Raw genomic sequence first — 72,089 nt, forward strand, 5'->3', positions numbered from 1 at the left:
ATTTTCTAGTAACTTCTAATTTTAAAGCCCACAAATTACATTTAAAGTTTATTCAACATTTTTTAGGTTTTAGATCCCTGGACAGAAGCATATGCAGCATATCATAAGGTTGTTTGGGTGAGGTGTTATGGCATCCCTATCACGATGTGGAATAAAGACTGCTTCTCTAAAGTAGTAGGAGAAATTGCTTCCTTGGTATGCATTGATAGGGCTACAAAAATGTGGGAGTATGCAAGACTCCAAGTTCATCTTCTAAAAAACTGTAATGCTAGACTAGCTAAGGACATGCGGATAAATGGTCAGATCGTTAGTGTTTGTATTGAAGAAGAATACTCATGCGTCTCTGGAAGTCAAAGAAGATGCCTTTGTGATCACTTTGCGTCGTCAGATAGTGTAACCTCCTGAGGATAGCTTTGGTGGTGAGGTAGGGAAGGTGCAAGAGAGACGTGGTGGTCGAAAATTGGAAAGGAGGGGGGAGCGACATCTAAGATACCAAATACGATATCCTCTACAAAAAATAAAGAATGGTAGGAGAGAGATATTGGGTCTTTCACAAATGAAGTAAAGAGTCGACATGCGCCTGTTATGCATGCAACTTTAGTGGTCAACTCTGCATCTCCTAAAAGCGTATCAACATGCTATAGTCGTTCAATACAAGAAGTTATGCAAAACCTAATTGTTGTGGTAGAGGCCTTTCAAAATATCCATACGTGGCCCAGTATGGGTAAGGCCCATTCAGAGTGTGGTGTAGCCCAATGTTCTGAGAAAGGTGTTGGGACCCAAGTGGTGGGCCAAGTTGTGGATCACGGTGAAAGCCAAGCCCACACTGGTCGCATCACTCAGCAGACACAACGCTACCTAGAGCCACACGTGAAGGGGTAAGGGAAAGGGCTCATGTTCACTGGGACAGAGGTGGCGTAAGAGATAACAGAGTCTCGTACTCCTGAAAGAGTCACGCCTATCATAAATGGACCACAAAAAAATCTCATCAACCAAGGCGATCGTGGTTTTTTTAGGAACAAGGGGTCACGTACTGCCTCTGTCTCCGTTACACTTGGTAGGAGATGCTGGAGTGGAAGTGAGGGGATGTTTTAAGACTCCACCGAGAAAGCATAAGTGGTCAATAAAGGGATCTCTACTGTTAGAGGACAACTCTATATCCAGGTTGGGACTTAATTTTGTAGTTGTCTGTGATGGAGATATTATTAACTGTAATAATAGACTCTGACAAGATGGAAATGTTGTTGAACCAATCAAGTTATAGGAGCTAGGAAAGCAATTAAGGATTACCTGCAGTGGGGATGAGGGGGAAGTAATTAAAGAGCTTGAACGCATGAAAGAGAGGGATCTTGAGGTGATGAAGAGGTACAAAGAGGGTAACCAGAATGGGTATCTATAATTGTCATAACTCTGAATATAAGAGGTGTTCGGGAGGGAGGGGGGAGACAAAATCAAGGTACCTTAAAAAAATTATTGCTAGTCAGGGTGCATAGATATTGTGCTTGCAAGAAACAAAAATGCGACTTTCTCTGATGTTAGGGGTTACCAATTGTGAGGGGCTAGTAATGTTGGATGGTTGCATAACAAAGGTGTACACGGTGTTGGGAGCACGTTAATTATGTGGCACAAAGATGCTTTCAACTATGATAGTCATGTGATGGAAAATGGATTCATTGCAACGTTTGGTCAACACCTAAGATCCAAAACCAAATGTGTAGTGGTCAATGTGTATGCACCTTGTATTTTGAGTGAGAAAGTTAGTCTATGGGAGGAACTATTTAAAATCAGATATGCACATCAAAACTTAAGTTGGTGCTTCTGCAGCGATTTCAATGCAGTTAGGTGTGTGAACGAAAGGAAAGGTACAAGAGTAAGGGGTAGCCAAAAGAGTGAAATCAATGATTTTAATAGCTTCATTGAAAGGAAATTTTTGCTGGAAATACCAATTGTTGGAAAAAAATACACGTGGTTTAAATCAAATGGTTCAGCTAAGAGTACGTTGGACAGAGTGTTGCTATATGAAGATTGGATCCATGTATGGCCAATATGCAAACAATATCTACAACCGAGAGAGATTTTGGATCACTGTGCTATGGTGGTGAAGTCTTTGGTTAAGGATTGGGGTCCAAGGCCGTTTAGAACTTTGATGCTTGGAGTTTGGAGTGTTGGTTCAAGGAAATGGTAAAAGCTAAATTGAACTCTTATCATGCGCATGGGAATGAGTTGAAGTCTCTTAAAGAAAAACTCAAGCTCATGAAGGTTGACCTTAAGGTATGGATCTGTGAAGTGTTTGGGAACTTGGACACAACAAAGAAGAAGATCCTAAAGGTTATTGAGAAACTTGACATCCAAGATGCAAGTTCTGATCTATCAAAAGGGGACAAGTTGAAAAGGATGGACCTCATCAGCCAACTGAGGGTGACAAACAAAAAGTTAGAATCTCTGTTCAAGCAAAAGGCAAGAGTTAACTGGTTTAAGCATGGAGATTCAAACTTAAAATATTATCATTATATAATTAGATGGAGAAGACTAAGGAATGCAGTTAAAGGAGTCGATGTGGGGGGCCAATGGAGTGAGGATTCTGAAGTAGTTCGAAGGGAAGTGAAAACTTTGTTCGATAATAGATTTAAGGCTACGCAAAACCTTGGGGTTAGACTTGGAGACGTTGACTTTAGGTCTTTATCCTTGGAGGATAGCTTAAGCCTGATATCCACTTTCTCAATGGATGAAGTAAAGGAAGCAGTGTGGCATGTGATGAATCAAAAAGCCCTGGGTCAGATGGGTTCAACTTTAACTTCATCAAGAATAGTTGGGATGTTCTCAAACATGATATTGTAGCAGTTGTGCAACTGTTCCATGATTCGGGTACTATACCTAAAGACTGTAATGCATCATTTATAGCTCTAGCGCCTAAAGTGTGCAACCCAACACAACTTGACCAATATAGGCTAATATCTTTAGTGGGTGCTCTGTACAAGATTATTGCGAAGGTTCTTTCATGCAGAATAAAAAAAGGTACTACCCTCAATTATTGATGAAAATGAATCAGCATTCCTAAAAGATAGAGGGTTGCTATACAACATTTTGGTGGCCAATGAGGTGGTAGAAGAACTTGTACTGGTAGGCTAAAACCGAGAGGTTAGGCCGAGAACCAACACCGAAATAACCGAAAGGTTATGCCAATAAATATATAAAAGAATTAAAATAAAACATATATATTATTATTATAACAAGGCCCAAATTAGATAAAAAAACCTGTGTTTGGGGGTGCGTAAATAATAAAACGGTGCAAAAAGAAAGTTCAAAGGTAAAGTAAAAGCCCATTAGGAAACTGTATAAATAGGAGGTCAACATAAGAGGTAGGTAAGAGTGATTTCTGTCTGATGAACATAAAACCATTTCTGACTTTGGCATCGGAGCGCCTTGCAGGTACACCCACCCATCTGAGTGGAGGAGAAGCCGATAGCATCCAACCCGAGGAGAAGCTGAGAGCATCCAACCGGAGGAGAAGCCGAGAGCATCCAACCCGAGGAGAAGTCAGAGCATCTAGTTCGAGAAGAAACCAATAGCATCCAGCCCAAGGAATTGCCGAGAGAGTCCAGCCCAAGAAGAAACCAAGAGAGCCCAACCTGAGGAGTAACCTAGAGAAGCCCAAGATTGGAAGATCCGTGAAAGGAGTTAGTCTTGTCAACCTGTTCGAGTGCTCTTGGTCCTTGTTGTAAGAACATTTTGGCGCCCACCGTGGGGCCAAAAAGTAGTTGAAAAAGGTTGAAGACAAGATGAATCAAAGAGAAGAACAACGTGGAGAGCAGGCAGAATCTTAGCATGCCAATGGCAATGTTAATGCCACTACAAAAAGAGTTTGAGATGTTAAAAAAAAAAAGTAATGAAGAAGAACTAAGTATGTTAAGAGCCGAAAACACACATATGAGGAGAAAGTTACAAGAAGAAACAGTTTTGAATTCATCCTTTGAAACCATTCAGCCGAGAGCACATGTGAATGAAAGGATTCATCATAATGAAAGTTCCCAAACAAAAAAAAGATTGCTTGAAACCTCTGGGGTTTTTGCATGAGCATCTTCTAGAAAGCATCCATTCTATGATGTCATAGTTGATACTCCGTTGCCTGACAATTGGAAAAATTTAACCATTGACAAATATGATGGAAGTGCAGATCCTGATGAACATATTGCAATATACACAACTCAGATTAGTTTGTATACGTGGAATGATGCTGTTATGTGCAGGGTGTTTCCCACGACGTTGAAAGGAGCAGCGTTGAGTTGGTTTACACGTCTCCCACCTGTGAGCATTGATTGTTTCGACACATTGGTGGAAAAGTTTGGTGCTCAGTTTGCGACTAGTAGACCTCATCATTTAACATCAATTGCCTTGGTAAACATAAGACAAGAAAAGGGAGAGTTATTAAGAATGTTCATGGAGCGGTTTGGAAAGGTTGCCTTGGGTATTCGAAATCTCAGCCCAGAGGTTACCATGCATCATACGATAACAACATTAAAACTGAGACCATTTGCCGACAGCCTATGCAAAAAACCCGCGACTAATTTGGATGAATTAAGGCAACGAGCGTCAAAATTTATGCAGATAGAGGAACTAAGAGAGTTCCGAAATCAGGCGAGGGTCGATGGAGGTGAAAAGAGGGGGATGGAAAGAGAAAGTGGACCTATGGTTAGAAGAGCAAGAGAAGAGTTTAGAAGTCGAAAGTTTCAACAATACACACCTTTGAATACTAGCCGGGTGATAAGTGCCTAATTTCAGTAATATTTCATATTAAAATATAGGCACTTATGAGGATTTATTGCTAATTTACATATAAAATAATCCCTAATTTATGAATTTATACCTTTTTACATTTTTATGAGCTTTATTTGAATAAGAGCATTTTATTCCCAAATTTGGTGTTAATTGCAGATTTCTAGGGAAAATTGAAGATTTGGAATAAATGAGAATAATTTGAGCTAAAAAGATAAAGTTGGAAGGTCCTAGAATAGAAAAAGATGCAAAGAAAGATTGGGCCTTTTTTATGTTTTATCATTTAGCCCATTAACGCGACACAGGAAGCAACCTAATCCTAGAAAACTAGGATAAATAGAGGGCTAGAGGCTCAACCCTAGTTGGCCAGATTGAGAAGAAAACACCATAGAGTGAATTGTAACCCAATTGGGAGAATGGAAGGTGCTAGAAGTATGCGTGGCTAATTCTACCCTTTGGTATTGGGAGTAATCTGCTCAAACTCTTATGTATTGAGGTGATATCTTATATATTAATATTCAGTTCTTGATTGATTATTGATATTGTTGTTTTACTTTTAACTTTTCGTGACAAATTGAGAATCTTAAATCTGACCGAGAGGTATTTTTAGGGTTCGGACCTAAACATCAATACTTAACATATCTGAGTGCTAGGGATAGACTTGAAATGTTAATTGCCATTAACTTCTAAGTGTGATTCTAAGTTGTTTTTATAAATATGCGAGGGATCGATATTTAGGAAACATTCTTAAGGATTTTATATGCGAGAGATCGATATAAATGAATTTTCTACGGGCATCAATTTCAATCAAAGAATTCAATATTAACATGCTAATCAAAATACATGAGAGTGGGAGAGATGAAACTTAATCCCTATTTTTCCAATTGAAGCAACAAATTCTTTGTTTGTTTTCTTATTGATCAATGCCAACACCGTTACTTCTAAACTCTTTTTATTGTTCTGTTGTTATATTTAGTGAATATTGTACTCGATAATTCACTGTTGCTTGTGGGATCGATATCCGTCCTTAGGGAAAATTATTACTTTTGACAAACGCGGTGCACTTGTCGTAAAAAGTCATCACCGAGCAAGAGTTTTGCAAGAAGCCATGGCAGCAGAGATAATACCGCCACCAAGAAACAAGAACACCGAAAAGGGCAGATCACACTAAGCATGGTGAGTATCATAAAAATCATGGTCATCATACAAAAGAATGTATTGGGTTGAAGGATAGAATAGAAGAATTAATTCAAGCAGGGCAGTTAAGACAATTTGTTCGAGGAGGGAATACAAGAGTGAGACAAAGTCCGGAGAGGGAGTTGAGAGGTGGAGAAATAGGGGAAAAAAGAGTGGAAAGATTTGAGAGAAAAGATAGTCGAAGAGTAGAAAAGAGAGATAAGAGAAAGAAAGGAAGGCCGGAAGGAAGAAGTGATAGAGTTTACCAAAATACACAATCAGTCAGGCGAAGTAGGGAGCGAAGTTTAAGGAGACCGGTGAGAGGGTTTATAAACACAATTTCAGGCGGATTTTTTGGAAAAGAATCCTCGTCGGCAAGAAAACAGTATTGAAGAAGTGTCAGAACCATCAATCACATTTTCAAAAGAAGAACTTTGCCACCAATGCTTTTCACATATGAAGACTTTCAGGAAATTGATCCTGACCATGATGACCCCATGATGATAACAGTAGAAATAGTCGAATATGCCGTCATGAAAACCCTTGTTGACCAGGGAAGTTCAGTTGACATATTGTTTTGGGATACTTTGAAAAGGTTACATTTGAGAGAGGAAGATATTGTACCATTCCGAGAACAAATCATTGATTTCTCGTGCGAAAGAGTTAGCACCAAGGGATATATTGATTTAGAGACAACATTTGGAAGAGGTGGTAAAACTAAAAAGATTAAAATCAGGCATTTGGTGGTAGATGCTTGTTCGTCGTATAATGTGTTGTTGGGACGATCTTCTTTGAACAAGCTGGGGGCAATAGTTTCAACACCACACCTAGCTATGAAGTTCCCAACAGAGAAGGGGGAGATAGCAACAATCTATGTTAATCAAAGAGATGCTTGGGAATGTTATGCGGCAGGTTTGAAGATGAACTTGAAAAAAGTAAAGATACTGAAAAAATGGTGGAAATGGTGGATTTGGATCCAAGGTTGAATGATGAGAGGTTAGAACCAAAAGAGGAAACAACAGCTGTGGTGTTAGGACAAGACGAGAGGCAATGTACTTATACAGGTGGGAGCATGCCTGAAGAATTGTTAAACAAACTGATTGCAGTCTTGCGCAACAACAAAGATTTATTTTCTTGGAAACCGGTTGATATTCCTGGAATTGATCCAGAGGTAATTTGTCACAAGCTGTCTGTTTGTCGAGAAGCAAGACCGATATCTCAAAAGCGAAGAAAGTTGGGAGAGGAAAGACGAAAGGCAGCAATTGAGGAAACTGAAAAATTAATGCAAGCTGGTTTCATTCAGGAGGCTCAATATACAACATGGTTATCCAATGTGGTACTTGTTAAAAAGCCGAATGGAAAGTGGAGAATGTGCACCGACTATACAGATCTGAATAAAGCCTGCCCAAAAGATACATATCCATTACCCAACATAGACCGATTGGTTGATGGGGCGTCTGGTCAAGAGATGATGGGTTTTCTTGATGCCTATTCAAGGTATAATCAAATATAGATGTATGAACCAGATATCCCAAAAACAGCTTTCACCACAGATACTGCAAATTATTGTTATAAAGTCATGTCTTTCGGTTTGAAGAATGCTGGAGCAACCTATCAGAGGTTGATGGATAAGGTGTTCAAAAAACAAATTGAAAAGAACATGGAAGTTTATGTCGATGACATGATTGTTAAATCAGGTGAAGTACATAAACATTTGGAAGACCTTGAGGAGGTGTTTGCACGAATAAGAAAGTACAATATTCGTCTCAATCCAGAAAAGTGCGTTTTCGGTGTGAGAGGAGGAAAATTTTTGGGGTTCATGTTAACAAACAGAGGTATTGAGGCAAACCCTGATAAATGTGAAACAATAATGAAGATGAGAAGTCCAAAAAACTTGAAGGAGGTACAAAGACTAGTGGGGAAGCTGAACTCATTGTCAAGATTTTTACCAGTATTGGCCGAGAGAACTAAACCGATAGTAATCTTGTTAAAAAAATCTGAAACCTTTGAGTGGAGTGAGTGATGTGAGCAAGCCTTTTCTCAGATCAAAAGTATAGTATCCGAACCACCAATCTTAGTTAAACCTGTGTCAACCTAACCCATCATAGTTTACCTAGCAAGTTCACATGAAGCTATAGGAGCTGCCTTAGTCCAAGAAAACCCAGATAAAAGACCAATATATTTTGTGAGTAGGTCCCTTCAAAATGCCGAAACCAGATATCCCAAGGTTGAAAAAGTCGCCCTAACACTGGTGTATGCCGCAAGACGTCTTCAACCATATTTTCAGAATCATTAGATAATTGTGAGAACAGACTATCCAATATCTAAAATTTTGAGAAAACCAGAACTTGCAGGTAGAATGGTGACATGGTCAATGGAGCTTTCTGAATATGGAATCCAATACAAACTAAGAGGGCCAATCAAAGCCCAATCCCTTGCGGACTTCATTATTCAGATGCCGACAACAAGACAACATGATCAATGGACATTATATGTAGATGGCGCGTCAAGCAAAAAAGGAAGTGGAGCAGGGATCGTACTTGAAGGACCGGATAACTTCCAAGTAGAGATGACATTAAGATTCGAGTTCCGAACATCCAACAATCAAGCCGAATATGAAGCCCTTATTGCAGGATTGCTGCTGGCCAGAGAGATGGGAGTCAAAAATGTCATTTGCAAAAGTGACTCTCAACTTTCGGTAGGACACGTGCAAGGGGAGTATCAGGTAAAAGATCCATTATTAATGAAATATTATCATAAAGTATTAAATATCATGCAATGCTTTAATAAGGCCGAAATAAAATATATTCCGAGAGAATTAAACATGAAAGCATATTCGTTGTCCAAATTAGCAAGTAAACAACGACAAGGGCAGCATAATTCAGTCATACAACAAACCCTCAGCCAACCGACAGTTAGTTTAGAAGAATGCTTCAATATTGCAACGTCAAAAGATGAATGGATCAAAACATATATAGAAGTTATAAAGAATCAAGAACAAGGTGTTGAGCCAGATGCAAGAATGGCAAAGAAAGTGGCTAGTTTTGTTTTAATTGGTGATGAATTGTATAAAAGAGGATATTTTATGCCTTTGTTAAAGTGTCCTTCAAGAGAACAAGCTGAATATGTAACTAAGGAGCTTCATGAAGGAATTTGTGGATTTGTGGAGCTCGAACAATGGCGACAAAAGTTTGGAGAGCTGGATATTACTGGCCAACAATCCGAGAAGATTGTGAGATTTATGTTAAAACATGTAAAAAATGTCAAGAGTTCGGAAGTTTAAACCATATACCAGCACAAGCGTTGCAAGGAATTGTTTCCCCATGGCCATTTGCAAAATGGGGAATTGATATACTTGGTCCATTTCCACTTGGACGTGGGCAAACCAAGTTCATGATAGTAGCTGTAGACTACTTTACAAAATGGATAGAAGCATAAGCGTTGACTAAGATAACAACTCAGCAAATTCAAACGTTTGTATGGAAAATATAATATGTCAATTTGGAATCCCATACACCATTATAACTAACAATGGCCGACAGTTCATTGACAAAAAACTTATGGAATTTTATGCAGATTTGGGGATCAAGTCAACAACCACTTCAGTTGAACATTCACAAACGAATGGACAAGCCGAAGCTGCAAACAAAGTTATTCTCGGACAATTGAAGAAGAGGTTAGGAAGTGCTAAAGGTTTATGGGCAGAGAAGTTACCAAAGATATTATGGGCATATAGGTGTACATCACAAACTTCAACTGGTGAAACACCGTTCAACCTTACATATGGAACAGATGCAATGTTACTAGTAGAAGTTAATGAACCAACATTACGAAGGCAAATGGAAGATTGGAATATCAACAATGAATGTTTGAGGACTGACCTTGATCTTATTGAGGAACTCAGAGAACGAGCAAAAATAAAGGAAGCAGCAGTAAAGAGAAGGGCAACGAAGAGGTTTAATGCAAAAGTAAAATCAAGAGATTTTAAAGAGGGGGATTTGGTCTGGAGAATGCGAACTGATGCCCGAAAAGATCCACGACATGGAAAGCTAGCATCCAATTGGGAAGGTCCTTTCAGAGTACTAGAAAATTTGCAAAATGGAGCCTACAGATTAGAGACTTTGGAAGAAAAAGTGATACCAAGAACATGGAATGCAAGCCATTTGAAGTTTTATTTTAGTTAAAGTAGAAGATGTAAAAAGAAGACTTTTGTGTACATACTTATCGTTTAATGAAGAAGAAGCAATATTAAGTGACAAAATTCATCTCATTCACTTTCATTTTTCGGTCTTGGATGATTTCATTCCAGGTAAAATCCAACCGAAAGAATTCTTTGGTCTTGGAAGATTTCATCATATTTGAAACCCTGCCAAAGAAGACAAATCAAGAAACATTCGGGCTTGGATGATTTCACTCTAAGTGGAAACCCTCTCGGCATCATGCATAGCGGAATGGAAAACCGAGGGGTCTTAAATTTTCGCATACTTAAATACAAAACTGAGAGGTCTTAAATTTTTGCATACTTACATACAAAACCGAGAGGTCTAATCAAACATTGGCATTTCAGTATCAAGTCCAAAAGATCAATTCATAAGAATTGCCAAAGTGGTCTTACGAAAAACCAAGAGCTTTAACTAGAAAGTTGATAAAACAACTATTTATGGTTCAATAAAAAATCAAAAGATCCAGGTTGCAAGGTGGTCAAAATAATTGTATGCTTTAATATAAAACTGAGAGGTCTAGTTAAAGATTTATCAAATCAAGTATTTACGTTAAAAATATGTAAATTTGAAGCCGACAAGTATGATTAAGCCGTTATAATCCAATGATTATTATTACAAATAAAAAATTGTAACCGAAACATAACATTTAAGCATTCAAATCAGATGACCAAAAGGTTAGGATCAAAAAGTTAGGACTGAGAGCTCTAAAATAATATTTAAATAACAACAAAAAAGAAATTTAAAATAAGAGAAAGCAATGAACTTTATAAATTCAAAACGATAAGTTCCAAAAGGGATTACATTAAGAATGCAAACATCAATACATTGATCAGATATCATGACATTCCAAAACAAATTCACATCTCGATAAGCAAACCGAGAGCTACAAACAAAAATGAGAGCTCATATCCATCTAGCTCATGACATTAATATCTTCAGCATCTTCTTCAGGAATCTCGTTAACAGAAATTAATTCACCATTGTAAAAATCCTTCTTAACATCAAAGTTGCCCTCATCAATAGGTATCTTATAAAAATACTTCGCTTGTTGTAGAGCTTTATCAAAGCCTAATTTATGTTGTTCCAAAATAAAGCTTTCGGCTTCAAAAACATCCACCTTCAATTGTTTTATCTCCTCCTCCATAACTTTGATGGTGTTTGTGTTAGATTCCTTCACAAAAGATAATTCCAAAACTTTTTCATCTATGATGTGATTCCACTAGCACAATTTGAATGATTCTTGACATTCTTAGGAATCATCTTGAGTTGGATATGAGATAGGCACTTTAATATAGAATTGGATCAATGTTCTATAATCAAGAACTCACCAAAACTAGTACCAAAACCCAAACTCATAAGGAAGTTCCATGTATTGTCAAATTGAACCGATTAAAATGGAAGAAAAGGCAAATGCACCGAACAAAATGTATTAGAACTGAAATGTACCGAACATATAAGCTAGAAAATGAAAAGGAAGCAAAGATGAATCGGTAGAAACAAATTGAACGAAGCAAAACAGCAAAGAAATGAAAAGTGCCGAACAAAAAAAGCTAAGAAGCAAGCTAAGACATGAATATAACAAGAGAAGGAAGGAAGGAGAAGAGAAAGCTCATGAAGATGGAGGAATGGTTGGATGATCACGCCACTTAGAGGATGGTGACTCCAAGATGAGTGTGCAAGCCGCCACTTGAGGTAACCATGGAACTCTCAAGATAAGACTAGTGAAGAAGGCACAAAGCTCTCCAATGCTCTCTCAAAAATTGAGTATAGTTTCTCTAATCAAAATTCAAATCTCAAAAATACAAAGACAACACCTTAATTTATAGCCTAGAGGTGCTGAAATGCAAAGCTAATTAAATTCAAAATTCCCCCCAAATACAAATGAAAGTGGCGCCAACTATAGTCATGAGGAAGGTGTGACTTCCTCTCTTACTTTGGCACCTCCCTATTATGTCTACACCACCCTACTAAGTTCACACCCCCTAAGCTTCCTATTATTTTCCTAAACTAAAGACCTAAAGATGCTTTTACAAAAGAGGTGTCTTATATTTCCCTCTAAGCACCTTTCTAAACAATATTCTTTATTATTTAAAACTTGGCCTTGCCCTTCATGGGATGGACTTGGGCTCTTTGGGCTTTGGCCTTCTTGGGCTTGGGCTTGGGCTTTGGGCTTGGGCCTCATATTTATTTTATGTCTTCTTTTAATTTTGAGAAGACTAGAAGGAAGAACTTTATATGTGAAGGCGAATGACCTCTTCCTTCATCAATAAAAGCCTCCTTTACTTGATTCTCATCAATCTAGAAGTTGATTTTCGTTACGAAGTCGAACGATCTCTTCGCCAGTCTTCAAGTTCTCGGTTTTTAAATTAGAAATTTGCTTTCCAAGATTTTCTTTTTCTATCTCTTGCTGGTTTTTCTGCACTTTCATATCTTCTAGTTGCAAAGTTAAAGAGGCCATTCTCTCATTACTCTCGGCAAGTTCACTTTTTAACTTTTCAAACTTAGCAAGAGACACACAACTACCATTCTTTGCTTTCACCATCTTCCCAATCAAAAGAACTCGAAAGCTCGATGATAGAATCAGCCAATGAAGCAGCATCCGCGGCTTTCAACATGTTATAGGATGATTCAGTGAAAGAAGTTTGAACAAACTTGGCATATTTCGTTGAAACACCAAAAATAGATTCTGGAAGAGGTTCTGATGAACCACCTTCAGCATGACGATGGCGTCGAGAAGAGGAGTGTGATTTTTTGCTACTTCTAGCACGTTTCTTGGACTTTTTCGAAGGACCAGCAACATGATCATCTTTTGCAGGTTCAGTTGCTTCAATGCGAGAAAGAGGTTCCACAGTTTCTACCTCCACCACAGGATTGATCACATTCATACGCCGAGGAGTAACATCGCCCGCTTTGTTAAGCAGTTTTGTGAAATATGAACGACCTTTCGGATTTGTAGCCGCCATCAATGCTGAAAACCAATGAAAAATTTAGCAAAGTTAAAAATCTCATGCTATAAAACGAGAAAAAGCGAAACAATTACATACCAATGAGATATTCTCGCAGACTTTTTGAAGTATATAATTGTAGCAAAGCGCAAGTGGAAATCCGGTACGAGAGGTGACCAAAAACCTCAATAACATGACGATCCGCAACATCCATCGAGTGACAGGACCACGAATTAAACTTTAACGGATCTTGCGTCCAATACAAGGGAAATTTTGGAGTATCTCCATTAAAAAAACATATTCTCTTCCTTCTGGCTCTATTAGGATCTTGAAAAGACCTCCTTTAAAATCCTTATACGACGATGTAAAAGGTTTAAGAAAAAAAATATTAGGCTTACTAATAAGAGACAACCAACTTGGTCGTTTACTAGGCCGAGAGCTATAATAATACAAAAAAGATTTGGGGCTAGGAGAAAGTGACAATAATTTACACAAAATGCTAAAAGCTTGCATTGAAGCCCAACCATTAGGATGAAGCTGGGTAGGAGCAATATTAAGAAAATTAAGAACGCCCATTTGAAAATCATTCAAAGGCAATCGAATATGAAAGTCTCTAAAGAAACAAGCATAAAAATAAAAAAAATTCACTACTATCACCCTCTCGGCCATGGCAAACATTATCAACATCACCCACACGCCGAAAAGAAATTATATCATTCTCAACATCAGAATAATAAATCTGAGAATTGGAAAGGAAACCACGAATCTCACTAGCAGAGCGATACCGAGAGAAGAATTCTTGGACCTTAGCGTTAACCCAATTGTAACCTGGACGAAGTCTCTTCCCTAGCGCAATTTTTTCGAATCTTTCAGGAACGTCAAAAGTAGCAGCTCCATTCGAATCCTTCATACAAGAAAGAGTAGCAGAAGAAGATTTCGATTCAAGATTTTGTTCTTCTCGTACCGCCTGTCCAGTACATTCACCAGCCGTGCTTGAAAAACCACTCAGATCATCAGAACCAGAAGTAGAGCTTGAAATAGACATTTTACCTTTAAAAAACAAATGAAGCTCCAAACGTCGTAGCTCTCAAAAAGCAACAAAACCCATGTAAAACGATAATAATCTAAATGAGGTGCCTATTTATAAACTAAACAAACCCTAGATACTAAAAAGTCACAAACCCTTTAAAACCGTTCAAAAAATTAATCATCTAACGGTTAAAACAACATCTCTACGTCAAATCATTCAGTTTGAGCAAGCAAAGCGCGAGAAACAAAGCATTTAATATCAAATCATAACTAGAAATTATCATATTATATTCAGACATAAATATTTTTTCTTAAAAATTTAAGTAAAAATCTTTATGCCTCAGGGGCCAGTGTACTGTTAGGCTAAAACCGAGAGGTTAGACCGAGAACCAACGTCGAAATAACCAAAAGGTTATGCCAATAAATATATAAAAGAATTAAAATAAAACATATATATTATATTATAACAAGGCCCAAATTAGATAAAAAAAACCTGCATTAGGGGGTGCGCAAATAATAAAACGGTGCAAAAAGAAAGTCCAAAGGTAAAGTAAAAGCCCATTAGGAAATTGTATAAATAGGAGGTCAACATAAGAGGTAGGTAAGAGTGATTTCTGTCTGATGAACATAAAACCATTTCTGACTTTGACATCGGAGCGCCTTGCAGGTACACCCACCCATCTGAGTGGAGGAGAAGCCGAGAGCATCCAACCCGAGGAGAAGCCGAGAGCATCCAGTCCGAGAAGAAACCAATAACATCCAGCCCAAGGAATTGCCGAGAGAGTCCAGCCCAAAAAGAAACCAAGAGAGCCCAACCTGAGGAGTAACCTAGAGAAGCCCAAGATTGGAAGATCCGTGAAAGGAGTTAGTCTTGTCAACTTGTTCGAGTGTTCTTGGTCCTTGTTGTAAGAACAAAACTCAAAAGGGATAAGAGGGGCGGATTATGCTTGAAAGTGGATTATGAAAAGACGTATGACTCGGTCAGATATGATGTTGAGTTTGGGATTTTCAAGTAAATGGATTATGTGAATTAGAGGGTGCTTGGAAGCTGCATCGATTTTGTCTTGGTTAACAGTAGCCCTACGACGAAATTCAGACCCACGCGTCAATTAAGGCAATGAGACCCTATAGCTCTGTTCCTCTTCAATATTGTGGCTGAAAATTTGACTGGGCTAGTGAGACAAGCTCATAAGGTCAACTTGCTTCAAGGTGTGAAGGTTGGAAGGCATGAAGTAGATGTGTGCATGCTACAATTTGCTGATGATACTCTATTTCTGTGTGAAACTGCCTATGATAATGTTGTTGCTATAAAAGCAATCATGAGGTGTTATGAGTTGGCTTCTGGGTTTAAAATAAACTTTAGCAAATCAAAGATGGCAGACATAAATGTTGAAAGGAACTCTCTTGTCTGTTTTGCAAAGTCATTAAACTGCACACAAATGATGGTACCTTTTATGTATCTGGGCGGTAATCCTAGAAAGAAACAATTTTGGGAGCCAATGGTGAATAAAATTAGTAATAAACTTAGTTTTGGGAAGGGGAGATTTTTGTCTTTGGCAAGAAGAATTTGTCTAATTAAGTCGGTATTCATCGTGGTGCCCCTCTTATACTTGTCCTTCTTTAAAGCCCCGAAATCGATGTGTAAAAACATCATGCAAAGAAGACTCCTCTAGGGTTGGGGAAAAGATACCAAGTCCATCTCATGGGTGAGTTGGGAGAAAGTGTGCCAACCTAAGGAAGAAGGAGGATTGAGAATTAAAGATATCAAATTATTCAATGTTACTCTACTAGCCAAATGGAAATGGCGGTTCTTGACTAAAGAAAGAGGGAGGTAGAAAGAGATACTGATTTCTAAATATGGAAGGGAATAGTAACCAACTACCTTTGAAACGTCAGTCTTGGTGGTGAGGGAGAAGGAACAAGATGGGTTCGAGAAGCAATAGGTTGGAAAACGAGAGCTGGGGACAGAGCTAGTTTCTAGGAAGATAACTGGGTTGGAAACTATAAACTTAAAACTATGTTTCCAAGGTTGTATTCCTTATCTCTGGATAAGGAGAAAAAGATGGAAGAGGTAGGTGGGTGGCCAGAAGCAGTCTGGCATTAGAGGTTAAGGTGGAGGCGTGATATGTTTGAGTGGGAACACAACCAAGAAGAAGATCTACAGAGGCGCCTATCTCAAATCATCTTGTACAGGGAGACAAAGGGCGTACAGGTGTAAAAACATGATGTATCAGGTTCGTTCTCTGTAAAGTCAGCTTATGAGTGTTTAGCTAATCACATCTTGACGAAAAAGTCTGAATGCTTTAAGCAACTATGGAAAATTAAAGCACTACCCAATGTGATGGTTACTGCTTGGAGGGTTTTGTTGAACATGATTCCAACAAGAATGTGCTTAATTAGGAGAGGAGTGTTGCTTAAATCATATACTTGTGCTCTGTGCCAAAATGCGGGTGAACCATCTCAACATCTGTTTGTTAAATTTGTTATTGCTCAACAAGTCTGGTCTCCTTGCTACAAATGGATTGGCATTTTGTTTGTCCAACATCAGGATATGAGGTGTCACTTTGAGAATTTCCACTTATTACAGGTGAGTACCAAACAAAACCTGATTTGAAAAGGCCTATGGGCGGCTGTTGTGAGAAGTATTTGGGATCAAGAAAATGTGTTGTTTATAAGCAGGGGGTAATTGATTCATAAGAAATCTTTTATATGACACAACTTAAAACCTGGCTTTGGATGAAACATATGGCACAACACATCTACAGAGTCATCAAGGGATCTGTAGGAGTTGTAGGAGAGGGTCCTAGGAAGAGATCCCCACTGGAAATCATGCTAGAGTATGACAAAAACGTGTTTGTGCGGAGGAAAGTCTTAAAGTAGTTATGACAACTCGCAAAATGCTACACCTAGTTTTGCAGTGCTCTAGTGACTTAATGTTTAATCTGTTTTGGAAACAAATGAACTTGTATAAAAGTTAGAACATTCCTAAAATGCTCTCTTAATTTTATTTATTCTTCACTAATAAAAAAATAAATGTTTTTAGTCTTATTTTTTTTCCTATTCTTACATTTTTTTTCTTCTAGACCATTTTCATGCTTTTGGTTATTTGAACAACACTTTCATGAGTTGTAGTCATGTCTTTGTTTCTTTTCTGGTAGCCTTAGGATGATAGAATAAAACACTTTTTATAGTTATATATATTTTTTTCTTTAGGCAAGAATTTTCAACGGTTGATTAGACCACATTTATTTAAATATAATAATTATATTTATTATTGTTAAAAGAAATTCAACCCATATTCATAAATAAACATAAAAAGACAAATTTTATTATTATTATTATTATTATTAATCTTGATAATATTAATATAATTAATATTAATATTATTAATATTAGTGGTGTTGTTGGTATTAATAATTTTAATAATATTAATAGTATCGATAATATTAATAATATTAGTATATTATTGTTAATATTAATAGTATTAATATAATAATATTAATAATAATTATAATAATGATGATATTAATAATATAAATTATTATAATAAAAAGTATAGTGAGTGTAAACTTTATTTAGTGTAATGTTAAATTTTTTTAATCATTACTTGAATTACAATTTTTTTTATATTAATAATAATTATGATAACATAAATAATAATAATCGTTAGCAAATTACCTTCTCTAGTGCAGCCGGTTTGTTCTTAAGTGCATTTTTCTATTTTTTGTTTTCTGCTGCTATAGATAGCAGTATTTTGTAATTTTGCTAGTTTTTTTCCTACTAATAATATTAATTTTTTCATGTTTTGTAGTCTTGTTTTTCTTATATTTTGACGTCAATTTCTTCTACACGATTCTCATGTTTTTGGTTATTTTGAAGAATACGTTCATAGACTGCACACGGAACTGCATAAGGCGTCTTAAAGATACTTCAACATTAAATTTTGTATGTTCTCGAAACTTTCATATATTCTACTGAGTTTGGTTTTATCTGTCTGTTTTCTGTTGACTTAGCAAACAGCAAAAGAATAATTGAACGCCAAAAAAGAAAAAAAAAAAAGACTTGTTCTAATTAAGTAACTTTGTACTATTATGTGTATATACTAGTGGTTCTAATAATTAATAATAATCTTCAACAGGAAAATGACTTAAGCCTAAAACCAGAATAAGAAATTTGTGATGTCAACATATCGTGTTACGCTTCCAATTTGTGGACCCCACAACATGTTGCCTCGACATTTTAGATTGTCTTTTTTTCAAATTTTATAAGAAAAATTATTTTATTTTGGTGGAAAGTCAAAACATGCTCACTAATACATTGAACCAATTCTACTTAGACCAATTTTATTATCTTCGACGACGTTGCTTATTTCTCCTTCAATTTGAGTTTTTCTTTTACAAAAATGTTTTGTCTATAACGATAATTCATCTCATACTTAAAAAAAATTGTGTCAAATTGGTAATATTTAATATTAGTACAATTTTTTATTTATTTCATACACATGCTTTTCAAATGAATCACATATTCAATATCAAATAAACCAAAAAAATCATTAAATAACCATTAATTTAAAAACATAAAATAATTAGTCATTATATTAACTAAATTAAATATTATTTTATAAATTAAAAAATATTGGTATTTAAAATAATTTATATTATTAATAAAAAAATATAAAATAATTTTAAAATTAATAATATTAGCTTTTAACTACTAACTACTTTAAATCTTAAATTAATAATTAATTAAATAATAATTAATTTATAATTTAAAGTAGTTAATAACTAAAATTTTGGTAACTAATGTTATATATCAATTTAAACATTATTTTATAAACTTTTATTATTAATAGAAATTATTTTAAATACTAATAATATTTTTAATTTATAAAATAATATTTAATTTAGTTAATATAATAATTAATTATATTCGATCTAAATGACGTATGTTTTTCGAGTTTGATCAAAATCAAAACAAACAAAACATTGTTTTATTAAAGAAATGTCTCCATTAAAAAATGTAACTCTAGATGACTACCCTCTTTGTCCTATCCTATCATTCTTGGATTCCCTCCTTATTGAACCTATTTGTGACGAATTTTCTTGAACCATGCCCTAACCATGGACCACTCATCATTTAGGATCGAATAGGTAAAATACTAAAACTTACCCTAATTTCTGAGATTCTAGGTAAGAAACAATTTAAAAAGAATTTTAGAAATTGTTATCTTATTTCTGAATCCTTCTATCATCAAAATAGATAAAAAAAAAAAAAACAATTCAAATTCAAAGTAGAATGGAGAAATAAAATGACAAAACACAAAAGAAAAAAAATGATATCATTAATGCAAGATAATAAATAAGAAGACTTTTCGATACATGAAGACAAAATATAAAAGACAATGAAAAGTTAGGAAATATCTAGTTGTAAACAAGACAACAAGAAGGTCATGAACAATGGCTCGCACATGGGTTTAATGACCTTAATTTCTTGAACTAATCTTATTTGTTTAATGACATTTTGCAAGGAAAAACTCTAACAATGCATTTTATGGTGAAAATGGAATCCAATATAACACGTGGTATTATCTATTAGAGGAAATATATCGCAAGTGAGCTACATTTGTGAAGACTATCCCAATTCACTCAGAAATAAAAAAAAAAAAAAATTATTTGCCAAATGATAATTAGAAGCTAGAAAGGACATTGATCGAGCTTTTAACAATTACACAAGATTTGACGTGTGGTTTTAAAATAAGAACAATAAGGAATGCCATGTACGTGTGCATCATATTAATTATTTTGAAGATATTTATTGTCATAGATTTTTCTTTATTTTTAATTAAAAATAATAAAATATGGCGTTGTAGGGAATAATTTAGCGATAAAAATTTAATATAGTTTTCGTTATTTTATTTTGATTGGTCGTTTTTTCGTTGCGGTTAGATTGCGGCAGTGAAGTCACTACTAGTACTAATGAATGAGTAATCACAACTTTTCCTCGTTTTTTCAATTACTTTTCTGAATAAACAAACAATTTAATAAAGACTCTTCTTCCTCTTATCTTTTCTTGACCCATTGCTGTGTTGAACATGTCAAAAGTCTTCCTTTCTTTGAAAATGACGCTTCAACACGCTCTTCTCTTCTTGCATGCTTCAGTATATAATCACTACCACAACAAACTCCCAACCTTATCATCATAACAAAAATTTGGTTTTCAACCACACTCTTCTCTTTAAACACAGGAAAAATTGCAGAGATACTTATATATATATCAGTGCAGAGGCTAATACATGGGCAAAGAAGAAGTTCTACAGAGGAAGTTGGAGGCAACTCCTACATGGGTAGTTGCAGCTGTGTGCTTTGTGATGCTTGCTATTTCAATCATCATTGAACATGTTATTGAAGAACTTGGAAAGGTAATTAAGACTATACATGCTTCACAAAAAGTATGAGAAAAAAAGCAACTTCTGCATTATATCCCTGATCCATTGCTGTGTGATTTTGCTATTGCAGTGGTTAAAAAAGAAACACAAAAAGGCTCTTCATGAAGCGCTGGAAAAGATCAAAGGAGGTACTAATTATTAATTAATCCACTTCTTCCTTTTATATATTAAGTTAATTTCCAATATCCTCTTGGTGTGAGTCTGATATTGTTTGTTTTTGTGTTTAGAGCTTATGCTGCTGGGATTCCTATCCTTTCTCTTAGTGGTGTTTGAAGATCGAATTGTTTCTATCTGCATCCCAGAAAGTGTTGCATCCACTTGGAATCCTTGTGATCCCAGTTATGTGAGTAAAGGTGCAGAAGGATATGTTGAGAAATGCGCAAAAAAAGTAAGCACAATACACACAAACACACACATATATGTATACACCTTCCCTGATCTTTTTTTTTTTTTTAACTTTAATAGTAATGAACTGACTTTGACTGCATGAGAAAGAGGGACTAGATATTGTAAATTTCCAACAGAAAGTTTGATTTTGTTTTGGTGTTTTGCAGAAGGAAGGCACAGTTGCTTTTATGTCTAAATATGGGCTTCACCAGCTCCATATATTCGTCTTTGTGCTTGCTATTTTTCACATTCTACAGTGCATCATGACACTGACTTTGGGTAGAACTAAGGTACTCTCATCTTTTTTCCTACCACTTTCGTCTCTCATTTACTTTGCCTTGCCCCAGTGGCACTCACAAGATTCCAACACAAAAAGGACATTTTGTTTCGTACTCATAAAAAAATAATGTATATATAGTGTATAAAATTATAAAAATATAAGCTTATTTAAATTGAAAATAATAGAAGTAGGTAAAAGATGTTATTAGTCATCTCAAAACCAATTGTTTTTGCGTGTCTGAATGATTTTGGTTTTGTGGTATGCAGATATCAATATGGAGGAAGTGGGAAGACGAAACAAAGGGTCTTGAACATCAGTTCTCCCATGGTATAGTTAAAATCTGAAACTAAATATCTGAATGAATTAAAACCATTACAGTTTAAGTGTGAAAGGTACCAGGAAACACACGTTACATCATAAATAAATGTCTTCAAAATCTTAACTGCGTCGAGGTTGACTTATCTACCAAGTGGATAACAGGCTCTGTGAGTCTTGCCGACAAAGAAATTAAGGCATGGCAGTGAAAAACAATTTTTTTCCCAAGAACACTATTTGTTTTGAATTCTGATAGATTCCATTTTAATTAGTAAAATTGATTTTTTCAACTGTTGAACGTGATTGAAATAAATTTTAAATGAAAAAGTATGTCCCAATATAAAAATTGATTGCTAATGTAAACTGAAAAACCTTTTAAGATATATTAATTACTTTATCTTTTGTGACAGTTCTCTTGTTTAATGACCTGTCGAGCTCAAAAGATGTTCTTATTACTCTTTTCTTTTACATTAATTAGGTCATTAGGTCATGTTGATTTAATTTCTGAAGGGATTATGTATAAATTTTACATACAAAACATAAATACTTTCTTTATTTAGGGGTAAAAAATATCTTTAGAAGGATTAAAAATAGATTCAAAAACAAGAATTCCAAATAAATAATTTTTTAAATAAGTATTCTTTATCTTTGTTTCCTTAACTCATTTTCTTAAATGTGTCTGCTATGTGACAGAAAATGATTGATCACTAACTTTCATCAATATACTTAATAAGAAATGTTAGCCACGTTTCCTTGAAACTCTTTTTTGAGCTTATTCAAATGTGCATTGCAGATCCTGAGAGGTTCAGGTTTGCTAGGGATACAACGTTTGGACGAAGGCACTTGAACTCATGGAGTAAATCACCAACTTTATTATGGATAGTGAGTACACAAATATGATACATTCATACATCCATATACTGATAAATTTCTTACATTGTTGTTCCAAAAGGATGATGAAACTATGCCATTAGCTACATTCTGAATTTCAAGCACATGGTTTGTTATTTGTGACACAAATTTCATGAAACCTTTGTATTTTGCTCCAATCAGGTTAGCTTCTGCAGACAATTCTATGGATCACTTAATAAAGCTGACTATATGGCATTACGGCATGGATTCGTCGTGGTAAGTTTGTATTCACAAAATATGTTCTATAGTTTGATATTTTTTGGTCAAAAGAATATCATAGTTAAACTAAGTGATGTAATTTTAGGCACATTTGACTCCAGCAAGTGAGCCAAAATTTGACTTCCAGAACTATATCACCAGAACACTAGATGAGGATTTTGCAGTAGTGGTGGGCATAAGGTAAAAATATCATGTTATGCTTTGCTCTTCTTTCTGCCTCTAGGTTCTTACCTTACCAATTTAAGCTGAACCATGCTTTTTGGTACATGCAGTCCAACCATATGGTTCTTTGCAGTGGTAATTCTGCTCACAAATACTCACGGTAAGCCCTGTTCAAACATCAAAACCAATTTTAATATGACATATGAAGATAGGCATCATTGATGTTGCTAAAAAGTTGAATCAATATGGGTCTGATAGTGAATTATTTACACCATTTTCATGCACAATGTTTGTAGAATTCAATTGATACAAGGTTATACAGCTTCGTATTTTCTTACAGTGTTAAAATTGGAATGCTCTGGTGCACTTAAAACTTGACTATTTACTAGACTAGAAATGATATTAGATGCCCTTTATATTCTAGTTTGTTTTTGTTAATGATAATTTTTGTTCTATATGGACAGGGTGGTATTCTTATTTTTGGGTTCCATTTATCCCACTAATTGTAAGCAAAAAAACCACTCATTTTGCTTATGTTGTTGATCAACATTTTATTCAATTGAATTGGTTATAATAAGGTTAATGTGAATCATACAGATAATCTTGTTGGTGGGAACAAAGCTACAAATGATCATAACAGATATGGCACTAAAGATTCAAGATAGGGGGGAAGTGGTCAAGGGTGAACCAGTGGTTCAGCCAGGAGATGAATTGTTCTGGTTCAATAATCCTCGCCTCGTTCTCTTTCTGATTCATCTTGTTCTGTTCCTGGTAAATTTAATGATTTGTTTCCTATGATTAAACCAACTGTCAAAAATGAAATATTCCTATTCTTGAGTACTGAAAATAGTTGTGCTTGGTTCTGTGCTGCAGAATGCATTTCAATTGGCGTTTTTTACTTGGAGCACAGTAAGTATTTCATCTTGATCAACTTTCCTAAAATTTTTGCTTCATTGGATCATGTTACTTAGCTATACAACATTGAAAAAAGTTGCAGAATTGCGTAGACCATGCTTTCTTGTTGAATCTGTACCGTTAAAGAATTTGCTTACAATAAATAGAATGAAAATGTATCAATACTAGGAATCAAGATCAAGCTTTCCGGAAACTCAAATTGTTAGGAGAGAAAAACCTAAGAATAGTTTTAGTTAATGAATAAAACAAACCCAATAGCCTGAAAAAAGCTAAATTACCTTCATGTCAAGAGAATTGTGACTATTATGCAGCATTTAGCTTAAAAGGAGTAAACTTTTTCTAACTTTGCATAATTTCTTTGTTACAGTTAGACAATGGGTTCAAAATAAACTCCTGCTTTCACCGAACTACTGCAGATATTGTCATTAGACTTACAATGGGGTAAGTTCACTTCATTTTCCAAACTGCATGTAACATACCAAAACTTGAAAAATCATTAGTACATTTGACTTGTATTTTGGAGATAATTCAACACACTCTATTTTGTAGTAGTTCTATACTTGTGTGTGTGTGATCTAATAAGAAAGTGAAACTTTGCAGGGTTCTCACCCAAGTTCTATGCAGCTATGTGACTTTGCCTCTTTATGCTCTAGTCATACAGGTAAAATACAGGAACATTATATTAAATTGAGTCTTTCTGTATCAATATAATGAATAAATACCATAATAATGGTAGGCACTTATTTCATTTTGTTTTTTGGTGGCATAATATAGATGGGTTCTAGCATGAAACCCACCATTTTCAAAGATAACGTGGCATCAGCACTAAAGAGCTGGCATCACTCTGCTAAAAAGCATCTGAAACACAACAGGGATTCAACTTCTAACACACCATTCTCAAGCAGACCAGGAACCCCAACTCGTGGCATGTCTCCAGTGCACCTGCTTCACAAGCACCCTAGACACAGTGATAGTCCACTAGTTTCTCCAAGAGCATCCGATTATGAAAATGGGCAATGGGATGCTGAAGTGTCACATTCCCCAAGCCACCATGCAAGAGATATTGATCATGAAGAGACCATGCAGGTGCAGCCTCCAGCAGCAGCAGAATTGCCTCCTGCTGGACTCAATCCTGTTCGAACTCAACATGAAATCAACATTGCTTTATCTGAATTTTCATTTGGGAGGGGACGCAACCCTGGTAGAGCAGATGAGTATTAGAAACATTTCATTGTATTATAGCTTCTATACATATCCAACACATCTATGTTGTAAGTAAAAGGAAGCATTTTGCTTTTCAAGATTGAAATGAAAGTGAAGTAGTTTTCTTCGGACAACATCATTTGTTACATGATTACATCTCTGGTATAAGATGAGGTTTCACTTTCACCACGTCAGTATCAAATTCTTTTTTACTATCTCTCAGATGATTAATATTGTTGATCAAATTCAAAGAAATGTGTGAGGTGATCACTTATATTGCACACCTTCAATCACTTTCTGTTCACAATGCAAATTTAATCAATCTAACAATTGAATTTCAGTACTTTATTTTAATGATAATATATCTATCAAATTTAATATTTACACACTTTTAAATATAATATTATATGTTAAAATCAACTCATATGAAATTCAAATGGTTGAATTATTTAAATTAAATTTTGAAAAAGTTATTAAAAATGTAACTTGAATAATACATCTAGTGTAAATTGATCATATATATAAAAAAGTGTGTAAATACTATAAAAAAGTTTTCCAAAACAAAGTGATTGTGCAATTGTTGAAAGATGATTAGTTGTATTGAGTTTGTGGTAGGTTTTGGATAACAATCATATGTACCTAATCACCGACTAGTGTGATGTTATGACTTAGAATTATGTTTTTTGCATTTTTATTTTTGATGAAAAATATCTTTATTGTAATAATTATTATAGTGTGTAATTTTTGAAGAATGAGATTTAAGATGTTGATTGGTGGAAAGCATGAGGAAGTAAAAAGTAGAGAGTGATAAATAATTGTGAAATGGGAAAGATAATGAAAGAGTAGTTAGAAGCAAATAGCATAGCGTTAAGCACTTCCATCCATTTTTGTTCCTTACACACTTCGTTTTCCCGCAAAATTCTTTTCTTTCTCTTCGTTGATTCCTAAATCTCACCCGTTCATCGGATTGGGCCTCCGTCTTCATCTTCATCGCCACTCATGGAGGTCCGTTCCGACCCCGCCGCCGGCAACTCCTTCGACCACCGTCGACCGCCCGCGGTTCCGTCCAAGCAGCAGCTGCCGTCTCCTCACTCCGTCGATACCTCCGCCGTTTCTCAGAGGTGAGTGAAATTTGAAATCTTTCTTCTTTTCTGTTTGATTCGTTAATGGAATCTTTCGAAAATTTGAACCTCTTTCCTACTCCCATGTAGGAATAAAAGTGAAAAATGAAATTTTGTTTTCGAATTTCGCTTCTATTTTGCATTATCTGAATTTGGTTTCCTCATGGCAAGCGAATTTGAGTTTGGAAATTTTGATCCTAAATTCGATACCCGGTTAATTATTCAGTTTTTAGATGTTTCTTTTTAAATTTTGATATTGGGTTTTGGAATTCTATTTGATGGTTTTGTTTTAATGTAATTGCAGACTCCAGAAGGAATTAATGGCTCTCATGGTATGTCTCTTTTTACTTGAATTATGATTGTTGTTGTTATTATTATTATGGAACTTTTCTCTTGAAATCTCCAATATTTCTTTATACGTTTTTGTAGAATAAATTCTGATTTAGAAAGTTGAATTCTCAAGGAGCATCTAGAAAATCATGATCGTTTTCATTCTATTTTTGGTCCAGGTGACGGTTTAATGGAACAGTTTTATTTTATGAATCAAAGAAAGTATGGTGGTTTATTTTGAAGAATTGAACAATTTTATTTTGAGAAGCATGTTTTGTTAATTTATGTAATCTTTGGTAAATTGTGTAAAGTAATTCTGTTGGGATATGAGCTGATTTTTAAGAAACAAAGGTATAACATATGCTTTTCTTTTCCAGTTATTGTAATTTGTTTTTGCTCTCACAGCCACTAATACTATGAAATGTTGAAAATGACTTTTCCTGCAGATGAGTGGAGGAGATCTTGGAGTTTCGGCTTTCCCTGACGGTGAGAGTATTTTTACATGGATTGGTACAGTTGAAGGTGGAAAAGGAACTCTGTATGAGGGTTTATCTTATAAACTCTCCTTACGTTTTCCCCTGGACTACCCTTTTAAGCCCCCACAAGTGAAGTTTGAGACAATGTGTTTTCATCCAAATGTTGACCAGTTTGGCAACATTTGTCTGGACATCCTTCAGGTATTCATTATTTGTGTTTTGGTGGGTTTGGCTCTACCTTTAATATGGAGGCCAAGTATATATAGATGAAATTTTGATTTTTATTGCATCAATCTGCACCAAGTGTTCCATCATCAACTACATTCTCTTGGGGCTAATAAGTGTCCTACTTGTGTGTTTCTACAGGACAAGTGGTCTTCAGCTTATGACTGCAGAACTATTCTTCTGTCTATTCAAAGTTTATTGGAAGGTCTGGTCTTGATATCTTTTGAGTTTTGCATTCACCTTTGCATGCTTGTCTGAGCAATTTACTTTCTAATAACAGAGCCTAACTTGGAGAGTCCTCTAAACAGCTATGCTGCAGCACTTTGGAATGATAAGGAAGGTTTGGAAAAATAGTTTTTAAACAGCCAATGTTGTTTCTATTATAAACTTACAATGATTTACGCTGCCTACGTTTATTTGTATCGCTCCCCAGTTGTTTCATTTGATTTCCACTTCAATTGCTGTATGTATTCATAGACAAAGGTTGTTGTGTTTTTCTTAACTCAGAGTTCTGAAGATTTTTATAGAGTGCATATTTTAACTGGGGCTGTGCATGGAATATGCCTTGCAGATTTCCGGAGAATGGTTCAGAAACAGTATTTTGTTGGAGATGCTCTTGAAAGCTGATTGATACAATTCCAAAGCGAGATCAGTTAGTTTCCACATCATTGTTGCAAATGTTTGCCTGAAGAAAGAGTTTGCTCTTTATGAATGTCATTTTTTTTTGCTTTGATATTGTAACCTGAAACTACGAGACTTCTAAGTCATTTAAAAGTCTTTGAATAACATTCTGTATAAAAGTAGTAAAAGTTCTCACTGCAAAAAGGTCACATGATCCAAATGACTTCTTTGTGATATATTTTTCCTCGGATGTACAATTCTTACCACTGTATATTGATGTTACGTTATATCTACTTGAAGTTGATGCAGGGTTTCGTCTATTTGAATTCTTTATTTACCTGGACTGGACATAATAATTTTCTAAGTGCTTCAAAATTTATTTGATTGAAATAAATGTAAAGTTTATGACTTTCATTTGTTTATGAGTAAAAAGTTGACATACTACCTCAAGTGCATTGCTCCATGTAGTTAATTTAACTAAATGATTAAACATTTTCTGTACATGTGAGAAATACTTATTTAGTAGAAAATTTCATGTTCGATTTCTGCGGACAAGTAGTTAGACATGATGTATTCAATGTTATGGAAAAGATCTATTTAATAGAAAATTCTGATGTGTGAAAAATACGTTGGATTAGTGACAGTTATATTACTTATGAAATTAGTGTTTGATCGAATGTACCAGAAAATACTTATGACAAAAAAATGTTTACAGTGCACCTAAATTAAGAAATTTAATAAGGATTAAGGAGGAGTCATGTACCTTGGTCGGGAAAGTGACAGTTAATTAGGTACATGTCATGTCCAAAGCGACAGTTAATTAAGTTGATCTAAAACGTCTTTATTATGTTTTTGAAATTACCCTTTGAATAACAATTCTTCAAAATGATAAAACCGAGAGAACTAGATCTTTACATCCAAGATTTAGGTCACGAATCTAACATACAGTTGCACAATCAAGTTTGGATTCAATACACGGTTAGGTACATAGTACAGTTCAATTATATAACACAAGGAAAAGAAACCAGAATCAGTCTCATAAGGATCATGGTTTAAAGACAAAATGCACATTAAAATCTTTCTTGAAGACAGATAAAAACTTTCTCATTACTGTACCACCTTTGAAAAGTTCACTCATTACAGTTTCACATTGGCCGACCGTAAATAAATTTACAAAAAACTATGAAATTACACATTTTCTATAGCATCTGTCTGCAAAACCCCTGCACTTCGTGCACCAGCCAATCTCTCTGCAGTCAATCTCTCTTCCAGTGCTCGAGCACCTCTTTCTCTGCAAGAAAAGAGCACTTACAACGGTGAGTAGTTTTAAGCAATGTAATTGCTTCAACAATGGAAATTGGTATTAGTTTATCAAATAAAACCTAAATTAAAGAAGAAAAGAAAGCAAAAAGTCATTTGTCAACAACTTTTTCTAATTTCTTTTAGCATAATCATTTACCACCGAGCAATTCATTGTAGTCTTTTTATTGTCTATTTATGCAAATGATGCGTCATGCATTGCTTCACTGTAATAATTTCTAATATGTAATGCAGGGTGAGTTAAAACTAAAGCAAAGTAATGTGAAGTTACCGTCTCCTAGATGCCTCAATGGGGTCAGAACCTGGCAAAGGTTCACCTCCGAGAGTGTAACCTTGAGCATCATTAGAAGCATCTGATCTTCCCCAACAGAGCATTCGATGAAAGATTGATGCAATAGGGTCTATAACTGGTCTGAAAACAGCAAAAATAAAAAAATTGTTTAAAGAGATTACAAGAGGTTGTAAAGCATCATAAAATATTGCAGGCAAAACTAAAACCACAACTTACCTAAAAACATCTGGAAAAAATGTAGAAAATGCAAAATCCTCACTTGGGTCACCTTTGAGTTTCGTTTCTGGGTTTCTCTGCCAGTATCTGAGGTAAATCCAGCTCATATATGTACCAAATATTACAGTTGGAAGATATGATGTTGCCTCTAGTGTCCAGAAGCTCGTAGCAATAGAACACAATAAAGCGATAGATGGTAACCACTGAACAGAAATGGAAGTGGTGTCAGTGCCATATTAAGAGGATCACCACAAACCCATTGTCACTGAAAAGTAATGAATTAAAATTAATGGAAAAAAAATTAGAACATCAAACCTTCACTTTTATCTTAAGGAAAGGAAGCTCTAGATCTGGTATAATTTGCTTGATGCCAACCAAGAAGCCAGATATAACTCCATGAAATCCAGAGAGTGGTATATAACTAAAACAATGCAAGATCATAAAGATCAGAAAAATTGGACCAAAGATCAAATGGCACATATGATGTGTACTAAATTTGAACAAATGATAGCATATAACAAAATGACGTGAAGGACCTAAAAAATGTTGAAGTTCAAATATTCAATACTTTTAATGTTCAGCTTACTAAATACCCAACCATGAATATTTTCTTATTAAAAAGAGTAACCAATTAATCTCCAATAGAAGTGTATTTTTGTCATTTACCGACCTGTATGATAGTTTTTTCAGTTTATGTTCGAGATTGGAAGAATGTTTACTGCTAAGTTATTTAATGACCTGTATAGTAATCTTAATACTAACGTAGTACTAATCACATGATCTCTAGGCTATATATGTCATCGAAAATCTAGAATCTCTAGGTTTACTTCTTCTACAATCAAGGGGGTTTGTGATTCATTAATGCATGCTAATTAAGGATGAGAGCCATTGTTGACTATTTTTTAATACGACCAAATTAATATAACAATTAAAAGAATCAATCAGGGATTGCATACCATTGCTTAAGAGAAACTTAATCGTAACCTCAAGAGAAAAAACCAACTATAAATAGGAGAGACAACAAGAAAGGACTAATGCTCAATGCTCTAGCACATTAGTCTCCTAAGCTTTTGGTTAGAACAAGAAGAACGGAGAGTCCAAGTGCAGTGCAATGCGAAATAGGAAAATCAAATGAACAGATCCAAAATAAGTTAGAGAACAACATCAGCAACTTACAGGTAATGTTCCAGCCTTGTAGTGTAGTACAAAGCAATAGCAGTGATGAAAATGCAGAGAGAAGTTAGAAAGTTAACTAGAAAGATGAACTTTATAAATTCCCTGGGACCCCATACTGGTTCAAGCAGCTTTCCAATGAAGAGAAGACCAATTGTGCTGATCACTACCTATACAAAGTAACACAAATCTTAATTGTAAAATTTTGGTTAAAGCAAGAGAAACATAATTTGATGGAAGTGTATATATTTAACATACCCCATAGACAGATTGTTCAAGGTAACCGGCTGTAACGAGGTTCCAGGCAAATGGGATAGTCCTGCAAAAGAAACCAATAGGAAAATAAGCTTTAAGCCAATTAAATGCATTTTTAGATTAAAGTATCCAAATCTAAATTTGCAAACTGGGAGTCTTACTTCTACAAAATTGAGTTTCAGGAAAAAAAGTTAATGTGCAAACGTGCTTTTGAGAGTAACCAAACATGTCATGGAACTGAGTTTAGAGCAGCTCTGATGGAAAACCAAACATAGTCTAAACTTGTATTTGATATGAACTGCAGTCTTAGACATGATGACATTGCAAATAATGAGCATCGTTTGAGAGCTCAAAAGTACTTTTATTTTTATTTCCAAAACAATAATTTCGTCCTCCTTCATTTTGTACATCGGAATTTGGAAAATGTTCATTAAAACTCAAAAAAAGCACTTCTCTAACATAGCCAACAAGAAATGAAACGTGTAGTGGTGAAATGACAAGATAGTGTTAATAGATAGATAGAAATATACCTGGCGGGAATGAGCGCGAGGTAGGTGATAGCGGAAGGGAAGAGGTGAACGACAATGTGAAGAGCAATGAGCACGACCGAGAGACCCTTGCAGAGGCGCGTGAACCCAGATGCACCCAACAACCTCGTACCCTGTAACTCATTCGTTGCAATGGTTTGTTTAAACAGTACATTCTCAATTGTTTTAACAAAAAAACAGAAACAAAGAAAGACAGAGAAAGAGAGAGAGATACCTGCGACTGCGACGGTGGTGGCGTGCTCATGGAGGCCAGATCCTGGATTTGAATCTGAAGAAGTGGAAGAAGAAGAGAAGATTCGGTTCCATTCACTTCACTGCAACTACGGTGCTATATAGTTGACGTAATTGTAAAAAAGTAGTAAGTAAAAATCTGGTAATAATTAGTTACTTTCTGAGTTGTTGGATTGGATAGTGTGAAACTCAATTCCTCAAATCCTTTACTTTCTTTTCCTTCTCTTTCCTTACATTTCATCTTCACTCACTCTTCTGCAATGCAATGCGTTTGGACAAATCAGGGATTTGTCTCGTGTGCCTAAAATTTGATTTCTATTCATGATTTCATAATGTGAGTTTGAAGATTGCAAATGAAATTTTACGTAAAATTAATTGTTTGGTAAATTTAGGGTGGAATTTGTTTTACTCTTAAATCATTTTAGAAGAAAAAAAAACAAATTTATCTTTTTAAGACGACTTTGCTAGAAATTTCACAGCATCAGTGTCTATCCATAAAATACTAAAATTAATTTTATTATTCCCAATAAATGTGTTATATATCTTTTATGAAAATAATTTTTAGTCCATTGAAGAAAATGTTATTAAAAAATAAAAGTTATTTCCTGAAAGAAGGATTTTACCGAATACCTGCTTGTATTAATACATCTCTGACACACATACACGTCTTCTATAAAAATTAAAGGTTACATTTTATCTCACCGTCCCCATTTTCCTCTGAATAATATTTTTTGAAATGCAAAAATAGTTAGTTACTCCCGACAAAACTCTTTAATGTGTACAAAACTAATAATTAAATTGTAATTAACACACTTTAGAGATTTAATTATCTATTAACCACGTTGATAGACGTATTTGTGTTCGTCCATGTTATATAGCAAGCTAAAACAGCAGCAAATTTTCATTCATAAATCAATGTTTCAATATAAAATGCATTTATTGTTCTTTTAAAACATCTAATCTTTCAAAATTCAGCTTATATGAACAAAAATCGTTGTTACCAAATACAATTGTCCATTCCGCCGGAGAAAAAAAGGCAATTTTCCCAGTAGTTTTCATTTTAAAGAGGCAAAGTAAGATTATTTATTAACAGATACGTGGATGCACACAAGGTGTGTTTTATGCATCAATTTTTCCAGTAGCCTCTAAAATTAACATCTACAACAGCACTTTAAATAGTTTGATGCATCTCCTTCTCACACTATCATCGTTAATCCGGTAAAATAAGTGCCTTAACCAAATGAACTAAGTAAAATAAGAAATTAGTAACGGTGACAATGTACTGAGGACTGACATAAAGAAAATTAGTAGCTGAAAGACTTTTTCATTTTTTGAAAAATTGTAACACTTTACATGAAAAACTTTACATACTTGTAGGGTATCTAGATATTGATAACAGCATCAGTACAGCGTACAGAGTTTACCTTTTTAAACTGTAACTAAAAGACATTTCAATCCTATGCCTACATTTCACCTGCCTGACACCAAATTTGCTCCAAATCTAAAATATCCAACTAAAGCTACAATGCTGTCATCCGTAGAAATACACCTTTGTTTTTCTTCTTGGAAAATTTTTGGATACGTAGAATGATCTCTCCCTGCTGAGAAAACTAAACATTTTAAGAAAATTTCATGCACTGACTGCGTATCTCTTAGGAGCATCAAATATTTTGGCCAAGTAAGCTTCAGAAAGAGACACCACAAGCCGGTGGCAGGCCAAAGTTGAAGCTGTTACCATTATTAGAAGGGAAGCCCAGAAGAACCGCAACATCAATATTTTATCCCTACTTGCAGATTTTAGAATCTTATAGAATATCACTCGGAGTCGTCGGTCTCTAAAAATGAAATTGTAATCATCCGTAGGCAAAGATGATCTAGGGGATAGACCTGATTCTTTGTTGCTAAGTCCATTAGCCAATATCACCCGGGAATACTGAATAACTGTAATTCCTTCTCCCAATAATTTAATCATCCATTGGTACACTACGTCAACCATGATCTTGCCGAGTTGTTGGCGAAAAGACTTTCCTTCCTTTGAGACCACTGCTTTGATTAGTGAAGCTCCATCCTGTCCATTCCATGAAAAGTAAGTTTCATACATTAAATAACTATTTCAGCCAACCAAAGAAAATCTTCCAGACAAGCACATTCAGTTTTCCTACCCACTAATAATATACGCAAGTAATCAGACGCTCAAACTAATAAAGCAAGACTCAGTATAATAAATATAGTCATAGTAAAACGTTTGCCACAACAAAAAGTTTTTGACAATGAATTCACCAGAAGCTTTGGCAACCTGGCGAGCATGTACAATGGCAATAAACTGGAATTACTATAATCCATATACGTATCTATTTAAAAACCAAAGCCATCCTAAAGGAGAGTTCAGAAACCTTATTTTCACATAAAATCAGCAACTCATAAATTAACAACCAGCAAATAAACTAACACTATATATATTGCTATTTATGAATGAGAAACTCAAACATAACAAACAGTAAACGTAGACAACTAAAATAGGAATGGTGACAGAGCCTTGAAGACAAAAGAAGCAAGATAGAAAGCTTATAAGAACTCACAGCAGTCATGAGAAGTCTTCTGATAGCAACACCATCTTTGGATGGTAAAAGCCTCAAAACCAAATACGCAACATCAATTGTATCCGTGGCTTTATTTGATAAGTGATCAAGGGGCGTCTCACTATTTGATGCTACTAGTCGCAAGGCTTTCCTGACAAGATAACAAAAGTATGAGACGCTACATCAACAGCAGAGAAAAAATAACAATTTATTGAGTAATAGATTAACTAAAACTAGCCAGCCTAATATGTCTCTTTATTAAGATCAGCTTGAGTGCATGACAAAAATGAGTAGACAGTTATTAAGCACTAGGTTTAAATATCCTACCCGTAGAGGGTATTTGTGGAAAAGGTGTTATCCATTAGAGCTTTCACGATAGAATAATAAATGTACAAAAATGGTAGTGTAAATCTTTTAGCATATGTTTGTAAATGAAAATCAACTTCATTGCAAATTAGAGAAGATGCCTTCATTGAATTGAGGCCTTCCCTAGTTCAGTGATTACCAACCAAACCGATATCCCTAAACTGCTAAACTCTAGAAAGTTAACTATTTCTAGAAAACTACAATGAGACAATGAGCTCCAAAATTAAAAAAAATAAAACAAAATACTGAGGCAACTTTGTCAAAAAGCTTATGCTTATATGTTCCAAGCTTGGTGGATATGATCTATATGCTCCAACTTAAAGTGAGTGTTGAAATATAATATTATTTTTATTGTTATTTTCCTTTGTATGTACCCAACTTTAAGGTTAGGGTTTTGCCTTTATTTGTAACCGTGTGTGTGTATATATATATATATATCAATAAAAGGTAAAACAGTAAGTTGAATACACTGTATTTTCTCATTTCATTTATTCAAGTATCACAAAAGAGCGTCAAATGCATACCACCGACACGGTTTAATTTGAATTAGATAAAAACAAGCATTTTTAGTTTTAATTTTTCAAGCAAAGAGGGACTTGCTGTTTACTAGTTTGTAGATGAAACCGAAAATACAAAGTCAATAGATCCTACAAATACGATAAATATTAGGTCAGAAACTAAGCTAAAGAAAGTATATATAAAATATAAAACTTCCCAGAGAGAATACTCTGGCATTCATTTTGACATACCTAGTTGCTCCAACCCTCAAGAACAAGGAAAGCCTTTGCCACTGGAACTCCTTCCTTCGGTTTAGAAGCACCTGAACAGGAGAAAAATGAGTTTAGTAAAGCAATGAATAGTGTCTAGGATATATTACGAAGAAACTCCACAATTGTAATTAATCACCATTAGAATGACAGAGATAATGCCTAGTAGTTCACATAAGTGCATATGCAAAACTATGATGGTTGGTTTGACGAGACATGTTAAAAAAAGACATCATGTGCGGATAAAGTTTGAACAGGATTCATATATAAAAATATCTTCAATTGCTTTACATTTTTCTCCAAGGTAAAAAGTGCTTAGAGTATATTCTTTATGCTTTAACATCAGTAAATAAAAACAAACATGCGATGACTTGTTTTACATTACTCTTCTTCGGATTATTGACACAACTAAATGTTCAAGGTTTTATGTTACCGAATGCAATATTTTCCTTGTTGCAGCAGAGTTCTCAGTGAGAAGTTTTCGAACAACATAAGGATATGCAGCTTCAAAAGTCTTGAAATTTGTATCTGCAGCTATAGCCAAACCTGAGATTGTTTCAAAGGAAATTACGAGTTAAAAGATAATGTAGAGAGAATATTAGAAGTTTAACATGACCAGAATTATAGTAGGGAACCGTTCACGTGTCTTTACTCTTTAAATAATTAATATTTTGGTCATGTTGGTTCATAACATATTATCAAAGCCTCTGATCAATTGGTTTAGAGTTTTATCCTTGTTGCTCTCATCTCATCCTTCTAATAAAAGTTGAATTTTAGCACAAGGTAGGTGAACTTGTGCACACTTGAGACCAAAAGGCTCTTGCGTGAGGGTGTGTTAGAATTAAAGTATAAATACATTCATGCACCTTCCCCTAACAACTTAAGCTTTTGAGATTGTTCGTTCAAGACAAAAACAAATATTTTTGAATTACCACATATTGATGATACATAATGAATAGATGCAGAATCTATTAGCATGACTATAAATGAGAGAGACAAAAAGTAATTTGTTGCATATTGATAGTGTACCTTCCAGGGAAGCTAGTGATCGCAAGACAAGTGTATAATATGGAGGCATACGGAAATGATGTTTTAGTGCTACAGTCCAAATCTTTCCAAGAACCTTAAGGAAAATTGATTGAAAATTCAGTAAGTTGAGAAGTTTACAAGCAAAAGCAACAATAAGAATAGGAAACCAACTATCAACACATGTTCAATTAGATGGATACTATTATTTTTCCTGGATATAAATTTAGACAAAAACATATTTTTAAATGTATATACAGTAAGAAGTGCTTCATATTCATTTCCTATAACAATATTCAATACTAACAACCAGAAAAGGATCGCTAAAACCATTTTCTAATTCTAACAGAGCAAAAAAGACAATCAGGCATAAACCACAATTATATTTGAAAATGTAGTATTTGGAAATGATGCCATATACCAATCATATGTTTTGTTATTTTAATTTAATATATCAATCCCAACACGAAACAAAAATAGGAGGGCTTAAATTTTAATCAATCAGCTTCAAATTGTAGCTTAAATTACTCCACAGTTTAAAGCAAGAAAATTATAAGTTTTAAACTTTCTCAAACAATAAACTATAAAGTATAAACACCCTCTATAATATACATGCAATCCGATGGTGCTTGATTGCATTTATACCTAAGGTGGAATTAGATTTAGAACTCGTGATTCTCAATGTAAAGAACACCAAATAATTAATTGTACACATGTTTATATAACTTGAATTTCTCATAACATCATTTCTGTTGAAATAAACCACATGCAATGTAAATCATCCATCTAATTATCATTATTGATGATAAAACATGATAATTTTATGTATACCCATGTTCAATAACCCATGTTATCCAAAAACATACATGGTTTGCTCCTGATAACAGATATTACTCAGTTGATTTAGTTTTGGAACTGTAACTTTCTTTTCAGTTATGGTTAGCTTCAAATAGTGGATGATGCATTCTATTTTAGTCAAGGTAGTGAAAATCCCATATTGACTAGAGATTTTCTCAAATTATAATATATAAGTGCAAACCTCACCTTACAAGCCAGTTTTTTAAGGTTAAGTTAAGCTTAAATTCCACTTTCTTAAAATGATATCAGAGTCATTCCGAACTTACCATGTCACCCACTACCAAGTTCATCCTAGTCCCACGCTCGAAATGTTCATTCTCGGTATGAGGTGGTATGTTGAAGATCTCACGTCAACTAGAGATATAACCAAATTATAGTATACAAAGAGATGCAAATCTCACTTAGGATAGTTTTGTAAGGTTTAGGTAAGCTTAAAAATAAATAAAAAATAGTAAGGAATTCTGTTATTTCTGTATTTTTCGATAGTCACATACAGTGGTTTGGTTAACGCAGTCACCTGACAAACATAATTCAATTACTATTCTTCTTAAATATAATTCTCACCCTGCTGAACTTCACATCAGGAATTCCTTCTTTAAGTTCTACTTCTCCCAATGCATGTTCCAGTTCCTGAAAATTAAATATAAGTTCAGAAAGCCATTGTGTAAACATAAGTTTCAGAATAACCAAACACTGGGTATGAGAATGCTGTTCTTATTTGGTTTAAATATTCAATGGCAATATAATTCTAAAATCCTGAGATACAAGTGCTATACCAAGGTAACAAGTCGGATATTAGTCCCGGGCCTTACAACATCCATATCAATCAGAGCTCGGACAAGGGAAGCCCAGTCACCATTAACTATGTGAACTATGGAAGCCAACATAGCAAATTGATGCCTTTTTTCCATTTGACAGAGCAAACCGAAATCCAGAAAACTATCACGTACAAAGAAGAAAACAAAATCCTTTTACATTTTTGTTGTGAAGGTAGACCATAATTATTCAGACTGGATTGGATAGGCAAGGAAAAATAAATACCCTATTTGTCCAGATGAAGTATAACGCAAGTTACCAGGATGTGGATCGGCATGTAATAAGCCTGTTTCAAGAAGTTGTACCAATGTTGACTCAACGCCTTTGCTGACCTGAATTAATCAATATGTAAAAATAAAAAAAATAACTGAATGTGGCAATTTTAATTTAGTGAAACACTCAGTCTCGGAGATCAAACAGCAAGGTTTTAATAGAATCAGTCATTTTTAATTGATGAAAAAATTTCAGATGAGTAATAATGCGGGTCAAAAAAAGGTAACAAAGTATTGATGAAAAAATTTACCACTACCAGAATCCCAAGCCTTATTTATTTTGTAATTGAAACTATAAAGTATCTTAAGTCCAAGAGTTTCTTTTTTACTCATACTTGTAATTCTATTAGAAAAATATTGATTATCTTTAGTAGTTCACTTGGTTTCTACCAAAACCCAATTGTCACAAGTACTTAACATAGATATACAATACTTTTGCCCAATGATAAGACAAAAAAAGGATAATTGCATTTTTGTTTACATACCAAATCAAGAAGACGCCTTTTTGCATCTAATTTCTGCCTTTCTGAATATTCAGAGACATTTCCAACAGAGTTTCCAGCAGTCACAGAGAGCAGATCTGTTGGACTTTCACCAACCATCCACTCCATGGTCAAAACTCTTTTTCGAGTTAAATGTGGAAATACCTTTGGCACTTGCATGAAAGTAAAGGAAGAGTGCACTTCCTGCATTTAGCAATACCGTGTCAATTCAAAGAACAAAAATATTGACCACTATTTAGTGGTTTTTGTCAAACAGATTCAACCAACCTTCATTTAAAAGTTAAAACCTAATAAAAGATTTCATCAATGCTCTAAATTGACCAGTTCTAGAATTCATTAATATGTGAACATAATAAAGCTCCAGCGGATATGCCTTTTGTTTATTACCTGAAACTTTGAAGCATTCGCAGCCTCTAATTTGTAATCCAATTCACCGACAAAACCTTTCCCGAGTTCATCAGCATAGAGGCGAGGGTCACTCTTTCTCTTGGCAATCTTTTGCAGCAGCCCCAACTAAAATGGATAATATAAACACTCATTTAATATTTTAATGAAGAATAGATTAATAAAGGTAAAACTTAAAATGCCACTAGAGATTAATAGTAAATACAAACCCCAAGGCGAAGGATGTAGATATCCCGCACCACCACATGATGCAGATTAGGACGCTGAACTTTTACAGCAACATTATTGCCATCAGTAGTACGGGCAAAGTAAACCTAGAGAATAGAAAAATAAATAAATCAGTAACACATACCATCACATTAATACTTCAGAGTAAAATTTAACTAAACTCTCATAAGTAACATTTAATTATAAATGGTACTCCCCTGTCATAGGAAAAAGTACCTGACCAAATGATGCAGCAGCTATAGGCTCCTCAGAAATGTAACTAAAGAATGTTTCCAGAGGACAACCAAATTCTTCCTCCATAATCTTCATTGCAACATTCCTGGGAAAAGGAGGGATTTGATCATGCAATTCTGATAATGCCTGCAAGAAGAACACAATTGAAATATTTATATATATATATACACATATTGTCAATCGAACCGTTCAAAAATGTTAGTGGTAGCATAATTGTGATAGAATGACAATACAGACACAGTTGTCAATCTAACCTTGGACATCTCAACACCAATGATGTCTGGCCTTGTGGAAAGGGACTGACCAACTGCATCAGCAATCAAATGAATGTAACAAGGATATTGATAATCTTGTGACTGCATGAAAGAAGTGAAAGTCCCGACACCAAAAAAATTTAAAGCAATACAAAATTCATATAAAGCCCAATAATGGAATTATGACAAGAATTTATTTTAATAATCATATTATAGATCAAGCTCCTCACCTTTTATAAAGGTGGGGCCAAGATTAAGCAATGTTTCCTTCAATACCATCCCAAAATTATACTGAGATGATGTATCATCCAAATCCTCCTGAGGAACTAGCCGGAGAAACTTTTTAAACCCTGAAGTTCGAATGCTGATCATAGCGGTGGCCAAGGAGAAAAGTACCTTCCAAAATGAGATATAAATCGATAAGGAGTGTAGTTGAAGAAAAAGTGAAGACTGCAACGTCAAACCAACTTCAAACCCATTGGAATATGTGCATGTGTGTATTTAGGTGGAACTAGTTACACCAAAGTCTGTTAAACACTTACACACACTTGCACATTTAATAATTCTTTATCAAATATATTAAAAACAACACTATTGAGAGTAGAAGTTTCTATCATATAGATCATATCTACAAAATTTTACATGAATCCAAAATTAATTGATATCTAACTCATTTGCATCAAAATTAACATAATATAATATATACTTTTAAAATATATGAAATTAGGAACTATGTTATTTTATTTTTTGATCGGCAAAGGAACTATGTTATTACTTTGTTCTATCGTTGTCTTTACAAGATTTGACAAAAATAATATGTAATATATATTTATATTTCAAGATTTGATCAATAAAAAACACATTTCACGTAAAGTTATTTATGGGGATGTAACTCACCAATGTAAATTGATTCATGTGTGTACTACCGTAAAGTTCATTTATGACAAATAGAATTGAAATCAGATTAAGTTCAACTTAATCCAAAAAGCTAGTTTACAGGGGAAGGATTTTCGAAGTCATCATAGGTGGTATTTTGCCTATATACGCAACCAATGCCAGATTTTAACACGCCAACTTCACACCCAAATATTTGGACTATAATATTGGACATCCCCAGGTGACCAGCATAATGGATACGATAGACTCCGATATCATTAGAATTGAGAATGGATTACTAGGATATACTCTTCATGTCACTAGAATTCAGAATGGAACATACCTAATTTAAAGTTCCTCAAGAGAAGAGTTGTATTGTCAAAGTCACTATAAACTGCATTTTGTCTATATACTCAATTGATATTCATTCCTAATATTGACAAATTCGCAAAATATAGCATAGGGCACATCTTCATCAATGATCATGTATCCTTGACATAATGATGATAGATTTAAATTTTAAATTAAAAACTTAAATCCCTATCATTAAAAGAAATTTATTACAGATAGGAATCGAATGAAATAAGTGAATAACTATCAAATGTTACATCAATTCAGATAAAAAAAAACTGAATAAAAAACTAACAGTCAAGACAAGAGTTAAATGGTACCAAATCCTAGGTAATGTATGATTCTTATGAAACTAAAACAAATGGACAACTATTGTTTGCACAAGATTATCGGTTTCTAGGCTCTAGGCAAGTAAATATTCAATAATTATAATATACCAATTTATAGGAAGCAAGCAACTATCTTCGAACAAATGCTGTTATTATGCGATAAAACAAACATTATAGGACATCAGAAGGCAAGTAAGTTTACACAACTTAACCCGATAATTTATTCAAACTGTAAAAAAGCACAGTACCTCAAGAACACGAAAGGTCACCACATGTGGCCTAACACTGAAATACTGAGCAACATCCTCAGGATCATAAACTTCAGGAAGCGGCTTGGACCAAACCTTAGACAAATAATAGAAGTAAGAAGCATACGCTTCCAAAGCCTTGAGATCATACATGAGCAAGTCCACTGCAGTTAGTCCTGCAACACAGTAAACAACCAAACTGAATTTCTGATTGCCGAGAACAACACTCTTCACGTAATTTAATTAACATGATTGCAATAGGAATTTTGTCGTAATGTCATTGAAGACGTCCATTACAGTAACTCGATAAGTCAGAAGCGCGAAATTCAGATGGAATTAGGGATGTGGACGCAAACCTGGGTACCAAGGTTGAGGCCAAGAAGGAGAAGGAGAGGGAGGAGAGTGAGGATCTTCGAGATGGCGGAGCCAAACGACTTCGTCGATTTTCTTCGCAACCTGCGGAATGCGGAAGGTGTGGTTGGCCCAGGCAACGCCGTCGTCGATTCCTCTCTTGAGGAATTCCACGTCCTTGCGAACCACCTGAGCGAAGTGGCTGAAGTCCCCCCATGCTCGCTTCTGCTGCTGCTTCTTGCTCTGCGGGCGCCTAGGCAAGGACGCGCATACAGAAAGAGACGGCGGTGGAGGCCCTAGCACCGTCGGCATGGACGGAAGAGGGTCAAACGGCGGCACTGAAGTTGAAATTAATGAGCATTTGTGTTGTTGAGTGGTGATTGCTGTGACTGGGCGAGTGAAAGAGTAGTGGCGTGGCGTGTGTGACGGTGTTTGTTTATGTGGCTATGAGGTAAAGTTGCGATACGATAAACCATGATGATCACGAACAACACACATCGTGGACTAACTGATAATTCAAATGCATTAATGTTTTTCCTTCGCCTCAAATATCTTTTTTAATTACCAAGATATTTATTTAATTTAAATTCATATTGCGATCGAAATAGATTGATAAAAAGTCAAAGGTGTTTAATTGAAAAAAAATGGGAGGAGAAAACTAAAAAAATAATAGTCATACCTGAATAATAGAATAAAGAATAAGTCACAATCCAATAATAATTTGATTCAGATTATAACTGATAAAAAAAATTAAAAATTGTAAATTAATATAATTAATTATGCAATTGTCAAATTAATATTTTTTTTTTCTAAAATGAAACACAATTGTTTGTTTTACTTATTTTAAAAACATTATCTATTCTAATTCTCTTCCTCTCTCTCAAAAAAAAAAAATCTTATTTTCATTTTCACTCATCATATACATATTTTCACTCTAAACCCTAAACACAATTTAGTGATTTATGACTAATGTGATTAAAGAATACTCCCAATTGTATGCCAGAGAATTATGGTTTGTCCTTATTCCTATTCACATGGCTAACCAAATTTTAAATGTGGTTAATTCAATTAATTTAAAGTTGTTAATTATTATTACAAAATAAATAACTTCCATAAAAAGTTGTTTACGATTACTTTTGAAAGGAAAAAAATAATATAATTACTTTTTAATGAATGCAAAATCATGAGTTGCTTTTTAATGAAAGGGAGATGTAATTATGAAATTTGTGAATTTATTATTATTTAACAAATAATAAAGTATTTTTACATAAAACGGCATACCGAAATTAATTATATATATATTATAATATTATATATATATATATATATATAACAATGGAGGGAGAACTAACAGGTCTGCTTAGACACGTGTAACAATCTCAAATTTTTGGAAAAACAATAGAAAAAAAAATTTACCCAAAGAGAAAAATGGACCAAAGTTTCACCAATTACCACATGACACCTTGATCAACTAGAGTTTGCCACGTACCAATTCTTAAAACTCACTTTTTTTTCTCCCTCTCTCATTCTGATTTCCCATTCTCTCTTAAACCCTAATTTCTCTCAAAGTCATTCTCTCATTCCTTCTCTCATTTTCTCTTTACTGGTATTAACCAATTCGGCAACTACCTATATGCGTTATCGAAAAACATCTTTAATCTGCACCAACGTATTTCCCTTTTTCGTGATGGTTGTGCAAATGTTGCAGAATAGAGCAGCCTTCGGAGGTAATGCTTTTTGAATACGCTTTTTATTGCAAACCTTAATTTTCCAGAATATATATATATATATATATATATATATATATATATTAGGGTTTGCAAAAATTAGGGGTTTTGGTTTTGGGTTCTCTCTTTGCAAGCTTTGATGTTCCCTTATTTTTTCTTCAATTTTTTTTTTTCGTTTTCTTCTTTGCTTGATGCTGAGTTTCGTAGCGCTGGATTTGATTTTTTAGTTTTCATCTACGTTTTTGTTTTGTTCTGGCTTTGGAAATGGTTAGATTCTTTTTCTTTTTCATTTAATTTTTGCAAACCCTTATATATAACAATTGAGGGAGAACTAACGGGTCTGCTTAGACACGTGTCACAACCTCAAATTTTTGGAAAAAAAAATTGAAAAACAATTTTACCCAAAGAGGAAAATGCACCAAAGTTTCACCAATTACCACATGACACCTTGATCAACCAGAGATTGCCACGTACCAATTCTTAAAACTCACCTTTTTTTTCTCCCTCTCTCATTCTGATTTCCCATTCTCTCTTAAACCCTAATCTCTCTCAAAGTCATTCTCTCATTCCTTCTCTCTTTTTCTCTTTACTGATATTAACCAATTCAGCAACTGCCTATATGCGTTATCGAAAGACATCTTTAATCTACACCAACGTATTTCCCTTTTCTGTGATGGTTGTGCAAATGTTGCAGAACAGAGCAACCTTCAGGGGTAATGCTTTCTGAATACGCCTTTTATTGCAAACCCTAATTTTCCAAAAGAGGAATACATTGGGCCGGTTCATCAATTATATTTATATATATATATATGGGTTTGCAAAAATTAGGGGTTTTGGTTTTGGGTTCTCTGTTTGCAAGCTTCGATGTTCCCTTATGTTTTCTTCAAAAAAAAAAATATTTTTTCGTTTTTTTCTTTGCTCGGTGCTGAGTTACGTAGCGCTGGATTTGATTTTTAGTTTTCATCTACGTTTTTGTTTTGTTCTGGCTTTGGAAATGGTTAGATTTCGTTTTCTTCTTCATTTAATTTTTGCAAACCCTATATATAGCAATTAAGGGAGAACTAACAGGTTTGCTTAGACACGTGTCACAACCTCAAATTTTTGGAAAAAAATTGAAAAAGAAATTTACCCAAATTTACCCAAAGAGGAAAATGGACCAAAGCTTCACCAATTACCACATGACACCTCGATCAACCAGAGCTTGCCACGTACCAATTCTTAAAACTCACTTTTTTTGTTCTCATTCTGATTTCCCATTCTCTCTTAAACCCTAATCTCTCTCAAAGCTATTCTCTCATTCCTTCTCTCCTTTTCTCTTTATTGATATTGACCAATTCGGCAACTGCCTATATGCGTTATCGAAAGACATCTTTAATCTGCGCCCAACGTATTTCCCTTTTTTGTGATGGTTGTGCAAATGTTGCAGAACAGGGCAGCCTTCGGGGGTAATGCTTTATGAATACGCTTTTTATTGCAAACCCTAATTTTCCATAAGAGGAATACATTGGCCCGGTTCATCAATTATATATATATATATATATATATATATTAGGGTTTGCAAAAATTAGGGGTTTTGGTTTTGGGTTCTTTGTTTGCAAGCTTTGATGTTCCCTTATGTTTTCTTCATTTTTTTATTTTTTTTCGTTTTCTTCTTTGCTCGATGCTGAGTGTCGTAGCACTGGATTTGATTTTTTAGTTTTCATCTACGTTTTTGTTTTTTTCTGGCTTTGAAAATGGTTAGATTTCGTTTTCTTCTTTATTTAATTTTTGCAAACCCTATACGATGACAAAATTTATGAATCGGCCCAATGTTTTCCTCTTCTGCAAAAATTAAGGTTTTTGTTTTTGGGTTCTCTGTTTGCAAGCTTCGGTAGCTTTCATTTTCTTTTGCATTTAATTTTTTCGTAGCACTGCATTTGATATTTCTGTCTTCTTCTGTGCTCTGTGCATGTATTTATTATTATTATTTTTATTATTACTATATCTATCTGTTTATTTTTATTATTACTATTATTTTTATTATTATTATTATTATTATTCAAATATTTATTGTTTTAGATTTTAAAAAGTCACAATTTAAAGATCAAGGGTAGTGATGCTTTCTGATTCACACCATTGACGGTGCACACTTCATTATTATTAATTATTAATATATGATTATTATTATTAATTCCAATATCATTATTATTAATTATTAATATATTAATATTTCTAATTCTACTTACTTTTTAGAATTAAAATTACAATTAGAATATAATGAGCACAAACAAGTCTGTTTAGACACGTGTCACAACCTCAAATTTTTGGAAAAGAAAATTGAAAAAAAATTACCCAAAGAGGAAAATGGATCAAAGGTTCACTAATTACCAAATGACATATGAACCAACCAGAGCTTGCCACGTACCAATTCTTAAAACTCACTTTTTTTTTTCTCCCTCTCTCTCATTCCGATTTCCCATTCTCTCTTAAACCATAATCTCTCTCAAAGTCATTCTCTCATTCCTTCTCTCCTTTTATCTTTACTGATATTCACCAATTTGGCAACTGCCAACATGCGTTATCGAAAGGCATCTTTAATCTGCACCAACGTATTTCCCTTTTCCGTGATGGCTGTGCAAATTTTGCAGAACAGAGCAGCCTTCGAGTAATGCTTTCTGAATACGCTTTTTATTGCAAACCCTAATACATTGGCCCGGTTCATCAATTATATATATATATATATATATATATATTAGGATTTGCAAAAATTAGGGGTTTTGGTTTTGGGTTCTCTGTTTGCAAGCTTTGATGTTCCCTTATGTTTTCTTCAATTTTTTTTGTTTTTTCGTTTTCTACTTTGCTTGGTGCTGAGTTTCGTAGCGCTGGATTTGATTTTTTAGTTTTCATCTACGTTTTTGTTTTGTTCTGGCTTTGAAAATGGTTAGCTTTCATTTTCTTCTTCATTTAATTTTTGCAAACCCTATACGATGACAAAATTTATGAATCGGCCCAATGTTTTCCTCTTCTGCAAAATTAGGGTTTTGTTTTTGGGTTCTCTGTGTGCAAGCTTTGGTAGCTTTCATTTTCTTATGCATTTAATTTTTTCATAGCACTGCATTTTATATTTTCGTTTTCTCCTATGCTCTGTGAATCTCATTTTCGTTTTCATTTTGTTCAGTGTTGCAATGTGATCATTTGTTGTTTAAACTGTGCTTCCACTATTGCACTTTTAATCAAAGTTTGAAAAGGTTTAAAAAGATAATTGTGTTTGTGTTTTTATTATTAAAATTATTATTTTTATTATTATTATTATTACCCTGCATGTATTTTTTATTACTATTTTTATTATTACTTTCTGATTCATATCTATTCGTTTGTTTTTATTATTACTATTATTATTATTATTATTATTATTATTATTATTATTATTATTATTATTATTATTATTATTATCATTATTACCATTCAGATATTTATTGTTTTAGATTTCCAAAAGTTACAATTTCAAGATTAAGGGTAATGATGCTTTCTGATTCACATCATTGACCGTGCACACTTCATTATTATTAATTATTAATATATTATTATTATTAATTCCAATATCATTATTATTAATTATTAATTATTAATATATTAATATATTAATATTTCTAATTCTAATTAATTTTTAGAATTAAAATTACAATTAGAATATAATGAGCACAAATAGGTCTATTTAGACACGTGTCACAACCTTAAATTTTTGAAAAAAAAATTGAAAAAGAAATTTATCCAAATTTACCCAAAGAGGAAAATGGACCAAAGCTTCACCAATTACCACATGACACTTGGACCAATCAGAATTTGCCACGTACCAATTCTTAAAACTCACTTTTTTTTCTCCCTCTCTCATTTCGATTACCCATTCTCTCTTAAACCCTAATTTTTCTCAAAGTCATTCTCTCATTCCTTCTCTCCTTTTCTCTTTACTGATATTGACCAATTCGGCAACTGCCTACATGCGTTATCGAAAGGCATCTTTAATATGCACCAACATATTTCCTTTTTCCGTGATGGTTGTGCAAATGTTGCAGAACAAAGCAGCCTTCGGGTAATGCTTTCTGAATACGCTTTTTATTGCAAACCCTAATTTTCCAGAAGAGGAATACATTGGCTTGGTTAATCAATTATATATATAGATCAGGGTTTGCAAAAATTAGGGGTTTTGGTTTTTTTGTTTGCAAGCTTTGATGTTCCCTTATGTTTTCTTCAATTTTATTTTTGTTTTTCGTTTTCTTCTTTGCTCGGTGCTTAGTTTCGTAGCGTTAGATTTGATTTTTTAGTTTTCATCTACGTTTTTGTTTTGTTCTGGCTTTGGAAATGGTTAGCTTTCGTTTTCTTTATTCATTTAATTTTTGCAATCCCTATACAATGACAAAATTTATGAACCGACCCAATGTTTTCCTTTTCTGCAAAAATTAGGGTTTTTGTTTTTGGGTTCTCTATTTGCAAGCTTTGGTAACTTTCATTTTCTTCTGGTTTTAATTTTTTCGTAGCACTGCATTTGATATTTCCATTTTCTTCTGTGCTCTGTGAATCTCATTTTCGTTTTCGTTTTCATTGTGTTCATCTCATTATGTTCAGTGTTACAATGTGATTATTTGCTGTTTAAATTGTGCTTCCACTATTGCACTTTTGATCCAAGTTTGAAAATGTTTGAAAAGATAATTGTGTTTGTGTTTTTATTATTATAATTATTATTTTTATTATTATTATTACCCTGCATGTAGTTATTATTATTTTATTATTATTACTTTCTGATTCATATCTATCTGTTTATTATTACTATTATTATTATTATTATTATTAATATATTTATTGTTTTAGATTTCCAAAAGTTACAATTTCAAGATTAAGGGTAACAATGCTTTCTGTTTCACACCATTGAAGGTGCACACTTCATTATTATTAATTATTAATATATTATTATTATTAATTCCAATATCATTATTATTAATATATTAATATTTCTAATTCTAATTACTTTTTAGAATTACAATTAGAATATAATGGGTTGTGCTGGATAGAATGTGAAACACTACTTTTGCTTTTTTATATTTACCCATTCTCTTCTCTTGCTCTGTTCTTTCTTTTTCATTGTAACCATTCTATTCTTTTGGTGTTTTTTTGGTGCGTTCATCTACTATGGCAAACTAGCACCAGTCATCCTGCCTCTTTCTCAATCAAGGCCATGCAACTGAATAAATTCTTTTCTTTCTCCTTTTTTATTTTTTAACTATATTTCCCTTCATCTGTTTTCTGTTACCAGTTTCAATTTTTATTTTTTTTCATTTAATCTATTTTATTATATTTGTGTGCACATCTTATCATATTTTTAGTTTTGTGCATGTTAATATTATTTCTCATTTTTTATTGGTTTTTTTTTTTTTTTTCTGCAGTGTTTTCCCTTCATCTGTTTTCTATTCACATTTTAAGGTTTTTATTCTTTTCATTTAATCTATTTTATGATATTTATGTGCACTTCTTATCATATTTTTTGGTTTTGTGCATGATAATATTATTTCTCATTTTTTATTGGTTTTTTTATTTCTGGTTTTTTTGCAGTGTTTTCCCTTCATCTGTTTTCTGTTCACAGTTTCAAGTTTTTGTTTTTTCATTTAATATATTTTATGATATTTGTGTGCACTTCTTATCATATTTTTTATTTTGTGCATGTTAATATTATTTCTCATTTTTTATTGGTTTTTTTATTTGTGGTTTTTCAGCAGTGTTTAATGGCCCACATAGGTGGGCCCCATAAATAATGATGAGTAATCACCCAGATGTAAGAAGGACCTAAGTCACGAGAGAAGTTCATGTATGTGGTGTGTATAGTACGTTCAGGTCTAGCACAAGTAAATAATCCTTTGAGGCGCTAAGACCTGTAAGGGTTAGGGTTTCCAATAATAGACTGCATGCATGACACGTGAATACTTATGGCACCCATAGAACAGATGACCCTACAGTGCTGGTACATGACTTGGTACCCTGACGACCATACTGTTAAGATTTTGCAATCTAGAAGAGGCAAATCCTGTGTCGCGGCTACGCTAAGCTTGTGCAACACGTCACAGGATGCCTCACCAATAACCCTAATTCCACCAAAGGAAAGATCCTCGTGGGACATGGAGTTGACCTAGATACAACCTATATAAAGGGTGATAAGAACCCTAGAGAGGTACGTCGTTTCTAAGACTGAAACTGCTTTACATACTTTACTGTTTCATAGCCCAGTACTGTTTCTTAGTGAGCCTCCCTCTTGTGTGGGAACACCAAGGTCGAGAACAATATAGTTCACAGTTAAAACTCTCCCTTGCCTATATACGGCAAGGACGAGATCAGTAAAAGCGGACCTCTCCCTTGGGTTAGAAACACCAAGATTAGGAATAGTATGGTTCTTAGTAAGTCTCCCTCTTGTGTGGGAACGCCAAGGTCGAGAACAATATGGTTCCCAGTTAAAATCTTCCCCTGTCTCTATACGACAAGGACGAGGTCAGTAAAAACAGACCTCTCCCTTGGGTTAGAAACACCAAAATTGGGAATAATATGGTTCTTAGTGAGCCTCCCTCTTGTGTGGGAACGCCAAGGTCGAGAACAATATGGTTCCCAGTTAAAATCCTTCTTTGCCTCTATACGGCAAGGACGAGGTCAGTAAAAGCGAACCTCTCCCTTGGGTTAGAAACACCAAGATCAGGAATAATATGGTTCTTAGTGAGCCTCCCTCTTGTGTGGGAACGCCAAGGTCGAGAACAGAAAAGTTTCCAATCCTTCCTTGCCTCTATACGACAAGGACAAGGTCAGTAAAAGAGAACCTCTCCCTTGTCTTGTAAGACAAGGTCCTTATGGTTCCTAGTTAAATATCTCCCTTGCCTTTATACGCCAAGGTCGAGAACATCATCTTCCTTATCTTTGTTTGACAAATGATAAGGCTAAGTAAAAGTTCAAGCAAACACCGCCTCTACCTTAATACGTTGAAGAAAGGTTAAGGTCGAGTAGGGGGAAAGAGAAGTGTGCTACTTAAGTTAGAAAGGCCCTAAAGCGTTGTTAGAAACACCAAGATCAGGAATAGTATGGTTCTTAGTGAGCCTCCCTCTTGTGTGGGAACGCCAAGGTCGAGAACAAAACAGTTCCCAATCCTCCCTTGCCTCTATACGACAAGGACAAGGTCAATAAAAGAGAACATTTTCCTTGTCTTGTAAGACAAGGTCCTTATGGTTCCCAGTTAAATATCTCCCTTGCCTTTATACGCCAAGGTCGAGAACATCATCTTCCTTATCTTTGTTTGACAAATGATAAGGCTAAGTAAAAGTTCAAGCAAACACCACCTCTACCTTAATACGTTGAAGAAAGGTTAAGGTCGAGTAGGGGGAAAGAGAAGTGTGCTACTTAAGTTAGAAAAGCCCTAAAGCGTTGTTAGACTAATTCAACATAAGCAAAGCAGCTAACAACAAATACAAAGGAGCAGATCAGGAGGAAAGAAGATTTTATAAATAGAAATATATTTACAAAGTTATCAATTGTTCTAAAGACAACCAAATAAATTACAAAGAGAAATCATCGCAGGTGAAGCATCCACCAACTGCCATCCGCAACCTTTTTCGCCAGCCCAGTTTGGGAGAGATCCACCTCAGGATGCACGTAGGCAACCTGGGCCATGGCATCTTCAAACCCTGTGGCGTAAGACTCGGCGACGTCGTTGGTCAACTCCTCCTTAGTTTGTTGGAATAGCCTGTCCTTATGGGCTAATTCTTCCTTCATTTTGGCAAGCTGCTCTTCTAGTAGCAATGATTTCTCCCTGAGTTGTGCTGACCCCTCCTCAAGATTGGTCGCCTTCTCCTACAACTGGCGCACTTCCTCCTTCAAGCCAATCACCTTAGTCCGAAGATCCAAGGTCTTGGCATGAGCCCTCATAGCTTCCTAGGACTTCTCAAACAAGATTTTCTTAGTTGCTAGCTCAGATTTGTGAAGATCCGACGCCTCCAAGTAAAAGACGGTCTCTCGGCGTTTAAACTTCTTGATCTGAAGGACGTCCTGGCTAGTTGTCTCCCTCAGCTTTTGCATCTGTATCCTAGACAAGGTGAGGCTGGATGCAACGAGAATGTCCCCAAGACACTTTGATGTGTGCTCTAGTAGGGGGTCTTCCTCCATGTTCTTCATCCTCTCCTGATCTTGGAATGACTCCAGGGCCCATTAGAGGAAGGTAGACAAATTAGCAGGAGGCGCACCACGATCGCCCCCAGAGGCACTCTCCCCCCTGCCCTCCTATACCACAAGGTCAAAAGGGGGAGATGTATTGGGAGGGTGCTCCTTGAAAGATGGGGCGCAATCATCTGAGCTTGAAGTCGTAGAAACTGCAACATCAGCTCTCATCTTCTTCTTGAAGACGAGGTCTGAGCAGGTGTCCTCGTCCTCAGAGGCAGCGGACCCCTTCTTCCTTTAGTCTACAGGGGTTGGGGCAAAAGGGTTTGGAGTAGGGGTGGAAGGGGTAGAGGCATCGACGATAGAAGGACCAGGAGCAGCCTTGAGTTGAAGAGTCACAACAGCTAGCTGTCTCCTCTTCTCAGTGTTGAGCATCATGCCTGCATAAGAAGAAAATAACACATAAGAGTCTAAACCAGCAAAGCACATAAGTAAAGAAACACAAAAGCAAAGACAGGGGGAAGGGGGATACCAATATAGCCCTTAATGGACCCGGGGCTGTACTCGAGCTTGATCAACTCAGCGGTGCTAAACACCACTCCGAAGTTGGAAAAGAAATCGCACACTTCTCGATCACGCGGGGTTAAGTTCTCAAGGCACCTAGACTTCTTGAGCCTTGGTTCTTTCACCCAATAAAGAGGGAACTCGTCCAGCAGGGTGGGTCGAATTTGCTACACCGAATTTTGAAGAACTTTCCTTTGAAACCCTTGTACGATTGCTGGAAGAGGGACAACAAAACTCTTCCAACGAACCCATTAACGCTCATCCACAGCTTCTTCCCTAGACTCTTAGCTTCGAAGAAGTGTAGAAAAACATTCACCGATGGCGTATGGCCAAATGTAGAGAATAGAAAATGCCCTAATGAATGCCCAGCTGTTGGGATGTAGCTGGGTAGGGGCCACGTTGACCTCCGTAAGAAGGGCGTGCTCGAACCCAATAAATGGTAGGCGAAGCTTGAGCCTATTGAAGATGGTGGAATACATGAAGAAGAAGGGATCTTCTGGGTCCGCGGAGTCATCAATACACAAAGGTTCGCCTTCCCTGCAAGGCAAGACCTTCACGAACCTGTCCTACTCCTTCCCAAAAATACAATATTTTTCGCTGGACTCGCCTTCCTTATACACCTCTATATCCTTAAAGGAGGTGATTTTGGAGGTTTCGGCTAGAAGGCTGTCAGGAGCCCAGCGGTATAGAGATTTGTAGTCGATGGAAGGAGGTGGGTTTGGAGTAGTTTTTGTTCAAGCCATCTCGAGAAGAAAAGCTAAAGAAGGAGATGGAAAAAGGAAGAAATGGCAGAGTTTAGAGAAAAGGGTTGGTGCGCCTCAGAAATTCAAAGGAAAAAATATAGAGATGCCAAAACAAAGAACATAAATCATAAAGTGCAGAAAACATAAACAATCCCAAAACAGTTAATGCATGTTATGAGCATCGGAGTAGAAAGAAAAAGGCGATTATGGGATAAAGGGCATACCTTGTCTTAATCGTGCTTCGGGAAGTTGAAGTGCGTAAGGAGAGAAGGTAGAGCGTTTCGTAAAGCATAAGTATGTGAAATATGTTTTGAGAAAATAATGGAACAATGAAAGGAGCGTAAGGGTTTAGGGGTTTAAGGTACGGAGAAGCGCAAGCGGCAACGAGCCTCGACCATTGATTTGGCCACGTGTATGCTGGTAAAAAAGTATGGTGAGATGTCACCTCAGCGCATTGTTCACGTCCCGTCACTCTAGCACCACTTAGGTCGCCATGGGTGATCACTTAGCCTCTTCATTGAAACAAGTTATAGCTCGAGCCTGAAGGGCTTCTGTACTGGCCAGACCTCGAACATTGGCTTCAGAGAGGTCAACATCAGGATGCCTCACCAGTGACCCTAATTCCACCAAAGGAAAGATCCTCGTGGGACATGGAGTTGACCTAGATATAACCTATATAAAGGGTGGTAAGAACCCTAGAGAGGTACGTCGTTTCTAAGACTGAAACTGCTTTACATACTTTACTGTTTCTTAGCCCAGTACTGACTTGATCGTCGGAGTGCAATTAACAGGTAGGGCTCCCTCTGTTTCAACGGAGTCACTCTCAACCGCTCAAGGAGAGAGCAGAAACCACCAAGAAATAGGAGGAACCACCATCTGCCATTGAAGTCAACGACGGCTGAATCAACCGGCGAAAACAATTTTAGTTTAAAGTACCTCTGGAGGTATGATGGGATTGAAGAACACAATTGTAGACTAAAGGGTTGAGGCCAAGCTGCTAAGTTGAAGTAAAGTATAAAACTTCAACGTCAATTGCCCTAACTTACTTTTATTTTGGTTGTAAAAAAAAATTGTAATACTGTAAATCTCCGTCTGTGGTCATTGTTTGGTTACCCAATACATCTGCTAAAGGTTTTGTTGTCTACAATTAAAAGAAGCTGATGCTTTATGTTAATCTCAAACTGAGAAGAAATATGAACCAGCCAGTTATTTTAGGAAATATGGACAGCTAATTTTAAGGAGACAAATCCCTGTGATTATGAGATTATTTTTAAATGTATAAACCCTTAGCATTAATAGCGAGGTATGATTATTATGATTATTATAAAGAATAAATTACAGGAAGGATAAAACTTCCTAAAATACACAATGAGCACCATAATTCATAATTTTGACAGTTAATTATGTTGTTCTCTTTCCTAATACAATATAGATTTTTTTTTTTGTTTCAGCTTTTATAATCTCTATATGCAAGATGGAACTAGTGTCAGAAATAGATGGAACGCCCCTTATTTCTTAAAGGCTTCCTGCTTTTGCGTATTGCTTGTTATCCTGATTTAGCATCTTAAAATAAATTTACATATGTAAAAATGAAATCATGTTTAGAAATCAGGAAACTTTCTCATTTGTGATAAATAAGTAAGTATAATAAATGCTGTTTGAAGTTAACAAAAGTGGTTTTCTATGCTTGCTATAATGTATTATGTTGAAACTTTGCTTCTTTTTTTTTTATCATTACCATTTCGTATATAATAATATTGCCTATCTTACTGCCATCCAATAATCTAGCAGAATGAATAAGTTTCCTCCATGGCCTTTACTAGTTCCTGGCCATAAATGAGTACATGTTTCACATTGTATATCACTATAGCTGTTAAATGTATGTGACATTAACTTGTATCTATTTGGCAGAATGATATTGTTTGTAGGACCTGGACATTTTGCTTAATTATGGATTGCTGGTGATTATCCTACTCATACTTCTTATATATGTGTATATATTGCTATGTACCTTGTGTATAAAGCTTCATTGATAGACTGAATAAACTGTAAAAAAAAACTGGTATAGGTTCTGAGATATGCAGACCACAATATGCTCAAATATCTTTACGTATGGGTTGGCAATGAACAAGGTGATAAACTTAAATGGGAAAAAGTAATAGTTTTCATTTGAAATTGGCAAATTTTCTTAATTCCAATATCAAGGTAAGATTTCAGTGAACAATACTACTTTTCGTTATTGAAACCTACAGGTACAAGAAAGGAATTAAATATAAAACCATGTCTTTTTTGTTTCATTCGGAACTGTCATGTTAGCTCTTTTGTCAATGCTACCCACATCAAACAAAATAGTACCTGCAGCAATTTGTACTGCATATGAAAGTGAACTACTGAATAGAATAATATCAATTTTTTGTTCTATTTTGGAGTGAGTATTCCAAGTATCAGCAGTGACATCAGGAGTGAGAGCGTAGTCATTACTTGTGAAGAGCAAATGTACGAAGATGAAGAAGATTCTTCTGTTAAGGCGTATGTTGGAATAAAGTTAGTGCAGCAATAGATCTAGGATTTATTACTCCAAATAGATGATAGAATTAGACTTTACCTGAACTGTTATCTTCTTCATATGAGTTGGCTCCGGTTTCTGGGGCATTCAGTTTTTGTATGCTCTCTGAGATTGGACTATTTCCCCAGAAATAGCCTTGTGACCTTTTCAATCGTGTCTAGTGCCTGTGTACTGCATATAAAGGGTTGAATTTTTGAGACATAGTCCTTTGTATCACTGTTCTTAGTACCGATTTCTTCCAGATATCTACATATAGGAATCTTCTGGAATTTTACTACTGCAACTGCTTCATAGCTTTTGGCATGATCACAGTACATCTCACTGGCTATGGCTTTCATTGAGTAGTTGGTGAATGCAGTATAAGCAAGCCCTGCTTCTAAGTTCACCAAATCTGCTTCTAAGTTCACCTCCATACCTTCTTCTCTCACCTCCATAAGTTTTCAAATTTCCAAAAATGCCCCTTTATAATATTGTGGATTACGTAATCCGGAAGTCATTTTTCAAATTTGTAATTAGCTACCGGATTGCATAATCTGGAAACCATTTTTCAGATGCATGATTATTCTCCGGATTACATAATCCAGAAGTCTTATTTAACTTCTGGATTATGTAATCCAGAAGTCTTTTTTCAAATGAGTTTCTGAATTACATAATCCGAAAACTACTCTATGGGAGTGACACAAGAAAAACAAAAATGTATTTTCATGTTGTGTATGGAGGTGGCAGAAGAAGATATGGAGGTGCAGGAAGAAACAGTCATTGAAACCATGCACTCTTGGGCCTTTTCTCTTTGGACACTAAGGAGGACATAATAACAAATAAGAGTCGTATCACTAGAAATGTTGCATATTAATTTTGGGAAATTTGAACCTACACCCTATTACCTTTCAAATTTTCTAAAATTACCTTCTATTCCGTTTGAAAATCTAGAATCCAAAAAGTATAATAAGAAAATCAAATCTCATTATGGAAAAGTAAATCCACAATACAAAACATACAACTTTGAAAAAGAAAATCCAGAACACAAAATCTGAAAATACATTTTGAAAAATATGTATTCTGAAAATGGAGTTTTAAAAGTATTGTTTTATCCACACTATTTTCATTATTTTTCAGGTATTTTTTGTCATTTCAGTAGAAATTTGGGTGGATATGGTGCAAAAAGAATTTTCCATTATTTTTTCAATTATCCAGAATCTGAACCAGGACCAAACTAAACAAAATTTGAGGGTACCATCAACTTCAAGTTTCCTAAGAAGAAAATAAACACTTGCAACTAAAATTGTGGTAAGAATCAGCTAAATTTTTAAAAATGAAAATTATGAATAACCATCAATTTTTGCTAGGTGAAGTTCAAAATTTATTTTTCTTTTAGAGTATAAACTATGTGAAAAAAAGGTTTTAAAATCTTCAGTGACGGGTAGAGACTCAATGTTTTGACACTGTAATATATCCATCTAAAACTGGTTAATAAAACATCATCTAATAAAATAAGCAGAAAAAGAATAAAACAAGTATTAATAATAAAGCATCCACTAGTAAAATATAAAATAACGAAAATATGATTAAATGTTTATAAATAAAATGGAGATATTGACTAAAATTATCACAAAAATAAGAAATAATAAATTCATTTATAAAAATCACAAATTTAGCACTAGTAAAATGTTAAATTTAACTTGTGGTGGCAACTGTAATTGTGCAGATAATTTAAGGGTGCACAAAATTTAAGAGACAATGGTTAATGTTGTTACTTATTAATTGGTTGGATTAGTTACACTTAGTCTTTGAAAATATGTTAGAGAAAATTTATGGTAGGAAAAATATTTTTGATCATGTCTTTTTAAATAAGGATTAAAGTCTTGCATTTTCATAACTTTTATAACAAAAGTTTTTAACATAGACACATTTGAAATAATTAATAATATTTTATTTAAATGATAATATATTAATAAGTATCATAATAACATTAATTAAGCTCTATAATACTTATATTAGTATTTTTCTTCTATGACTTGTAGAAACTCTATGTTTTGGTGATTAGATCAACACGGAATATAGGATAGTAGTTTTTGTCTCAAACATTATTTTCCATATAGTTTAGATTATTTTTTTATTTTAACTTTATATGAATTTTTTATTTTTACTTATTAGTTTACTTGTAAAAATCTACTTGTTTGTCTAATTACATATATTTACAATTTTATACCTTTTTGCACATTGTATTTTTTAATTGATAATTTGCAAACTTTACTTAAAAGGGTGCATATATAGATGTATACTATATAATCTATTTACATGTTCTTTTACATACTAAGAAAGAAATCTACATTAGAAACTGATTAAAAAGAATCTTAAATATAAATTCAACAAATTTACTATTTATCATTAATGAAAATCTTATGCTCTGAAACTACTTTTTAATTATATTAATTCAGTATTTACCAGTTAATAAATAGAAAACATAATTTCAATCCATCGTAAAGAGTTTTTACAATATCAACTAATTAATTATATATAACAAATTTGTTAACATTTATACTAACTACTTTAAAAATAATACTGAACTAGGCTTTTAATTTTAGTCAACACTGTAAAAAACCTTTTAACAGCAATGTGCAAGAAAATTAAATCCATAAATAAAGAGATATAATTTTAGTTATATACTATAATTTACCCTGATTTTTAAAAACTGTAACAATAGAAGAAGACGATCTTGTAAAAAGATTATATAATTTGAACTATATTTAAACTATATTTATCTTTTGATGAAGTGTATTACATTTTAATTTTATTGAAATGAATATCAAGTAATAGTTATAAACAAGTACTCAGACTATAAGAACATGAGAGGTTTATTTCTAAATAGTTGAGAAAGATATGATGTATAAAGATTATGTTGAAGGTAATACATTTCACAAACAAATTCTCTTATATATCTATACAGATTATTCTAAACTATTTTCTGGAAGAGTAATTATGGTGAAAAAATATATATAGAAGGAAGTGCCAAAAGAAAACAAAAGGTGTCACTAGTAGAATCTCTCTGCACAGTTTTAGTTGGGCCTCATTATATAAGTTTATTTTATAGAAACTCGTATTTCTAACTTTCGATACCTCATTATTAGTTTTCACATTTTTCATTTATTTTGGAATAGACTTGTATTTTGACATCCCAAAAGGTTTATTCACAATGAATGAAGGATAGAAGAAAAAAAAAACACAAAAATGGTAACCAGGAAATAAAGTTATACAAAATATAGAAAATTCTTAATATGAGATTCAACAAAAGGAAAATTATGCTAGACGAGGAGAAATGGTTGTCTTTCATATTTATTTGGATTTTGAAATATTTGATTAGTTCCATTACAAACCTATTAGTTACTTTTATTTTATCCCTAAGATTTCTTCTACAATAAAAGTTCCTCTGATTCTCTTATGTGTAAAATTCCAACTCATCACACTATCTTCTTTAAACATACATATTAGTGAAATATTCACATTTTTAAAAAAGTTATAAAACCGACTTTTTTAAAATATTTTTTTTTGTGTTTATTTGATATAAATGCTATAGAACAAATAAAACTCGATTGAAAAAACCTATAAAAAAAACTTGACCACTGTGTATTATACACAGATAAAACAATTATATTTAAGAATAATGTAATATATATATATATACATAAAATGAGAAAATCTTATTGTATATTCTTATAAATAGATGTTAGAATAAATAAAAAAACTTCTGAAAATTTATTGAATTGAAATACATTAGTTTAGATTTAATAGGGGTGGAATTAGCAAAATTTTGAATCCAATTGTTAACAATGGAAACAAATTGGACCAAGCCCAATTATCTAATTTCCCACCAACACACATCCCACAAGACAATATTTTCTTACTCCTTTATTTTTATTTATTATTATTATTATTATTCATGATGCGACCATTTAATGCAGGGATATATAACATGACTATATTTTATTTTATTTTACTTATTTTTACTTAAAATTAAGTTTGCCTTTAGTGCACATCATGCTCATAAATGGGTTAACATTTTTTACTTTTCTCTTCACAAATTTCGTCAGAGAGAAAGAAGAGTATAAGGTAAGATATCTTCTCTTTTCTTCTCTCCCTTTCTTAGTTATTTAATTTTTCTTATTCATCTAGGGTTTATTCCTTTTTATTATTCTTAGGTTCTGTCTATAAAATATAGTTTTGTATCCTTTAAAGTCTTTTGTGATCCTATCTAAATAGGATAATACACCTTTCACTTTTCCATTTTAATCCTAAAAGTTTCCTTTGATTTATTGAGGTAAGTAATGTCTTTTCTCGTCATCTAAATCATAACTTGGTTTGTTTTTCCTTATTCTCCTATTTTCTATGTGTAGAATTTTGTAATTTTGGATAAAAATATATGGATTTAATTTATATGAAGACCTTACTCAGATCTCTATAAAAAATTTATAACCAAAACAAGCTCTCTTTCTTTTGTTGTAAAACTGTTGGTAACTATTTTATAATTAATCTGTGATGTTTTTAATTCAGTGTTTATTGCAACTGTTTTGTTTTACTATAACTACTGTATTTATCAATTTGGTTCATGGTTATATGAATGAAAAACCCTAGGTTGGGTGACTTACATATGAGAAATTTATAGTTACTGAATAGGCTTATTATATGAATGTTGGGTTAAAAATGTTGTGAAATAATTGTGATAACAACATGTATGAATACTAATTCCCCTATATTTGAAAATTACTTAAAAACTTTTATGAAAAAAAAAGGTTGTAATAAAGATGTTTGGTATGTGTAGTGAAAAATAAGTGATGAGATGAAATATGTTGTGAAATTATGTAAAAGGTTGGTCATAATGTTAGAAATTATGTGTAAAATTTTGATTTGAATATGCTTGATATTAACTCTAAAGTGAAGTTATGTTTTAATTTATTGCATATTAATTGTCTCAAATTTATCACCTTAATTATTTGTTGAATGATGATTTCGAAGATTGTATGAAAAAATAGTAAATTTATCTTAGATTTTAGTGATGAGTTAAGATTCACCCTTACATTTTATTTTAGGAAAACTAAGTTATAGTTATCAACCGATTTGACACAGGTTGATTACTTGGTGGGTCAATGCAACCCAACTCATTTATTAGTGAGTTATAAAAAAATAATCCTATCTAACCTGACTCATTTAATTTAAAAAATTGTATTTTTTTTAATTTTTTTTCTTTAATCTACTTTTTTTTCTTATGTGAAAACTAGAACCAAATTTCAAATTATTAGAATAATCATCACATTAATTTACATATAATTATCATGACATGATGGGTATATAATGTATAAATTCTAATTATTTAAAACACCTGAACTAAGAGAATTTGACTTTGAGAGAAAAGAAGAATTTAGATAAAATGATAAGTAGAGAGGATAACACAAATCCATGAGTCATGTATATTTTCTCTACCAAATTTTTTTAATTGTGTTGGGTTATTGTTTTTTTTAATTGTGTTGGGTTATTGTTGAAATATGCAAAGTGTTTTTCATTTTTTTATTTTTTATCATGGATAACCTAGTCTGTGTGTTTGCTTTTGGAGGTGATGGAGGTTGAGGGTGAGGGTGAATGGGTGTCACCCTTATTTGCTTCTATGAGAAGAGGAGATTGAGGGTGAGAGTGAATAGAAAGCTGAGGGTATTTAGGATTCTCTCATAATTGAAGAGAAAGGAGAGTGAAATGAGATGAAAAGACCATGGTGTCCTTCATATAATAATATTAATAATAGAAATTATTAATAATAATAATTTTGTGTATATAACATAACATAATTTAAAGAATCATAAATAATATTAAAATTATCTAAATAAATTAACTTAAGTAACAAAATTAATTTAAATTAATAAAATGAAAAATAATAAAATTATACTTACATTTAAAATTATATTTAATTATTTATTAGAATTTTATATTTTTTTTTCTTTTATTTATAAATAAAACTTCAAATTATTTTAATTAACTAAAATATGCACAAAATTAATAATTATTTATTCCTTTTTTATATATAAGGGTAAACTTGTAATCTTACAATTTATCCTATTCAAAATAATTTAAAATACTCTTACAACCATCACATAACTCACGTATATGAGTAAACTTTCTTCACACATTCACTTTAACATACCCTAATCCAAACACATTCACTTTTTTCACACTTTCTACTCACACTCTCACTCTCCCACACCCTCAACTTTCCACTCCCCAATCCAAACAAAGCCTTAGTGAGTCAAGTTAGCTCATGAACTTTGACACATTTCAACAACTTTACAATATTTGATATTCTATTAATGATAGAATTTGATCTTTAATTCACTACAAGAAAAATATCATTTAGGGATTGATTTTAGCAACTAAAATAAATGGTCAAAAATTATGATTGAAATAACAACCAATTTGATTTTGATCACTAAATTAGTACAAATTAGTGATCAATTTGATTTTTGTCACTAATTTGCACTGATTTAGCGATAGAAATCAAATTGGTCACTATATACAAATATATCATCATAAATTAACGACCGATTTAATTTTGGTCGATAAATCACTAAAAATCAAAACAAATTTTGTTTTTGTAGCTAATTTACACTAATTTAGCAACCAAAATTAAATTGGTTGCTAATTACAAATATATCACTACAAATTAGTGACCGATTTAACAATCGAATTATAATTATCTTATTATTAAAATTAAAATTAAAATTATTTTATTATTATAATTATAATTATTTTTTTATTATTATTATTATAATTATTTTATTATTATAATTATAATTATAATTGTAATAAGAATAATAATAATAATAATAATAAATATCTCAATAATAATTATAAAAATAATAATAGTAATAATTATAATAATAATAATTATTATTATAATAATAAAATAATTTTAATAATAATAATAATTTTGAATTAGCCCCGAAAAATTATGCCTTGGTAAAACATTTTTTTTAGTGATTTTTTTGTTAATTGAAAAGACTTTTTTATATTTTATTTATTATGAATAATGTTATTATTGTTAATTGGAAAGATTACTCTAATAAGATTTAATTTATTTTGATGTGACGGTTAATTGAATTTTATTTTATTTTAATATTTAATATAGAGCAAGTTTATATAGTATTCTTAAATTGCTTAAATTGGACAATAATATATAAATAGTTTTTATACTCATTTAACTATGATTTATATGATTTCATTTTAGTTGCAAGGTTCATCGTTTGAAGAATTATAAATCATTACAATTTTTTTTATTAAAGGTTTTGAGAAGTACTTGTAAAATTATATTAATAGAATCTTAAAATTTTTATAATCATAAAAAATAACATGTTTTTGAAGATATAATTAATTTAATTTAATTTGATTTTAATATGTATGTTTTTTTCCTAATAAACTGGTGAATATATTTACCTAAGTTATTTAAATTTAAAATATCTTTAAAAAAATAAGAGAAATATAAATATTATTTTAAAAAAGGGACGTTACAATTCACACATTCTATACTTCATCAGAAATAGTCTTTTATTTTAATATATTGAATATTTTGTTTATTTAAGTTAATCTCTTTGAAAAAAAAATGCTGTATAGGCAAAAAGTAAATTATTTACATACTACAAAGATAGAAATGAAATAACAACTAAATATATTACAGAAAAACTAAAACAAAATAATAAGAATAAAAAAATATTAATTTATATGATTTAAAAAAAAAAAATTTGATTTGAATCAAAGAAAAAAATGTATTACAAGACAAAAATATATTATTACTCCCCGTCCAAAGTAATATTTTTATTATAATTCATGATAAGAAATATTGTATTGATATAAATTTAGGCAAAAGCATTGTCTTCTTGTATATGATTGGTACTTTATTAATTATTCTCAATTATATATAAAGATATTATTGAAAAAAAATAGTTACAAGATTACTATTGTGAAAAAAATAACAATAAATAGAGGAAATAAAAAATTACTATAAAATAGTATTTTTGTGGAGCTTTGTATAGTTATGACATGATTATGGTTAGTATAGTAATGCTGTGTGTTGTATGAAGAAGAAGGTCCATAATTAAGAATCTTTATGATTAGGTTTCTTTTTCCTGTGCTTGGGCCTCTCCACATTTTATATGGGCACATTCTCCCTGCACCCAACACATTCTAACTGGCACCCAATCACTTAATAGTAAAAGACGAATATACCCTTAATGAAATTCTGAAAACTATAATTGTGATATGCACCCAATCACCTGCACCAACCCTATTCTTCTCTTCTTCCATTCCATTGTGTCTGCCGCAGCCACCGTAAGCCACCGTGTTGTGCAGCCACCGTGAGCAAGCTTGTTGTCCAACCACCGTGAGCGACGTTCTTCTCCATTCTTCTGCACCCACCGTAACCTCCATTATCGCAGGCAGAGCACCAGATTCGAAGGTACGTCATGCTTCCGGATATTTTTATCCATAAGTGAGTGAAAGTTGCGGATATTTTTATCCGCAAGTGACTTTTGAGAGGTGCGGATATTTTTATCCATAAGGGAGTTTGGGGTCCGGATATTTTTATCCGTAAGTTTGTTTTGACTTACGGATATTTTTATCCGGAATATAGTTGGGTCCGAATATTTTTATCCGTAGGCACAACTGTGGCTGGCTTCTGGATATTTTTATCCGTAGGCACAACTGTGGCTTCCGGATATTTTTATCCGTAAGCAACGATCAGTTCTGGATATTTTTATCCGTAAGCAATGAGCAATTCCGGATATTTTTATCCGTAAATGAAGAAGACAATGGCATTTTAGGATTTTTAAAAGTGTGTCGGGTACCAGTCACAATTGATCGGGTGCAGGAAGCAATTGCCTTTTATATGCTCCCACCACCACTCCACAATTTTCTTTTCTTCTTCTTTCACTTCTTTCATCATACAACTACTTAACAACTTTCATTTTTTCCACTCACCCCACTTACACCATCTTTGGAATCATGTTTCAGATCTACCTTTTTTAACAAATGTACATCCAAACATGCACTTAATTTTCTATTTCTAAGTTGTAACCACATTTCCACTTTCATGTCATAGATTTCATTTTATGCATCCTTCATTTAGCAAGCCTACTTCTTTCACAATCCATTTCTTGCACCTCATCATTTTCCCCATATCATTCTTTCAATTTCATTTGTTATTTTTGGTACAAATCACAACTTTGTGCACACAAAGTCAATCTAGTATTTTAAGTGTTCAATTCAACAACCCATAATTTTTTTTTGAAGGGTTAAGATTAAATATAATTACATTCATGAAGATCAAAAGTCTGCATAAACCTAGTTTTTTACTCAGAAACAGAAGGTGATACACCTTTTTTTAGAAGTATAAAAGAAAAGAAGATAAATTTCTTTGTGGATGACAAACTTCATGTGGTACAAATTGGCAGCAAAGTAAAGAAGCTGAGCTTGCATAATCAATCATTATATTACTCATTCTTGAGAAAATCTAATTCAAATCAACACAAAGAAAAGACCACACCATAGCCTATATATAGAAGTCTTTGACCTGCCAAGCTTCAAACTTACTTACCCCTACCCTCTAATTTCCTCACAATACAATAAGTCACAATCAATGAGAAAATCAGGAACAAAAGGTATTCCAATAATAGACTGCAATAATACCTGTCCAGATTAATTAATATTGTTTGAAGTTCCATTTTTCTACTCATCAATATAAAGTTGAAGTTAATATAAATTTATCAAAACCACCTATGGAATCATGAGAATATATATATAATATAAGAATTTCTCCATGTTCAAATTCTTGAATAGATCTTAAATAATTTGGTAGCCAAAGTCTGAAGACAGATACCCCACATTAGAACTTCCAAAATTTATATTTTGTACAACTGGTAAGCTAGCTAGAAGCTAGCTGTATGTTACAGACACAGACAAATAAACAAATACAAATAAAAACGCTGTGAAACATTCTCACGTGTAAGACACATAACAAAAAAAAACCTACTGGTATGATACACATCAGAAGGATATTTTATCAGTGTTTGAATATTTTGTTTTGATGCAGCTGAAAAAGAAAAATAAACAAACGAATGTTACCAAACCAGCATTTCATTTCTCCTCAAAAGGGGAGCAAAAGAATGAAAAATAGATTATATTATACATGCCGTTATGGGCAGGGAACAAACAATAATAACGATAACATGCGTGTTTGCTTGTGTTAAATCCAAGAATAAACACCATTCACAACCCTTCTCAGTTAAACTCATTCCTTTTCTCTATCTCTCTCTCTACATGCCTGCACAGGCACAGCACATGCTTCTCTGCAGTACTCTCACCATCCACATACCAAAACCAATAGCGGTGTGTTTGAGAGAGTTTGCGTGCTATTCGAGGCATTGGCTAAATATTGAAGCAGAAAAAGTTTTCTTTTAAGATAAAAAAGGGACCAAAGGTTATATAATATATATGCTAAAATGACACTATATGTATATATAGTTACATATACTTCCGACAAATAATCAACTTCAAATTTGTCTTTACAACAACAATTGTAGCATGTGTACTTCAAAGCTGTCCAAACCAAATACAGTACCACCTTAAAAAGTTAAGCAAAACTTTGGTTAATTGTAACTAGAGAAGGGATTGTTTTGTTAGGATCTGGATGATTACTGCTAGTGTGGTATATATGTGATAAAATGATGAAAAGGGTTGCAGAAAATATAGAGAAAGAATTGAAGGGGGAGTGTGATGGAGTAGAATCTAACCGTGAGAGACACTTGCATACAAAGAGGAAGAGAGAGAGAGAAAGAGAAGCATAAGAACACAGAAACAAGACTGCAATTGGAGGCAGAGGCAGTACTGATGAGTGCACAAAACCAAGAGGGGAAGAGGGTCCAATAAAATCTGACACCAGGATTCCCACACTTGTTGCTTCCAACACTCTACACGATAAAGCTAGCTAGCTACCTTCCCATCTCTTACCATTTTTAATCCCTGTTTTTCTCTTTCCCTTCTCAATCCTTTGCCAATTTCTACATACCAAATCCAGGCCTACCTTAGCTTTTTTCTAGAACCACTCCATTAATTCTCACACACTCCAAACACCACCCAACTGCTCTTCCTTTTTTGACTCTCATCTCCTTCTTCACACACCACTCACACTATTATTAATTCTTACCCTTTAATTGCTGCATTTCAAAAGCTGTTAATCATCCAAGTGTTTAACATTTAATATCTGTACTTTTCACTGAAACATGCACATCAGTACATTCATTACTTAAATTAATTATTAGTATCTCAGACATGCATATAACATTTTATGAGTCTATGTTTGTCTTGTTCCTCTCCTCCTTATTGTCCCCAGTGCCATGTTCTCCCCTCTGCCCTCTGCTACCAATAATATATTGTCCATGGAATTTAACTTTTCTGTTGTTCTTACATTCACAAAAAACATGTACAATGCTATGGCTTCTTTCTATCCCCTTATAGCATATAACTTAATGATTCCCTCACTATTAAAAGAATTACTTGACACACAAGAGACAGCTGTGAATCAGCTTACAGATAATTTACATATATTTTACCACTACCACATTGCTTTCAATTTGTATATTAGTTAACTATGCATCCTTCAAAATTCAAACCTGCTTCTGTAGCTACCCTTTCACTGCTTCTAAGGCTAATGCCACTGTGTTCTTTTTGAAATCAGTTTTGGTTTCATGTGAGAACCCACAATGCTGAAATTAAACTAATTCAGAGCTAAATCTTATAACCAATAATATGTAGGATACACAACGTGCTCTCTACTAGCTAGCTAGCACTTAGAAGTCAGATTTTGTCAGTCATGAGACTATATATTAATAAACATACAGTCCAACATATTCATTGGACATGTTTGGCTATTTTTTTTCAAATATTGCAGCATACTTTTTACTTTTTTTAAACCTTTAATCACTCAAACCTAACGCATGCATACCAAATGTGGAAGATCTACATTCAAAATTTAGTTTATTTATTCGTATTTTCAATTCAGTGTTATTACATTTTCAAAGTTTAAACTGTTTTACACTTAAAAAATGACAAGAGACATTGAATATAAAACACTTTCTACTAAGTGAGAGAGTTTTAAAACTTAATCACTTGTTTAATATTATGTTCAATGGAACATTTCTAACATATTATCATCCAAAGTCATGCTATATATTTACCTCTTTCTCTAACATATTTCTTCCACACACAACACCTATAGTCAACAAAATTTTAATTCAATCCTTATATCTTTCACAGGCATAAACATTTCTACCATTCTTTTTTCATGTAGTTCAACTTTTTTTTCAAGAAAATCCTTAGCCTTTTAGCTTCTAGGGCTAATATTTTTTCTTTTATCTTTGATTAAGATGTTTTCATGTCAAGACTAAAACATTTGATTTGTCTAAAATGACTATTAATTTACTTAAAAGAAAAGTTTAAAGGATTTCAACAATTAAAAGAGTAATCAACTATTTATGTTTATGAATAAAAATAATATGAATAAAAATAATGATTTTAGAAAAATATTTGTTTTGATTCTCATTAATGATTGAGTTGTCACACTTTTTTATTTCTTTTTCCAGAACAGAATTCTTCACTGCAAATTGCTGCCGACAACTGTCGTATCTAGGGCTCACACTCCTTACTGTTATCAAGCTATAAAGTTTCAAAAAATAATAAACCTTGGGTACATTTTTAAATAATCTAATGTTAATTCAATGACAACTATTATATTTTTATATTAAGAGTGAATTAATTTAAACTCTTCCCAAACACAGTACTCGTTCCTTTTTAATATTGCATAGTTTTCAAATAAATCCTTAATATATTAAAAAATCTATGCAATATATTGGTTATTTAGTTGTGCTAGCAAATTAACAGTACATAAAAGTATACTAACTAGGTCGTAAAATGTGTATTAATCGTAAATTATTAAGAGCTTGTTATTTTAATTTTAATGTGACGTCCAAATATTATTGAATCTGAGTTTAATTTATAGACATCTAGTTGGAATAACCCTGTTATCACATCATATTAATTAATGAGATATAATGATCAAATCATATTAAAGCGTATGTAGAAAAAAAATTAAATAAAGAGATTTTTTGTTGTTTAGTGGGAATTAATCTAATCTTTAGGTTAAAAAAATCATTGATTGCGTATTTTGTTCATTTGATGTTTTGGATCCTATCGTAGAAGAATTTGCGGCCTTAGAGAGCTTACTGAAACGCATTCGTTTCTCAAACTTTACACTATTAAGTTATATTTATATAGTATAATTAGCATTACTTGTTGTGTAAATCGGTATATTTTTAAATTTTGAAGATGGTAACTAATGATATAAATATTTATAATTTCATTATTTTTGTTTTGAATAATTTTTTAAAGTTTAAACAAGTAATCAAATTCATTTTCAACTTTATAATTAAAAAAAAAATCATAATAATATTATTAAGAAGTAAAATTTAATTTAATTTTAAATTTTGTAAAGTGAGATATACCTGTTTATATATTGTAATTTAGTATTATATATAACTAAATTTTTTGAAGGTAGAATATTATATCTATATCTATCTATACTTATATATAAAGAGGATTCCTCTTTATAATTGTTTATTTTTACACAAATTTTATCTGGTTCTATCCTTATTTAATATATATCATTTTATTAGTACAATGAGTTTGTCATTTCACATGAATTACTTAAAAATAATTTTTTTTTTAATTTTAAAAATTAATATTAAGGGACAATTTTTATATGCAAAATAACTCTTCACTCTTCTCTTAATTCCTTATTTTAAGACAACAACAGAAAGATCTTCATCCTTATTTTGTTCTCATACCAAATCTTACATATCAAATAAAATAACCTTCATTTCCAATCATCCTTTCCACTCCATTTCAAGCAACTTTATTTTTTGGTAAAACCATCATTCTTTTGTATTTACCATCAAGTGAATCCTAACCTTATGTGAACATCATCACACTCTCCAACCCCAAAATCACCAATTGAAGAAGAGAAAAAACTTGAAGAAGAAGAGAAACTCAGACAAAAGGAGAAGAAAAAAAGAGGTTGATTAATCAATTCATCATTTTTCTTTTACATGTTATTTTTTGCTTTTCAATTTTATCTCATCCAAAATACTTATGTATGTATATTAAATTTCTATCATCGTGGCAGTTGAGAAAAAAGGAAAATGTGGATACACAAGCGCAAAAACGTATGTGTTTTAAATAGTAACAACTTTTGGAGATAAAAGATAATGACTAAATTAGATAATATTGTATAAACTAAAAAATATTAGTATCTAGAGTCGTTTCTATTATTAATAAAAATTTATAAAGTAATTTCTAAATTGGTATATAAATTAACCATACCAAGATTTTAGCTACTAATATTTAAGATTTCAAATTAATCTCTAAAAGATTAATAGAGACTAACTTAAGAATACGAAGTAATTAGTAACTAAAACTTTGAGTAATTAACGGTTAGATACTAATATAAAAACTACTTTATAAATTTTTATTAATAATAAAACCTACTTTAGATTCCAATAGTATTTTTAGTTTATAAAATATCTCTAATTTAAATAATATAATAACTAATTATTTTAATTTTTAAAATTAATTTTTATTCAATAATACTTTTATAATGAATACAAGGTGAATTGATATGACTTAACAAACTCCATTTAAAACAGATTTTAATATCATATTAAAAAAATAAATAAATTTATAAAATAAAATTTATATTTTTAAAAAAAATTATAAAGTATTAAGATTGTATGGGAAAGGAATAGTAAGGAGTAGGGGTGGGACATTAGTTGTGTTATTTATTTTGATAGGGTTTCAGTTAGAAAAGTGTGTGATGAATAGTGATCCAACATGGCTGGGACAAAAAACTGACCAAGCACTAAGCACCATGCCCCATAAAGGAGAAAACACAATCAAAAGGAACCTATTTATTCTATCATTCATATTCATCTGCATATATCTTAACCTCAACTCACATTATCAAATTAATTCAATTAATCAAACTAATCAATATCATTCAACCATATTATAATACTTTATTTCACTTCCTATAAAAGTTTTGCTTTTAATTTGCCAACGAATCACTTTCATTTCGCTTTCTATTCATTGCTTATGACTCATGCCTTTTTAGACCAACAAATCATCTTTCACTTCTTGCTCGATTACCACGATTATGAAAAACTAATCAGTAGAATCTCATTTCTAAAAAATGCAGAAAACGTAAAATCAAAGAGTATTAGAATTAAAAAAAAAAATTATATATAATACCTATAATATCTAGAAATTAAATTTATGAAAAAGTAACACAATCATGAGCCACAAATGAGATAAAATTATGAGATTGGACAAAACAAAAATATGATAATTAAAGTGTTGGAATATTGGTAGAGTTTGAGTCTCTTTTTACAGCAATTTCAACACTGTTAGGAGTCGCTTTATTAATATATATTTGTATTATTAGGACTAGTTTAATCTACAAATATATATAATAAAGTATGATAGATTCTATGATAACTATTTTATTTTATTGTGATTTGATGTTTTTTATATCATTATAATAATGTTATTTTTTTTATTTTTTTACTCTGATGTTTTTTTATCTAAATATAAAAATATATGATAAGTTATCTTTTCCTTTTGTATATAATATTTATACATAAATTTAAATTATAATAGTAATTAAAATATAAAATATTTTTATTATTTAAATATAATTTATTATAATAGTCATACAAGTATAATTTTTATATGAACATTATTTTTTCCATCATCTTTTATATTATGTTTCATAAACTTTGGTTATTTTTCAATACTTTAGTCTATAGTTTTTAAGTCTATGTTAAGAATGCTTTGACTTTACTAAAAAACTCATGTATTGGACTCATTATTTTTTATTTTTACAAATATTTTGTGATCATTGAAGTTAGGAAATAGTTACATGAATAAAAATATTGT

The 72,089-nt window shown here is 33.0% G+C and overlaps 5 protein-coding genes across 5 annotated transcripts; 3 read left to right on the top strand and 2 right to left on the bottom strand.

The window, feature by feature from the left end:
• Positions 1-7,462: 7,462 nt before the first annotated feature.
• On the top strand, positions 7,463-10,133 carry LOC137829015 (uncharacterized). The gene is made up of 4 exons (XM_068635811.1): positions 7,463-7,784; positions 8,262-8,674; positions 9,050-9,181; positions 9,492-10,133. Exons 1-4 carry the CDS (start codon positions 7,463-7,465, stop codon positions 10,131-10,133), a joined length of 1,509 nt encoding a protein of 502 aa, XP_068491912.1.
• Positions 10,134-20,083: 9,950 nt separating this feature from the next.
• LOC137827884 (MLO-like protein 6) lies at positions 20,084-25,118 on the top strand. Its single transcript, XM_068634243.1, has 15 exons — positions 20,084-20,564; positions 20,662-20,719; positions 20,819-20,979; positions 21,146-21,268; positions 21,525-21,585; positions 22,367-22,455; positions 22,627-22,701; positions 22,790-22,884; positions 22,977-23,026; positions 23,331-23,371; positions 23,464-23,637; positions 23,740-23,775; positions 24,149-24,222; positions 24,382-24,442; positions 24,556-25,118. The coding sequence occupies exons 1-15, from the start codon at positions 20,439-20,441 to the stop codon at positions 25,000-25,002; spliced, it is 1,671 nt and encodes a 556-aa protein (XP_068490344.1). The 5' UTR covers positions 20,084-20,438; the 3' UTR covers positions 25,003-25,118.
• A 413-nt stretch (positions 25,119-25,531) lies between these two features.
• LOC137827885 (uncharacterized) lies at positions 25,532-28,077 on the top strand. Its single transcript, XM_068634244.1, has 6 exons — positions 25,532-26,105; positions 26,410-26,437; positions 26,882-27,112; positions 27,278-27,341; positions 27,417-27,476; positions 27,708-28,077. The coding sequence occupies exons 1-6, from the start codon at positions 25,984-25,986 to the stop codon at positions 27,761-27,763; spliced, it is 561 nt and encodes a 186-aa protein (XP_068490345.1). The 5' UTR covers positions 25,532-25,983; the 3' UTR covers positions 27,764-28,077.
• Positions 28,078-28,680: 603 nt separating this feature from the next.
• On the bottom strand, positions 28,681-32,115 carry LOC137827886 (rhomboid-like protein 19). The gene is made up of 8 exons (XM_068634245.1): positions 31,776-32,115; positions 31,544-31,674; positions 31,017-31,077; positions 30,762-30,928; positions 29,901-30,006; positions 29,586-29,788; positions 29,349-29,489; positions 28,681-29,048 (listed from the first exon to the last, which is right to left on the bottom strand). Exons 1-8 carry the CDS (start codon positions 31,803-31,805, stop codon positions 28,946-28,948), a joined length of 942 nt encoding a protein of 313 aa, XP_068490346.1. The 5' UTR covers positions 31,806-32,115; the 3' UTR covers positions 28,681-28,945.
• A 981-nt stretch (positions 32,116-33,096) lies between these two features.
• On the bottom strand, positions 33,097-42,834 carry LOC137830666 (uncharacterized). The gene is made up of 16 exons (XM_068638130.1): positions 42,261-42,834; positions 41,905-42,080; positions 40,331-40,496; positions 40,101-40,153; positions 39,829-39,972; positions 39,594-39,698; positions 39,367-39,492; positions 38,962-39,162; positions 38,430-38,536; positions 38,165-38,327; positions 37,953-38,018; positions 36,534-36,627; positions 35,938-36,050; positions 35,487-35,557; positions 34,372-34,522; positions 33,097-33,860 (listed from the first exon to the last, which is right to left on the bottom strand). Exons 1-16 carry the CDS (start codon positions 42,565-42,567, stop codon positions 33,423-33,425), a joined length of 2,481 nt encoding a protein of 826 aa, XP_068494231.1. The 5' UTR covers positions 42,568-42,834; the 3' UTR covers positions 33,097-33,422.
• Positions 42,835-72,089: the final 29,255 nt, after the last annotated feature.

The sequence above is a fragment of the Phaseolus vulgaris genome, chromosome 7, assembly GCF_000499845.2.
Source record: "Phaseolus vulgaris cultivar G19833 chromosome 7, P. vulgaris v2.0, whole genome shotgun sequence".
Classification (NCBI taxonomy): Eukaryota; Viridiplantae; Streptophyta; class Magnoliopsida; order Fabales; family Fabaceae; genus Phaseolus; species Phaseolus vulgaris.

What these genes read in the sequence shown, in the direction of transcription:
- LOC137829015 (XM_068635811.1), top strand. Translation starts at nt 7,463, where the DNA reads ATGTATGAACCAGATATCCCAAAAACAGCTTTCACCACAGATACTGCA. An exon ending in GTTCATGTTAACAAACAGAG is followed by an intron (nt 7,785 to 8,261) that starts GTATTGAGGCAA and finishes TTGTGAGAACAG; the next exon opens with ACTATCCAATATCTAAAATT. An exon ending in GCCAACAATCCGAGAAGATT is followed by an intron (nt 9,182 to 9,491) that starts GTGAGATTTATG and finishes AATGGCCGACAG; the next exon opens with TTCATTGACAAAAAACTTAT.
- LOC137827884 (XM_068634243.1), top strand. Translation starts at nt 20,439, where the DNA reads ATGGGCAAAGAAGAAGTTCTACAGAGGAAGTTGGAGGCAACTCCTACA. An exon ending in CACCAACTTTATTATGGATA is followed by an intron (nt 22,456 to 22,626) that starts GTGAGTACACAA and finishes TGCTCCAATCAG; the next exon opens with GTTAGCTTCTGCAGACAATT. An exon ending in TACGGCATGGATTCGTCGTG is followed by an intron (nt 22,702 to 22,789) that starts GTAAGTTTGTAT and finishes ATGTAATTTTAG; the next exon opens with GCACATTTGACTCCAGCAAG.
- LOC137827885 (XM_068634244.1), top strand. Translation starts at nt 25,984, where the DNA reads ATGGAGGTCCGTTCCGACCCCGCCGCCGGCAACTCCTTCGACCACCGT. An exon ending in AGGAATTAATGGCTCTCATG is followed by an intron (nt 26,438 to 26,881) that starts GTATGTCTCTTT and finishes CTTTTCCTGCAG; the next exon opens with ATGAGTGGAGGAGATCTTGG. An exon ending in TTTGTCTGGACATCCTTCAG is followed by an intron (nt 27,113 to 27,277) that starts GTATTCATTATT and finishes GTGTTTCTACAG; the next exon opens with GACAAGTGGTCTTCAGCTTA.
- LOC137827886 (XM_068634245.1), bottom strand. Translation starts at nt 31,805, where the DNA reads ATGAGCACGCCACCACCGTCGCAGTCGCAG. An exon ending in TTGAACAATCTGTCTATGGG is followed by an intron (nt 30,929 to 31,016) that starts GTATGTTAAATA and finishes TACTTTGTATAG; the next exon opens with GTAGTGATCAGCACAATTGG. An exon ending in TTTTTTCCAGATGTTTTTAG is followed by an intron (nt 29,490 to 29,585) that starts GTAAGTTGTGGT and finishes TGCTGTTTTCAG; the next exon opens with ACCAGTTATAGACCCTATTG.
- LOC137830666 (XM_068638130.1), bottom strand. Translation starts at nt 42,567, where the DNA reads ATGCCGACGGTGCTAGGGCCTCCACCGCCGTCTCTTTCTGTATGCGCG. An exon ending in ATATCCGACTTGTTACCTTG is followed by an intron (nt 38,019 to 38,164) that starts GTATAGCACTTG and finishes TTTAATTTTCAG; the next exon opens with GAACTGGAACATGCATTGGG. An exon ending in CAAGGAAAATATTGCATTCG is followed by an intron (nt 35,558 to 35,937) that starts GTAACATAAAAC and finishes TCTCCTGTTCAG; the next exon opens with GTGCTTCTAAACCGAAGGAA.